Below are 72,089 nucleotides of genomic sequence, written 5' to 3' on the forward strand. Positions count from 1 at the left end.
CAGAAGTTGTTGGCTCGCTACCTGAAATAATTGGTTCGTATTCCTGTAAATGTATAGACAGTAAAATTTAACTAATTTACTTTCAGGATTGTTGTAAATGCTTTTTGAAAAATTTCAACTAGTATAGTGAGATTGTTGCTTGGAATGGCGGGATTCCTTTTTAAAACGACGGGAATGAACTCATCCATTTTACAAGGATTTTTTGTTATTTTGTTTCTTATTGTCAAAATTTTGCATATTCCCAATCTAGCGGAAATGTACTGTGAAGCAGCAGGTTCGGTGTCATAGCATAAAGCATTTAAAATATGCATTTCTATAGTCATAAAATAACAAGTTTGTTGCATAAAATAGCGGGTTTGTTGTCTGAAGTAGCGGGTTAGATGTTTAAAATGGTTGGTTTGCATTTTATAGTCATGTTCTAGCAGGTTTGTACTGTGTATTAGTGGGTTTGTGGTCTGAAATTTTTTCTTTCAATTTCTATAATGTTATTTAATCTGATTTGGACTAACTTGCTAACATTTTGCATTTTGATGTGATTTCGGTAACATTTGTGTAGCCAATCGAGCGGGTAGAAGACCCCAAAATTTGCAAACAATTAATGTTTTCTTTGTAGGATCGCCAAAGAGGGGTTTCATTGAAACAAATTTGATTTCCTTTATTGCTTTTAATTTGCATATGTGTGTCTTACGGTTAATTACGCACACTTCAATTTCATAAAGGAAAGGAAATGCATGTCTTCTACTTAATCTAGGCACACTTAAATTTCTTAAAGGAAAATAACACCATTTTTTTGTGTTTGGCACACTTATGCACACATAGGGTGGACCAACTGTTACACCAAGTATCCTCTCCCATCGCCTTCGTGGACCTTGGGTCAAGAGAAAGGTGATTGACAACGCCCGCTTTTAATTTTATTAGAGAATCACCTCTTAGGAGCCTCATCACCTTAAGGGAGTGTTTCAAACCAAGGGCATGTTGCAGATATCATCTCTCCCAACGCAATCTCAAGCGGTGTTTTTCAAGATGCTATACAAATACTTGGTCAAACGGTCAGAGTGTTGAGTGAATTCATCATATGTGGAGGCCTTCTCTGCACCAATAAGCTCAATTAGAGCCTTAAGTGGCTTGCTTCACAAAATCATTGTTGGAATGGACTCGTTAGAAAACTACTGCGAACCATTATTATAGTGGCCCCAATCCTTCTACTTGTCGACTCAGGTGTTGTGATATGCACATATCGAAGATACCCCTCATGTACCCCCCAATTTGAGATAGAATTTTTTTTGAGATCTTAGGATCTTTAGAAATTTGAAGCTTGGCATGCCCGAGAAGTGTGTGCCATGGAGTGGAGCTAGTGTTGCCAAGCTTCTATCTATCCAGTTGGATGTGGTATTTTGGGCTAGGGATTGAACAAGTATTATCCTTTGACTATCCTAAGAAGTACATGATTGTTTATTACATTCTATCATTCGTATGTGCTTATTATGTCTATGTCATGATGATCTTTTGTCGAAATCAGTATTAGTCATCAAACACATCACATTTTACATAGTCCTAGTTGTTGTTGTCATGTAGTAGGTTCGTTTCCTGGTATAGCAAGAATGCCTCTATGTTGAGCTAGATTGACATACTTAGTGTAGTCACTGTCATTCAAACTCTCGTGGGTTTTATTTGAAAACTCACAAGTTCATTCTTTACTCTGGCAGGTTAGCTGTCATTTTGCCAATTCTCTTAGTCTTTGATATTATAGCAGGTTTGCACCTAGGTCTAGCGGGTTCTATGTCATTCTCACTTGTCATTTCAGTCTTTGATGCTATAGTGGGTTTGCACCTAGGTCTAGCGAGTTTGATCCATAATGTGGCGGGTTTGCTTCTTCCTTCAGCGAGTTTGATCCTTATTGTCTGGTTATGCTGCTAAAATTTGTCCAACGATTTTGCTTCATAGACTAGCAGGCCTACCTTATTCCCAAGGTCTCGATTTGCATTGCAACATTTATCATCCCTATTTTTGAGTCATCATCTTGGTTGTCATCATCTCAAATTTGACGTCATCATTATCATCTAATAGGGTCTTGACTTGCATGGTCACTTTTATCATCTTAGTTGCTAGTCATAGCCTCGATTGTAGTCATTTCAAATATGACGTCATTATTATCTTCTATCCAATGCGTGGTTTATCTCATTGCGTTCGATCCTCCTAGTCACTAATCGGATCTTGGTCATCCTTTCAATCTTGTGTCATCACTATCATCTATCATCACCTCTTGTCCCCTAATTCATGTCATCATTGCCTTCTCCGTGACTCAAAGATCGAACATCAAGCGTCCAAAATAGAACATAAAAATTCATCCTATTTCCAACTTTCTCAAAGTCAATCCCCGTCCTAGTTTGAGCTAGTCATTCGTCTTATTCTGAGCTTTATTTTGTCATCATCTTTCATCCTTCATCTCTCCAACTCATCAGCTAATCGTCATGTCATATTTTTATTATGATGAGTTTGGTCGTCATTAATTTTCTTCCACTACATCCCATTCTGATGATGATGAGAGTATGATTGATCAAGATGAATATGAAATTGAAAATCTCGATGCCCTCATCCTTAGCAAGCTTGCACTAAGTGTCAGATACCAAAATCCAATAGTTCATCCTAACTACTCTCCATTCCTCCATACACATCTGCTCATAATCCTCATCACACCTTTGACAAGGGAAATCCATCATGTCTTATGCCCATAACTCTCTCATATATCATCTTCATGTATCCCTCATATGCAACATCCATACCTCCATCTTCTTCCATGGTCCTATCCCAACCTCCATCTTTTCCTCACAACATTGCTGATGAGTCTAAACAATGGCTCTACTTTTATAAATTTTTGATATAATACTACTACTTAGGCCTTATAAATAGATGACATTTGGATTATAATGTTTTCCTAAGATAATACCTTTAAAGTATTTTTGAAACTAGTTTAACCTATACCTAAGGGTGTCATATAGTGGTTTTAAATGATATGCCTATGCAAATATCTAAAGTTAATTATAAATATGGTTTATGATATATCATGTTAGCATTAGTATATACACATGTTGTTGTGTGTGTTAACATCTTGATGTAGGGTCAGCAAAGGCTAGGAAAAGACAGATGGTGGTTCAAAAGATCATCAAGTGTGTAACCTCAATGCAGACCTAGTCAAGGAAATGCAGTTATGATTAGGATTACTGGACCGGTTTTTCAGCAAATTGATTAATGAAAACATTTATAACTACTCTTAGTGAATCTTAGATCTAGGAGGTGGCCATGCTATATTTTCTCAGCCGTAGGACAGATGTTGTTCCACTATCTTGTGTTGACTTCTTCTTCTTTTGTTAAATAAATTATGTTCACCTATTCCATAGGAATGTGAGCAGTTAGTTAAAAGTTTGTTATAATCTTTCCTATAAATAAAAGGGATCTCTCTCCTCTCAGGGATAACAGAGAAAAAGATAGTATTTTGTAATACACAGTTTTCTAGTGTTATGTATGTATTTTCCATAAAAGATGAAATAAAAGAGATCAAGTAATTTTGGATGATTAGATAAGTGTAATATGAAATTCTGGAAATGCCCACTCAAGGGGGCCCACTTGGTGAGTAATCCTTGGTATGTTTTAAACTAGTTTTCATAATTTTGTTATACTTGTTTTATGTAGTTGTTTGTTCCTGCAACCATAGGAAATAGTTCTTGTGTCTGTTCCTACAGCCACGACAGTAGAGTAGTTTCTGCTGCTCGCCAAAACTTTATGTTTTAACAATAATCGTTTAAGGCAATTTCCAGTTGTAGGATTAAGTATTAGTTTATTAGAGATTTCGTGTGTTTTCTTTAAGAAGAATTCATTTCCTGCAGTTATATAATATGGTTGCAATATGAACTTGGTGCACATACAATGTTGGCCCATTTCAAGTTTACGTCCCTGGTTGATAACTAAATGAGCCTTTGCCACAAGAAAAGTTAGTTAATTAAGGATATTCAATCTCTGAATTGTGTTTTATTACTTAGTTACCATTCCAATTGTCAGGACCAACAACTGCCACTTACATGCATAATCCAAACCCACCATCTCATTATCCCCAAATCCATTACACAATCCATAATCGTAATCCCCCATCCTACCTCAATCCTCCGTCTAATCCTAATCCCCCATCCTACCTCAATCCTCTATCTAATCCTAATCCCCCATCCTATCCCACACCTCCATCCAATTCTAAGTCTCCATCCTATCTCATTCCTCCATCCAATCCTAAGGCTCCATCCTATATCACTCCTCCATCCAATCCTAATCCCCCATCATACCTCACACCTCCATCCAATCCTAATCCTCCATCCTACCTCAAGCCTCCATCCAATCTTAATCCTCCATCCTACCTCAAGCCTCCATCCAATCCTAATTTTCCATCCTATCTCACTCCTCCATCTAATACTAATCCTTCATCATATCTCAATCCACCATCTTCCACTCCATCGTGCACCAAAACGCCTTCATCCGCTCCATCCTACCTTATTCCGCCTTCATCCACCTCGTCCTACCTCGATCTGCCACCATCCACTTCATCCTACATCATTCCTCCACCATCCACTTCATCCACCCCATCTTATCTTAATCCACCAAGTTCACTTCCAACTCCCACACCTATCATTCCTCTCCCACCTCCTAACACTATCGAAAACCTCGCTTCCATTGAGACCGTCCAACCACAATCACCATTACCTACTCCTACCATCATTCAAACTCAATCCAATGAATCCTCGATCTTTCCATCCACTTCATCAACTTGATCTAATGAACCTCCCATCCTTCCATCCACTCCATCTATATCAGCTAAAGAACCTCTCATCCTTCCATCTACTCCATCTATCCCAAGTGAAGAACCTCTTATCCTTCTATCTAGTTCATCCATCCATTCCATCTGCAGAGTCTACCCACTCACCCCTCATCACACTATCCACACCAATCCCATCATTCCAAGATCTTGTTCCAGAGCATGTTGAAAAGTTTATTGATCCAAATCAAGAGCCTACCATTCCATCTCAAGATCCCTTATCATCCCTCCATCCAAATCAAGATCCTATCATCCCATCTACTCCATCTCAAGAGCCCTTATCATCCCCTCATCCAAGTCAAGATCCTCCTGTTTCATATACTCCACCTCTTTATCATCCATTTTCTCCTATCTAAATCATCACACCACCTTCACTCTATCCCCTTGGTTCACTTACATTCATCCATGGTAGTTCACTTGCAACAGAATAACATCTCATACACACCACCCATTCTCCTCCATCTGATAAAGGACTCGCAATTTGTTACCCGAAGAACAAGTATCCTACTTTAGATAAAATGCTCAAAAAAATGAACCATCGAGGTAAAGGCTTAGGCCTACATGAGCAAGGTACTTTGGAGCCTATCCATATTAAAGCACATCTAGGATTTTGTGGTTTCGGTTACATATCCCAAGGCACTTCATCCAAAAATATTGGTACAACTCATGCAAAATCCAAGTATGCTTCCGAACACACCATTGCATTTCCCCATTGTTCCTCCAAATAATTTATCACCATCCCCCCTCATCCATTGTTTAAAGCCAAACAACTATCCATATTCCTCCTTCATCCTCTCAATCCATTTTGGGTCCCTATATCCCAAAATCTACCTTCATATATTCCACACATGCTAAATCCATTTTGGGCCCTTATATCCCAAAATCCCATCCTCCATCTTTTCCTACTCATATCTCCATGCACAAATCCCAAATCTCCATCACCCATCATAAACCTCCTACTCCTTTCATTCCCATTCAAGATCAACAAAGGTACATATCCCCACATTCCATCTGACACCCTACATCCATCACATAATCCATAATTCCTCTATCTTCTACACCTTTGCATATTCCCTCCAATGCTACTAGCAATAATTTGGATGCTAAGTCAAAAATGCATAAAACTACACATTTACAACAATATAAAGATCACCATGTCCACTTGAAAAGATATTCTACAATAAAGCAAAATTTGATACAAAAATGCAATGCATCCCAAAGGCCACAAAGGCCCACCAAAGCAAAAGAAAAAGAAAAAATAAAGTGGATCCCAAAGCAAAAAGAAGCAACACATCAAAAATAAAAACCTGCAATGGCATCCAAAGTTGCTAGTACATCAACAAAACATTCTCCCCCTCCATCTCCTAAGTCTATTTTGGGTACCTATGCCCCAAAACTCCTTATCACAATTCCTCCATCCTATGCACATGCTACATCCATCTCCCCTCCACTCATCTCACTTACTCCACAACGTGTGCCAATGTTGGTCCTGACAACATCCCCCATCCCCTCATTCCATCCAAATACTTGGAACTGCCATATCCCTTACACCACATACATCCCCCATAAAAACCATCTAATCCAAGCCTTTGCATAATTTACTTGTTCCTAATAAAGTTGTACCAACATCAGGTGATCACTCCAAATGGGCTCCTATTACCATAATATGGAACTTGATGCTTGAACCCTCCATCAATATCCCTTATCACCTATCCTCCAAATACATTCATCCTCATCCCTCTCCATTCACAAAATTTCCTCCCAAAAATTAGAAAATACCCCCAAAAAAAAGAAAGAAAAAAAAAGTTTTTTTTTTTAAATTAGAAAATACAAAAAGAAAGTAAAGAGAAAAATTCATCCAATGGTGAAAATTTGGCAAATAGGTGCCTTGGACAAGTACCATGATGAAAACCTGACAAATAGCTGTCATGCGTAATTTCCCTCATCATTTTTCTCTTCGCACTTGGGGGCAAGTTCTGCTGGTCGTCTCCCCATTTCCTCCTCTATCTCCATCTACCTACCATGCCCATCATCTCCAATCCATTTCACTTCCTTCATCCTCTCCTGGATCTTGATAAAAACAAAAGGCCACCATGTATACATGCTTTGGACACCTCTTTGAATCAATTTCCCTTTCACACTTTTCTTCCAATCACCTTCCTATCCACCCATCCTTCCTTCCTTCCATATCATCCTCCCACATACCTTCATAGTCCTCATCCAACCATCACCTTGTCTTCCATTCATTTCCTTCAACTTCCTATCCCTCTATTAGTAATCTTATCATATCCATCTATCCACCTATCTTTATCTCCCAGGTCCTCCATTACTTCATCCATAACCTAATCCATCCGTCTATCCTTATCTCCCAGTCCCTCCATCACTTCATCCATAACCTAATCCATCCACCAATCCTAATCTACCTTCATCCCTTAGTCCCTCATCCTTTCATCTCCTAGGCACATCCACAATGCTTCCATCTCCAAATCCTTTTCATCCTGTCCTCCATCCTTTCATCCTCCTCTCATATCATTTCATCGCCTCTTGCATCCCTTGTCATTAGTATCTAGCTCTAGGCTACCCCATGCAATCCAATGCCATCAATTCTATCAATCCATCTTCTCTTTGCAACCACCATCGCGTATGAATCTTATCCATATTCCTCAGCTATCCAAGGTCAAATGCTAATCGAATCATCCAATTGTATCCTTAGTCTTGTTCCCAGCCTAGCTATAAGCCTTAATTGCAATCCAATCATCATCGTCGAGATGCATCCTTCCCAATCCTTATGTTGTTTTGAGATATATCGTTCCCACATCAAAAACACCCCATCCATCATCAATCTCTCATGTCTTTTCATCTTGACTTGGTCAACCTTGTGCTTGTCCTTAGGTCTTCCTCTATCATCCATAGCTCTTTTACATCTTGTATATAGGTTCTATTATACACAACATGAGTCCTATACTTCGAGATCATATCCTATCAACTCACTCTTCAACAATCATCCTTGATCATCTTTGTCATCATGATCCTATCATATCATTTTGTCTGTCATCACTAATCTCTTATCTTGGTGTTGTTTTGAGATGTATGCTTCTCACCAACACCCACCATCAGTCTGTGCAAGATGTATCCTTCCTCAAGTCAGACATCATCATTGGGATGTATCCCTCCCAATAAATCATCATCTTTTGACAAAAGATATCTAAGACACTTGTGTTGGCTTTCATTCTTTTTTATCTGTGTTTATCTTTAAGCTCCTCGGGTCTTGTTTCCTCTTGGTCACCACGATCCTTTATATCATGGTGTGTTGGGAATAGCAAGGCTCAGGATGTGATTTTGTTGCTTTTGGTTTTTGCTTGGTGTGTCTTTTGGATGTGTCCCTTTTTGTACCCTCACGAGGTCTCTACTATCTCATATTACATTGGGGCATATATTCTGCTTGTTGTTAGTCTAGCATCATTTCCTATAGGGTATCTATAACTCTGTGTGGTGCTAGATTAGCCTACGTGTATGTTTATATGTGTTAGTCCATGCATTGCATGTGAAATTATACCTTGGTTCCTTATACCCTAGTGACTCGCATACAATGCTAAATCAAAATAAGTTCTAAGTACATGGCATCCAGTTTTGCGAGTGCTCTCACTCCATGATCATTTCATTCATTGCATTTGCATCTTCTCTCCTCTTTGCCCTCTAATTCTTTTCTTCCATCTTTGTCCACTGAGGCAATGTTTCTTTCGAGATGTCACTCGAGCCCTTTTTTCCTGTGCACCCTCTCGAGGGGGCATCCCTAACCATTCCTTCGTCCGCCTGGGGCATTGTCTTGCTCCACTTTTTTTCTTCCCTCACAAGTGTTGGTAATTTGGAGGAATTGATTATGTGTTGCTTTGATGTTTGTCATTGATGTCAACACTAGTTGTTTTGTTGTCTATTAGCTTTCGGTAGAGTGGTTGGTCTTTGATGTTGATCTGGAAATTTGTCTTCGGTTTGGTCCAGTTGTTGGAATTGGTTTGGATTGGTTATTCATGCGTTCCTGATATGTATCATGTTGGCATTTTTGATGATTATGCTGTGATTGTCATTGATGGACACACACTTGCATTGAGATCACTTTTATATGTACGAGTCAAAGCTCAACTGGAATTTGTTGCAACCGGTATGTTGTATTATAGTCTTTAGACTATTGGTGTTTTGCAAAATGTGTTTACCGGTCTTAAGCGGTATGTTGACTCCAAGCGGTTCGTGGATCCCAAGCGGTACGAGGGATCAAAGCGGCAAAACACATATTCCCCAGTCTTCATTTTTGTTAAACCGACAACTGGTATTTGGTGGAAACCGGTAATACTCTAATGAGTTACCAACCGACATTCTATGATGAGTTATCAACCAGCTTTTTGTGATGAGTTACCATCCACCGATTGTTTGACGGTGCCGACACTCTGGCGGTGCTTTTTGTGTCATGTTACCAAGTATGTCTAGATTCATTGAACCTAGAAAATTGGATTGTAAACCTATTGGACCGACATGAAATCAAATTCCTCTATAAGGACATCATGTCTAGGGTTTTGTGAGAGTTGCAAGGGTTTAAGGTGGTTGACGAGTTTTTGTAAGAACGATGTTAACTATGAAGATCAAGTTTTTGAGGAGTAATAGAGTGTGAGTTACTGAAGACTGAAGTAATGCTGAAATGCATTAGCTATGAGCCATAATGGATCTAACCAAGCAATCTGTACTATTTTCTAGATCACTCACTTGTTAATTACTCACATCTTTGACAAGTCTGAAGCCCTTAACCAGGTAGGCTCAGAGTAGCCTTTGTAAAATCCTCTAACAAGGTGGTTCACATATGTGGATCTAAAATCCTATAGCAAGGTAGTCTTTTATCGGACTTATCTCCTAACAGAGATTGAGATTCTTAACAGGATCTGTTATGGTAAAGAACATTGTATGACCTTAATAGGTCTAACCTTAACCGGTCTGGTTCCTATTCTGCAGATAGTTACTTGTGAGTTTCATCTCATCGTGGTTTTTCCCATTTGGGTTTCCACATTAAATATTTTGTGTTATGGTGTTATTGTTCCTCTGGGTGAATGTCTTATTTGCATTTTGGTTTGCATGTGTGTTAACCGGTTTGACTGTTAAATTGTTCTACTAGTTTATCACTAGACTGTTTAAGTGTTTAAATACAATGTTTTTCGGTATACTAATTCACCCCCCCCTCTTAGTATTCATCAATTGGTATCAGAGCCTATCTTTCTATAAGTCTAATCACTTGGAAAGAGATATGGGGGAATACACTGTGAGGCAACTTACTCATCGGCTCACTCAGTTTGAGCAAGCCTATGATGAACTCATGGTAAAATATAAGGCCTCTCAGGCAAAAAGGAGAGAACATGTTGAAAAACTGATAGAGCTATTTGAAAATAGTCTTATGATGAAGCGGATATGAAAGCCCTAATTCAAGAAGTAGAAAAGTTGAATGAATCAAACTCCAACTTGAGAAAGGAGCTGGAAGGACTGACTATTCGAATGTGTCAAGAGCTTGAGAACCGGAGGAAAATTGAAGATCTGGTGAAGGAAAAAGATCATGAGATCTCCAAGTTCAAGCAAGAGATTAGTGCACTTACTGCTCACCTTCGTGAAAGAAAAATGGAAAAAGAAGTACAAGGTGAACTAAACATGGCTATCTCTGAGATTGCAACCTTGAAGGAATCCAATGCTGCTATTTCTAAAGAACACTCTGAGTCAAAGGAAATACTTGCTAAGTTCAACAAGAGTACTGTTAAGTTAGAGCAAAAGCTTGAATCGGCCAAACCGGTAAAGAATACCAATGGATTTGGTTTCTCTGGACATGAGAAAGGTGAGACCTCAGGTGCAAATGCTGAAGCATCAAAGAAGCAACCATCATTCAAAGGTAGAGGTAAGCAAAACTTCAAACTTGTTTGCTTTAACTGTCTTAAAGAAGGATATACTGCCAATGTATGTAGGAGCAAAGCCTATAATAATTTTCCTTACTTTATAAACAATGTACCTAGATCCAATAAGTTCAATGGTAATTGTTATGCATGCAACAAGTATGGGCACAACGCATCTAAATGCAGGTCTGTCATTAACAACACTAGAAGATATCCTCAAAGGACTCAAGGAGTTGGTCTGGAATCTTCTGTGAACCGAAACTCCAACCGGTTTAATGCCTTTAATTATCAGTCAGGAAGCAAAGGCTATCAAGCGGCAATCGAATGGAGAACAAACTGTTGGATTTGTCATGGTTACAGTCACATTGCTGCAACATATAGAAGGAAGAATGGAAACATGAACAATGGACCTTGGAGAGCACCTGGAATGGTTTGCTATCACTGCAACAAACCAGGTCATTCAACAAGATTCTACAGAAGAAGGAAGAATATATTGGATGATATACCGGTCACTCTAGAAGGAAAAATTGATGTTGAAACTGTTCAAGCAGATATGAACAAAACCTAGAAGAAGAAACCAACAATGTTGCAAGAAGAACCAGTTTCTACACCTAGTGTGGAAATCTCGGAACCGGCAAACTAAGCTTCAGAAAAGTTTGGGGGAGCAAACGACAAAATATTTTGAACCCTCGGTTTACACCGATATGTGATGTGTGTGTGAAAAGTGGACCTATATCTGCAAGACACAACACTTCAATCAAGTCATTGCATGCATGGTTAAACAGATATAATCAATGAATATGAAAACCATAACAAATCGACCCATTTCCTTCTAAAAGATGCGAGTATAAGATTGCTCTCAGATTATAAGCAATACCAGTGACTAGACAACATCAAGACGAAGGATTTTATCTATATGAACATGATGAATGCTAGATGGATGCAATATTAAACTAAATGATTTAATCAATGTGAAACAACTAATATGCAATATCACAATGAAATCCTAGAGCAAAAACGGTATAATAACAATATATTCTTCAGCCTCTCCTGAATGAGAGATGAGCTTGAATTTATAGAAAATTCAGAAAGAAACCAACGGTTGAGATCAAATGATGATTAGCGGTCAAGATTTTCCAAGAGGAAGCACAATCCAGGAAAATTGATGTGATTGGATGCTTTTATCAGTTTTAAAGGAAGTTGAACTAAATTTAAGATTAAAATTAAAAAAAACTGATTTATTCTCTATTTCATTCAATTTTGATATTTAATTGTTTTAATTGCTTTCTTTGAGATTATTTATCAATTTTAAATTTGTTTCTTTCAAGATTGTTTCCAATTGATTTCTTTTCTCAATTAATTCCTTTTTTGGTCAATTAATTCCTTTTTTGATTTATTTCCATTTTTTAAGATTTGTGCTCAATTGATTTATTTAATTGAATTAATTCCTCTTTCTTGATTTGTTTCCTTTTTTGAAGATTTATGGCAAATTGATTTATTTAATTAAATATGATAGGATATTTAATAAAATAAATAAGATAATTGTTCAAAATGATTTACTTGGAATGATCTATTAATTAAATAAATATTTAATTAATATTGAGTGATTGATTTTGCCATGTGACATTTGATGATTAAAGAATTAATTGTGTGCTCAAGATTGATTTAATTGCCTTTGGTTAGGACCTTTGGTGATGTTGTCGAGTTAGGGGCTCATGGTTTAGATGACCATTTTTAGGGTATTACATTTTCCACTCTTTGAATTAATGTGTGAACAACGCGTTGGTTCAAAGAAAATTTGATGTCTAGGAGATACCAATTCTGAACTTGATTGATCATGAACTATATGAAAAGCGAGGTGTTTAGCTTGATTTGTAGCGACGAAGCTGAATAAAGTCTGATTAACGTGATACCGTTCTAGAACTTGATTGAACTTGGGAATGATAGAAAACAAAAGATATTGAACTTGAACTTGATTGATCAAGAAGCGGATCTTACTGATCTAGAACTTGATTGAACTTAGATACAGTGAGTGATGATAAAAATCGATCTTGAACTTGATTGATCAAGATACAAGGAAGATAAATTGTTCAGCTTGACCAAGAAACGAATAAAACGTAGCACCTGCTTAGATTGAGTGTGATTAAAGATACTTTTTAAACCCTTGATTGAGTTTAAACGAAAAATCATCTTGATGAAAAGTGATGGAACTGATTAACGTAAAGAGATTGATTAAGATAAAAGACAAATATCAGCTTGATATGAAGCGATGAAATTGATATGCCCCTAGAGATTGATTTGATTTAGATGATTGAGAGATCTCAACTTGATATAAAGCGATGAAGTTGAGATTCCCCTAGCAATGAGGTCTTATTTGATTGATTTTCTTTAGTTGAAAAAGATTTTTGCTCGACTTTCGATGAAGATTTGAAAATTTTCTTGACATTGAAGAATGTGAGGTCATAAGGTCATGAGTATGCCCCCTCGGGAGTGAAATCGAAAGATAGAGAGGGTGCATGATGATAGGCAATTTTGAGCAATGATAAGTTGTTTGAGCACAAATTGATTTAGAGGAGTTTTTGAAAATTTTGAGCGAAATTGAGCGCAAAGCTGATTTGTAGAAATTAAATTGAGATTCGGTGTTGATTTGCGAGAAATTGAGCGCAAAGTTAAAGAAAGAGCATTTGATGAAAAGCGCTAAATGGTCCAAATTTTGAAATTGACTAGCAAAATGATCTCGATTTTCGATTTCGATCTCGAAAATGGACTCAGGACAACCAATTTACAAGCTCATGATTTGATTTCATCGTACTTGTGTTGATTGGTTATGAGATGTTGTTCTATATGCTTTATTCTATATGTATGCATTTCCTTTCAGTATAGATGAATGAATGTGAATGAGTATTGGTGTCTATTTTTCGTTCTTTTCATATGCAAATAAATGAATGTGAATGAGTAATGAGAATGAGTAATGCAATTTTTTATTTTTTTTCTATGCAATAAGATGAATGCAAATGAATGATAGTGAATGTATGAATCTATATAATATGCTTATGTATGCAACTAAACATCTCAAAACACAAGTACTCGATTAGAGAAATGATGAAAAGAGACCACTTAGCTAAGAAATGATAAAGCTTCCAACTCTTATTCAAAAAATAAAGAAAGCATTGTTACCATACCGAAATCACTCTAAATTCACAAGATGCAGGATGAAATACAACATGATATGCAAAATGCAACCTAAGCCTAGTCACTGGATTTTGAAAAGCTTAATTGTCATCATTGAGCGTTTTACAATTATAGTAGGCAGAATAGAGTTCATTTCTTTTCATGTGCAATATTAATTATCTTGTCCGCAATGACCCTTTTTTCATTCATATCCTTGGATAGATTTCGTAGGGACTCAGATTGCAAAATAAAGAAATCCCCTCAAAACGAACAAAGGAATGATGGGAACCTCCCTGTAGCATTCAAATAAGCGAAGTCGAGGTATGTGAGGTGATTCCACCTTGATGTGAAGGCTCTTGTCACAGACACCTAGCTAATTTAGATGTTTCTAGATCATTGGGATCATTCCTACAAGCAAAAAACAAGAAAATATTATGCCCCCAATCCTTGCTCCTCTTAGTCAAGATAGACTTCCTCGAGTTACTCAAAGGGATAATAATCAAAAACCAATATAAAAGACAACACACAAAGAAAATTTTCATGCATAGCTCAAACTGTTTAGTGATTGTTTTCAGTTTTGTTGTTTTGCTTGTTAACTCAGTGATAAAACTCTTCAGTAGTTAGGAGATAGGTAACTGACTTGGAGTGGATGACCAGGTTTCACTAACGTAAGATTGACTTGGTTGACACTGCTTAGGACATGTAATGTGCTCTTGTCAATTACCTAAGACTAGGACTGATCAGTTTCAAGCCATGAGGGTTCCAACGAACTAGGATGTCACCAAAGTGACTGAAATATGTACAAGCGAAAGCAAAGATGCATGAAAGCGGGAATGCCAATGTTGCGTTGATAGATGGAGTGCTTGAGTACAAGAGGCGCCTGTTTGCCAAGTTTTCACCTGCTTGGCAGAAATTCATATATTTTTTTTACCAAGGTGCCTATTTACCAGGTTTTCACTAGGGCATTTTCTCTCTTTTTTCCTTTTTTTTCTTTTTTTTTCTTTTTTTCTTTTGAATTTCTTCAGGACTTTTTTTGATTTTTAGGATTTTTTCAGGACTTTTTCTGATTTTTAGGATTTTTTAATGTTTGCCCCTAGTGTCTAGCAAGGCAAAAGGGATTTTGAGTACATGAATGGATAAGATAATGATGGTGGATGCTTTCAAGGACTATCTCACAATGTTAATCCAAGCACAGGATCTAGATATAGCAATGTAAACCAAAGATTTTAGCGATGTAAAGCAAGGATTTTAGCGATGTAAAGCAAGGATATAATGTAACGAAGCCATATGGTCCAAAGAAGTGGCCATGTCAAGAGGTTTGTGGAAAGCATTTTTTTGGTATTTTGTCCATATCTGTTGATCAAGATCAAGGAATAGATCTGGATAGGGGACAAATAGGATAATCAAGATCAAAGGTGGTAATGAAGGATGTAAGCAAGCAATGGATAGGAGCTAAAGGGTTTGGATCAAGTGTAGTAGATAAGACATACAAAACCTATAAAGATCCTTAACCTTGTCAAGATCAAAGGTGGAAAAGGGATATGAATGTAAATAGAGTGAATGAGGGATAATGGAGGATGAAGGATAATGGAGGAAGAAGGATAATAGATGGATGTGCATGGATGGAACTTGCCCCCAGTGTAAAGTGCAAAAGGATAATGGATTACACATGACGCCTGTTTGCCAAGTTTTCATCATGGTACTTGCCCAAGGCACCACAAGAAGTGGTTTTCACACAAGGACGAATTTATTTCTCTTTACTTTTTTTTTTCACTTTTTCATCATTTTAAATTTTTTTTTTGGAAAATAATGGAGGCATGACAGGGGGTGGAAGAAGGACCCCATCTTCTCACTTCTTTGGATGGTACCCTTAGAATGTGAGTTGCAATAGACAATGGCTATGAAGGTATGCTCAAAGATGTTGGCAGGATAATGAAATGAAACTAGGCTCAGGATTTCTGCAAAGGATTGGATAAGAAGGATGGAGGAGTGAAAAAGAGGTGTTGGATAATGGATGGGATGTTGGAAGAATTGTGTATGGGTAGATGGAAATGATGGAAAGATCAACATTGGCACATGCCTTGAGGGATGGTGGACATATGGAGGAGAAGTGAATCTCATATTTTGAGATTTGGATGGAGGAAATGTTACAAATTTTGTGGCATAAGAACCCAAAATGGATGAAGGAGGTGATGGAGGAATAGACTCGAAAGGTTTGGATGGAGGAACAACAATTTTGGATGCCAATTTTGATTTTTCTTTAGACCGTTGTTCTTCAAGAAGCCGCTTAGGGATCCACATGGTTTTTGATTTTTCATGCTTTTGTAGTTCCTTAGAGTGCATTGCTTGTACAAGTGCCTTAGGAACCCATATAAATTTTGATTTTTCTTCTTTATTTGTGGGCCTTTGTGGCATTTTGTATTTTTCTTTTTCTTTTTGGATCATATTTTCCTTTGTTTTGACATGTCGATTAGATGGGACATGTTGATCTTTGAATACATGTGGATTACTTGACTTATGACTTTTATGCTTGGCATCCAAATTGCTTGGAGGGAGATGCGTGGATAGATAGGAATGATATGGAGGTCTTTTAGATGGATGGAAGGTACTCGAAGACGTGTGCCTTTATTGATCCTTCATAAGGGATGGAGGTGTTATCACTGATTAAAAATGGGATTTTCCTTTCCCATGATTGGCTATGGTTTGTTGAATTTTGAATAGGGTGTAGTTTCAAATGCTTCAGCTTTGTTCTAGACCTCAAGGGTTTAAGGGTTTTTTATTATAGATCCTCTCGTGTTTGTTTTAAAACCCTCTGATTTCTAATCTTTCATTACTTTATTCACTTAAGTAATGGGTCGTAGGGTCGTAGGAAGTGTCCCCCCTTGTTGTTTGCCTAGGCGGTTATGTTAATTAATCGAAAAATTTATGCCTCGTATGTTTTTCTCCTAAAGTTGTCGGGCCCAGTAACTAGTGCGCATCTCACGGATGGATCCACGACTCGTGTTATTTCGCTAGGCGAAGTTGCGCGTAGTTTAAAACCAAAGAAGTTGCGAAAACCACATGGCATGCCACATAGACGGTCTAGCTGGTTGTTGACAGTGAGTAAAATGGCGACACGTGGCACAAGTCACAACAGTCAGTGGGCCAGGATTAAAGGCTAAAAGGCGGGCCCCAGAGGTGAGTCAGGTCGTAGTCAGGAGATGACCTGGTGGGTATAGCTATCAAGAGTAGATTGTGGCCCCGTGGTTTCCTTTCAGTGTATAACAAAGTGACAAGTCAGCTCCGAAGGTGACTGGACGCCAGGTATTCACAGTGAGTCAGCGGGCCCACCCCTCCCGAGAGCCTTTTCAGATGATTAAAAGCCGATCAACTTAAGAGATGATCCGACGACCCACGCTATTTCGCAAGGGTAAGATGCTCGTTCTTTATAGCCCGCGAAATAGCGAGAGTGCACGAGAGCCGTCCACCTGTCCGGTGACACGTGGTCTAAGAAGAAAATTGTGGGCCCGCCGAGGTTGAACCAGCAATATAAAAGAAAGACACACAGCCAGTATCTAGTGGAATGTGAAGGAAATTTCAAGGCCAATGGTTGGGCGCCACATGGTACCATATAGCCAATAGAGAAGTGGGACCCGACGCGGAGCCAAAGTTGTTGGTTAATCTAATGCTCGATCAAGTTTCTTTTGATCGGATGGTCGACGCTATTTCGCAGGACTAAGCTGCCCGATAGTTATGCTTCGCGAAGTTGCGAAAGAGCAAAATGAAACACTTGCAGGAACGTTGTGACCCGTTGGAGTGAAAAATATGAATTCTCGTATGAATTCAATTTTGAAGGGACGATCGAAGCATGCAGAGTCAATGTTGTAGTTAAGGCCCTGAGTACAAATATTTGATTTCCTATCAACCGGGTGAAGATATCTTTTAAAGGATTTTGTAGAAGAGCAGATGCAGAGTTATTTTATTCAGGTACAGAGCAAGTCGGTTCAATTGCAGAGCAAATTCCTTCAAGCAAAGAACAGGTTCCCTCGTTGTAGCGTCGTAAATTGTACGCACTTGCTAGGGTGGTACAATTTCACACCTAGTTTAGCACCCGCCTTGGCGCATTTTGCATTTTGCATTGCTCTTTCCCTTTAGCACTTAATTAATCAAATTAATTAGGTCTAAGGTTCTATTTCATCATCTTCCATATCATAAAGTTGGGCCCTTTTCATTAAAGTGTGCCCCTTTCATTTTATTATTTCAATACATCATTTAATCAAAAACCCTAATTAGGTCCTATTTTGAACTTGGGGGCTTGATTTCGGCGGTCAAAACATCTCAAAATCACCTGTAACTTCGGGATTCGCTCTAAAATCATCATATCCGACGGCCCTGAAAATTTGGTGAAAAGTTGTTGGGACCATGGCGCCCGGAGTGCACATGGTCCCGGACATTTTTCCCGAAATTTTAGGAGCGCAATCCAATCATAAAATAAAGCTTAACCCCAAGAAATTGGAGGGAGATTCAATCTCTAGGTCGGCCAAAAGTTGAAATTAAGACCTAGGGTTTCATATATAAGAGCTCTCTTTCTTCATTTGAAAGGATCCGAGAATTTTGGTTTTCAAGGGACTTTCTATGCAGCGAAAGAGCAGATCTTTGAAGACTTAAACAACATTCAAGATCCATCCATCAAGCATTCATCAATTTCATTCATCCATTTAGGGCTTTGAAGACATTGAAGAGCAATAGGGGATTACCGACTGAAGATTGGCTTGTACCCCTCCCTTGGGGTTGGGTATGATTTCATGTTGTTTTCATGTCTTTACATAAGCCTCATTATATCATTTGTATTCGTGCTTTAGATCACTTTGCATCTTGATTTGGAGCATTTACATTATCATTTACAAGCAATTAGGGTTTACTTTCCAGGTTGCTCTAGTTTGCTTACTTGCATTTTAGGATCTTGCACACACACAAGGTCTGCACACACATTACTTTTACAATACAACTTGGCTATTCGTGGAGGTGGAAATCACCAAAGCGGGGGTTTGACTAAGGCAAAACCCTATATAGCCGCCCAAAACACCTTTTCAGATATAAGTACAGATTTCGGGATTCGGACGACGTCGCAAGTTGCAGATCTGGAAGAGGCAGACGGAGACTGAACAACACACCAAATTTCAGAGCAAAAGACTAGGACAGGGGCGTGGGGCACCCTGGTCCTGCCAGGACAGGGGCGCTGGGTGCCCTGGTCCCTGGGACAGGGGCGCTGGGCGCCCTGGTCCCTGGGACAGGGGCGCTGGGCGCCCTAGTCCCTCTGTCAGACAGCAAGTTTCAGCATTTTTGACAGCTTTTCAGGTTGCAAAACAGTAGTTTCAGGAGCAGTTTCAGGGGTAGAGTCAGGACAATGGCGCCCACGCCCCCGTCCCAAACATTTTCACTCAGATTTTAACTCTAGGTATGCATCTGCATTCTTGTCTTGTCCTTGTGTTTACAGCTTTCCATTGTTTAATCTCAATTCTGCAATCTTGTTACTAGTTCATACTTGCACTCTAGGGCTAGGAATTGAACTTGCATCATTTTATCTTTAAATTACAACAAAGGAATAGAAATCCTAATAGGTAGCCTGTGGCTCTCTCTTCTACAAAAAGAAGTAGCCAATTGTGTGATACCTCTAGGCTCTTTCGTATTCCACAAGTGTGTGATTGAAAGTGAGATTAGGGCATGTTTGCTTAGTGTCACTTTTTCCCCTACACATTTTGGTGAACCCGACGTGAACTCCAATCTTCTCTAATTTGAGTATTTATGCTATATCAAATTCAAATTCGTATTTACAAGTTTTAATTTCTTGCAAGATTCAAAAATCTAGAGGAAATTTTTGCTAAAACCCTAATTTTTCAATTCAAAGTTGAACTTGTGGATAGCTTAATTGGGATCAATAATTTCAAATCTGATTTAGGAACTCATTTGAATCATAAATTTCATTTTCTAAATCTACATTCTAAGTGCTTTCATTGGTTAAAATTGAACATTTCCTTCTATTTTGCATGTGTTATCATTTGAAAGAGGAAAATTGTTGTCATGATGCATTCATTTGATAATGGGTTAGCTTCCCTTGTTTCAATTTTTCCTTCTCCTAAAGAACCTCCCCCCATCTATAACAACATTTTAGTGCCTAAAAGAGTTGCTTCCAATCCCTTTGAGACTCTCCCATCCTTTAAGGATGAAGACTTTAAGAGTGATCTTGACAATTCTCCTAAAATGTGCCCTTCCTATTCAGCTATCCTAGAGGAAGAGAATGATATCATAAACACATTTCTTAATGTTACTTCACCTTCCCTACATGATGCCTCTCTAAGTGAAAAGGTATTGATGGACATTGACTTATTTTCTCCTAAAGTTGGTCCTTCCAATGGGGGCATGTTAGTGCAACAAGAGGTTATGAACACTTCTTTCAAAGATCTCCTTCCTAAGCATGAATCTTTGGAGAAATATGTTCATGTTCCTCCTAAAAAACACTCCCTTCATGAGGATCCTTTTGTGCAAGAAGATGAAATTATCCCTACATTTCCTAGTGATGGCATTTCCTTTTCCAACAAAATTCCCACTAGAGATGATGAATTAATGATAAATGCTTACCCTTCTCCTAAAGTTTGTCTTACCCATAAGCATCCCTTAGAGAAAGAAGATGAAATAATAAGCAATTTCCTTAATTCTCTCTCCCCTAAAGATCATATTGAACATATTTTGAGGAAAGAGGATGAGTTTAACACATCTATTGATGCTCTCCCTCCTAAGGATGAGGAATTAATAAACAATGTTATCTCCTCTCCCGAAATTGACAATACTTCAAGCATTCCTTTCAACCACTTCACTATTTGGGATGAACCATTAGAAGAAGGTATAGATTATTCTCTACCCCTAGCCAAAGGGGATGAAATCAAGATTGAAAACTCCCTTGATAGTTTCTCACCTTCCTTGAATCTCAATCATTCTCCCTCTAAAAATAAAGCATCTCCCTCTCCTCAACTTGGTTCTACTCATAAGGAAACCCTAGTTCAAAACAAGATGGTTAACATCTCTTTCAAAGATCTCCATCTCAAAAGTGAGACTTTAGAGATTAATGTTGATCCTTCTCCTAGAGAATTTATTCCCCATGTAAATCCTTTGATGATAGAGGATGATATGACCTTTCCTAGTATTACTCTACCTACTAGAACATCAATGCCTACCCCTTGTCTCTCTCCTAAGATTTATTTAATCCGTGATGAGATTTTAGTGCAAGAGAAGACTATCAATAATTTTTCCAATACTTTTGTTCATTCCTCTAAACCATCCTCAATCAATTTGATACATGTGAATGAGACACCTAACAAACCTCTCTTCACTATCCAAGGTGCTTGTCCTTCTCAAAATTCTCAACCTTTAAATAAGCCTATCTTAGTGGTTCAAGGTGGTTATGCTAATGATTCTTTTTGCACTCCTAAGAAACCTATTATTACTGTGCAAGGAGGTTATTCTACTAAGAGCCCTTATGAGTATGCTAAGCAACTGACTAGAGAGAGTTATCATGCGGTTTCTCATACCTATAACACAAGAAATAATAGGCAACCTAATCCTCCTCCAACTATCCCAACTTCACTTCCTCCTTCCCAACCTATTCTTCCTCAAGCTCCTCGTATTTCACAAATGCTTAGTAAGGACTATGATCTCATAGAACAACTTAAAGCTACCCCTGCTAAGATATCCCTTTGGGATTTGATCCAAACTTCTTCCACTCATCATGGAATGTTACAAGATGCCTTGAAAGATTTGAATGTTCCTCCACCTAATACATCTAGTAATATAGTGTCTTTGGTTAACTCTGTGATGAATCTTAAAGCTCAAATTGTGTTTACTCAAGATGAGTTGCCTACTAATGAAATTCAACATCAATATGATCCCTTGATGATTGTGGTTATCATAAATGACACTGCTATAAGACGAACACTGGTAGATAATGGTTCCGGCCTTAATGTGTGTAGCATTAATCTATTGCATAAGATGAATGTGGATACATCCCTTATTGAGCCTGACTCTTGTCCCATTCGAGGCTTTGATAATGTGGCTAAGTCTTCATTAGGTATTATCACCTTACCCATCACAGTGGGACCTGTTACTTTGCCTACTCCTATCCATGTTATGTCGGGAAATCTAACATACAACTTGTTATTAGGGAGACCTTGGATTGACAGTATGCAAGCTGTCCCCTCTACATTGCATAGACAAGTTAAATTTATTTATAATAATAAGACATATACCTTGATAGGTGATACTAATTTTCAAGCTTGTTTGCAAACATCTACTTCCAAAGGGAGTTCTTCTAAGCCTTCCTCTTCTAGTGATGACTTGTTAAACAAGATACCTATGGATGAATCATCACCCTCTGATAATCAAAATTCTTTGGATGAGTCTGAGGTTCCTGAAGAAGATTCTTCTCAACTTGAATCTACACATGAAAAGGCTTTTGATCCTGAGAAGGTTCTCGTAGAAGACGATTAGGGATCTCTTGATTTTAATCCCATCTTTGTAGGTGAGTATAGGGTTCCTCCTAGAGAGCTTAAAGTTAAAAAGAAGGAAGAAACTAGAGATCAATCAGTCTTACCTAAACCTATGAGAAATAATTTTGTGGCCACTTCTCAAACTTCTTCTCCTCACACCTCTAATTCTGAAGAATTTGATTCTTTGTCTTATGAAAAACCACCTTTTCTTTCTGAAATGGCTAATCGTTATGGTCGTGGTTTTCATATTTTGGCTAAGAGTGGCTATAGTGGAAATGGTTGTGGCGCAAATGAACAAGGAATTAAAGTTCCTTTAGAACATAACATGCATAAATATTCATTTGGACTTGGATATAATCTTTCTAAGCCCACCAAAGCATCTAAAAGACCATCTCTTAATGTGAATGCTATATTTAGTAGTGATGATGATCTCACTTCAACTAAATCATCTTCTACTTCTATCAACTCTCATTCCCCTCATAAGGAAATCTTGGTGATGAACAAATCTCTTTATGACTCCCCTCAAGTTTCTAAATCCAATTATGAATCTTTATTTCCTATTCATCATAAAGTCCTTTCCTCTACAGATAAGGCTCTAATAAATTACACTCATCCCTCTTCTAAGATTTCTTGTGACTTTTTTTCTTCAATTTTTATCATTTTATACATGTTTTTGATCTCACTTATAGTTGAGCATTTAGCATGTCATATTCAAATACCTCATTCAATCTATCATGTCTTTAAATAACATTAATGACTATTATGTGACATTGGTAGCTCATTTACTGGGGGCTCATTGTCATTCATGATGGTACAATTTCAAGTGCAATCATATTTTTGAAGCAACATAATAGCCTAATTTTCTCTTGTTCCTATGGGGACAAGAGTGATTTCATACATCTCTTCTTTTTATGGTTAAAATTTCCCTTTGGGGTAATAGTGTGGAAATATTGATCATCTTTTCCTAGATATGGGAGAAGATGTGTATTCTCTTTCTTATCCTACCCACTTCTTGTAAGGAGCATTTTAAATACACTAATGTCTTGCTTGCATGAACTCATGTGAGTATGTGGTACATTTTGTTTATGTCTAAATCTCTCTCTGGAAGATTGTGTAAGTCCTTCTCATTGACCTTATCCTTGGGAGGCAATGATCTTTTCTTATTTTTATCTAAGGATCCACTTTTTTCTATTTCGCGGATGGTGTGAACTTTATTACTTGATGTTATTCCTTGTATGCATTTGTTGTTGTTTGTTCAAGGATTCTCTCTTACAAGAGGTGTAAGTCCTTGACTACAACCTCTTTTGCACTTGGTAAAATACATCCATAATGAATTCACTCTCCCAATTGGGTTAAAAAGAGCATCATCCTTCATTAAGAATCATTTTCACCTCGCAAAAGAAGGAAGTATTGCATTCTTATCCTCTTCTTTGTCTTATTCTAGAAGAGGTTTGTCTAAGACAATTCCTCTCGGGGCTAGGTGTCTTTTGTACAAAGATCTCTTCTCCTCTAAGGATCTCCTTTATACATACTACAAGATATCCCTTTTCAACTATCTTATCCTTGCTTAAAGAGTAAAAAACTCTCTTGCTTGGATCTATGACATTGTTGCATTTTTGGGGTATCTTCTTTTGTGATGAAGGTAGGTATCCTTGGTCTACTTTGCTTATGACATAAACATTACACTTTTTGAGCAATGGGTCATTCTCGGAACCAGAGCACAGACTCTTAGAGCGAGATGTCTCCATTTTTCTTTTATGCAAGGTGATTATTCTCAGAACCAGAGCACAGACTCTTAGAGAGAGATGTCACACTTTTATAATATACATATACAGGTTGTAGCATACTCGGGCATAGACTCCTATGAGGTGCTTCTAACCTCACTTACACACACATGCACGAGGTTGAGTGGAACTAGCGGCATAAGGCTAGACTTTCTCACTCTCCTCCCTTACATGGATCGCCTAGACAGACTCTAGGGGCTAGTTTTCCATGTCCTTTGTCCCATGGATCACCTAGACAAGATCTAGGGGCGAGAAGTCCATGTTTTCTCTCTCACTATTCTTCTCATGGATCACCAATGTGTGTATTCATGCTTTTTTTCCTTTCTTTTCTTCTCTTTGCATTTTGTTTCCATTTACATCCTTCATCTTGTGTTAGAGAACTCTCAAATCCTCACACTCTTTGTTGTGTTGGAATTGAGATTTGGTCCTCTTTCTTACCAAATGATTCTCCATTAGTTTTTGATCTCATATCAAATCCTCTTGTGAGCATTTGTCATCAATATTCTTTAACAATTCGAAGTGGTAAACATGATACCCTGTTTCAACTCACTAAAATTAGCAAGCCGAAACAGGGGGGGCATATAGCTACCCTTGAATTTTCATCACCTTCCTTAGTAAGCATTAGGTGATTTTGTGATCTAACGTGTGTTTTGTAGGGTGCGGTTCCTAACTGTGTACTGCAGATACCGTTGGGGGCTTCGTTCGACAGACTTATGGATATATCCTTTTTCAAATAATGTTTACTTTTCTGTACTTTAGCTTGCATATGCACATAGTGTTCATATGACCGCTAAAGTGGGGGCTAAATGTAGCATCGTAAATTGTACGCACTTGCTAGGGTGGTACAATTTCACACCTAGTTTAGCACCCGCCTTGGCGCATTTTGCATTTTGCATTGCTCTTTCCCTTTAGCACTTAATTAATCAAATTAATTAGGTCTAAGGTTCTATTTCATCATCTTCCATATCATAAAGTTGGGCCCTTTTCATTAAAGTGTGCCCCTTTCATTTTATTATTTCAATACATCATTTAATCAAAAACCCTAATTAGGTCCTATTTTGAACTTGGGGGCTTGATTTCGGCGGTCAAAACATCTCGAAATCACCTGTAACTTCGGGATTCGCTCTAAAATCATCATATCCGACGGCCCTGAAAATTTGGTGAAAAGTTGTCGGGACCATGGCGCCCGGAGTGCACATGGTCCCGGACATTTTTCTCGAAATTTTAGGAGCGCAATCCAATCATAAAATAAAGCTTAACCCCAAGAAATTGGAGGGAGATTCAATCTCTAGGTCGGCCAAAAGTTGAAATTAAGACCTAGGGTTTCATATATAAGAGCTCTCTTTCTTCATTTGAAAGGATCCAAGAATTTTGGTTTTCAAGGGACTTTCTATGCAGCGAAAGAGCAGATCTTTGAAGACTTCAACAACATTCAAGATCCATCCGTCAAGCATTCATCAATTTCATTCATCCATTTAGGGCTTTGAAGACATTGAAGAGCAATAGGGGATTACCGACTGAAGATTGGCTTGTACCCCTCCCTTGGGGTTGGGTATGATTTCATGTTGTTTTCATGTCTTTGCATAAGCCTCATTATATCATTTGTATTCATGCTTTAGATCACTTTGCATCTTGATTTGGAGCATTTACATTATCATTTACAAGCAATTAGGGTTTACTTTCTAGGTTGCTCTAGTTTGCTTACTTGCATTTTACGATCTTGCACACACACAAGGTCTGCACACACATTACTTTTACAATACAACTTGGCTATTCGTGGAGGTGGAAATCACCAAAGTGGGGGTTTGACTAAGGCAAAACCCTATATAGCCGTCCAAAACACCTTTTCAGATATAAGTGCAGATTTCGGGATTCGGACGACGTCGCAAGTTGCAGATCCGGAAGAGGCAGACGGAGACTGAACAACACACCAAATTTCAGAGCAAAAGACTAGGACAGGGGCGTGGGGCGCCCTGGTCTTGCCAGGACAGGGGCGTTGGGCGCCCTGGTCCCTAGGACAGGGGTGTTAGGCGCCCTGGTCCCTCTGTCAGACAGCAAGTTTCAGCATTTTTGACAGCTTTTCAGGTTGCAAAACAGCAGTTTCAGGAGCAGTTTCAGGGGCAGAGTTAGGACAGTGGCACCCGCGCCCCCGTCTCGAACATTTTCACTTAGATTTTAACTCCAGGTACACATCTGCATTCTTATCTTGTCCTTGTGTTTATAGCTTTCCATTGTTTAATCTCAATTCTGCAATCTTGTTACTAGTTCATACTTGCACTCTAGGGCTAGGAATTGAACTTGCATCATTTTATCTTTAAATTACAACAAAGGAATAGAAATCCTAATAGGTAGCCCGTGGCTCTCTCTTCTACAAAAATAAGTAGCCAATTGTGTGATACCTCTAGGCTCTTTCGTATTCCACAAGTGTGTGATTGAAAGTGAGATTAGGGCATGTTTGCTTAGTGTCACTTTTTCCCCTACACACTCGTATTCTTGTATAGCAATTCCTGTGTAGTGTTTTAGATAAGATAATTGATTCATCACAGAATTGTTTAGGAGTGGTATTCATTTTTGACGTTTTCAAAATGGCTCCTAAAAGAGAATTTTCTGGCAAAGTTAACTATTCAGAAAGGAGTGTCTATGATGATTTTTTAGAACAGTTGACGTTGTCAACTAATCAGGCTTCAAAGGCAAAAGAGTTAGTGCCCAAGGCTCCCCGTTTAAAGATAAGAGAAGGATTATATGACAAGGGTAACTGGTTGAGAGACCCACAGGTTGGATTGTTTGGGTTGGGGTTGTTTAAAGTTGGATTTGGAATGAGAAATTCTCCTGCCCTGCAAAACAGTATCTGGGAATTAGATGTCAGGAAATTAGTTGTCCCAGGGGTATTTATGGACACAAATTTGCTGACCCAAATTGCGCTCAACTATGATCCAGTCACAAGAAGCATTCGGGATGTAAATGGGAAAACCCTTGTTGAGATTAATGCTGAAGAGTTCAGGACAACTTTTGGGCTTAATGAGTTCACCAATTTTCTAGAACCTATAAATTTCACATCATTAGCCCAAATTTACGGCGCACAGAGGAGTCATCTCAGGAATGGGCCTCTCAAGGAATTTTTTGTGAAAATAGGAGGGTTAATAGTTGTAGGACCCAACACACAAGAGCCCTTTTCATTAAGTATGTTCACCCTGAGGGCTAAAGGAATGTATTGGGCACTTTGCCAAGTTTTGGGAGAAGATGCTAAAGCAAATATGCCGAATCATTACTTGTTAATGATTGCTCAGATTTTGAATCCTTCTCTTGCAATTACATTTGATTATGCCTCTTATATTGCTGATGCTATTCATGGAGGGTTAATAGGAATCAAGAATGGAAAGGTGCATAGGCCTTTCGGATGGTACTCACTCCCGATGCATCTTTTTCTCTTCAAAGGTGGTGATTACTTTGCCAGTGGACTGGACCTTGTTAAGGAGAAGGAAGGAGAAAAAATGTTGGCACAATTATGGAGTACTGTGTTGTCATGGGATAGAGAGGATGCCAGTTTTTTGAAGTTTGATAAATATTTTGCATCTATGATAAGGACTCTCCTCTTCTCTAAGAACCCAAGAATCCCCAAAGTTCTTCTGGAATTCATAAGACCAAAAGAATTCGCAGAGAACATAAAAATTGTTCATAACTGGGGTGACATTTACTTGTATCCAGTCTCCACAGTTTTCAGAGTGTTTGGTTTCAGAGGCACCCCATTTTTGCTACCTTACCAGGTCCCTCTCAAAGTGGGAATCGCATAGATCCTTAGACAAATTGGTGGCTTACAAGAGGCAGAGTTGACAAGCAGGGGTAAAGGGACTATTTTCCCTGCAGCTACCATAGCTCACCAATTTGTAATAACAAAAGGAGGCTAGAATTGCTTTGAGGATTTCCTCAAGCCTTATCATTTGTCCACTGCAGTGTCCAGGTGTGTTGATCCAGAAGACTTCTTCAACGGTATGTTTAGGAAGAAGGTAGCATGCAGAGGTAGGCCTCATCAATTCCAGTTTCCTGAAGACCTCATCAGAAATGAGTTTGATCTAGATGAGCAGGAGCTAAGGAAAGAGGAGTGGGTGGCTTATAAAAAAGCCTTGGATTTTGTGCATCAATTTGATGCTAGCTATGACCCATTGTCTAGCTTTTTCCCACTGGAAGAGAAAATAAAGTTTTTGATTATTTGCTTTGAAGATGTGATGCAGACATTGAAGGAGAAGAGGGAAGCTGTAATCAAGAGCAACCCTGAGAAGGAAAGAATGATCCTTAGTAGGTCAGCTTCCAGCAAGGCAATCCCTCCTAGTGATTACACACTGCATAAGAAGTCCAACTATAGTGTGTCGATGCCTACGACAGGGGAGCCCTCTACCTCCAAAGGAAAGAGGAAGATACAAGATGTCATTGACATCCAAGAAAGTCCTAAGAAGCAAAGGGTGGGGAAAGAAGTGCAATCAGATACACCTTTGTATTCCCCATCCCAATCCCCTATCCATATAGGAAATGAGCAAGCAGCAACTAAGCAACTCCTACAGTTAGGTAGTCTAGGGGAAATTGCATACACTTATGATGAAGTGGAGGAAGGAATGCCAAAAGAACCTATTGCTGCTGAAATGGATATCACTACCACTGAACTTAAAGGCCAGGAGTGGGATCCTGAGATAAAATAGGCAAGTAGTGCCTTTTTAGCTGATAACAATTTTGTCACATCAGAAGCATTTATGCAATTTATATGGAAACAACACATAGATAAATATAATGCTAGATGTGAAAGGAGAAAAGCTGAGCAACCCAATAAAGATCTAGCCCTGGTGGAAGAGGAAATAAAGCAAGAGATGATGGAAGAATTCAAAACCATCACCCCTGAGCAAGGAAGAGATATGGTAGCACAAGCTGGAGAGCTTATCTTACCTGAATGGGATATAGCAGACGCCCTGGTACTAGATGCAGTGAGAAAAGAGACTAAACCCATGGAGGGGATTACTTTCAATAAGGACAATGTTGCACTCGTTATGTGGTTTCTCAAGAGAAATGAGAGTGAGAAAAGCAAAGACACCCCAGGGTCAAGTTACCTTGGTGGAATGATGGTGAAGAGAGTGCAGAGTACAGGGGTAGTGGAGGCTACTAGCACTGTGTTAGAGACTTCAAAATTTAGTGTTGCAGTAGCAGAGAAGGAAGCCAAAGAGAAAGAGGCCCTCCAAGTTAAGTTGGAAACATTTTTGAAGGCCTACAACAATGCCAAGGAGGAGGTAAGAGGCAAGGATAGCATCATTGCCAAGCTGCAGAGCCAGTTGACTGGACAATACCATCAAGGTGAGTCTTCAACACTGATGATTTCCTCTTCTCCTACAAGACCTCCACCTACTAGCCCTATCATTGAGTTTCCACCATCTCCAGCACCCTCCAACTCTCAAATGGTTGAAATTACTCCTCAAGAATTGGAAAACTTGAAACAGGCTCAGGCCTTATATGCAAAGAAGTATGAGGAGAGAGTAAGAGCTACAATTTCCAGTTTTACAGATACAATAAATGCCTCATTGCTCTATAACAATGTAGGTAAAATTATGGATATATGGAATGAGCTCAGGAGAGACAAGGCCATTTTGACACCTATTTTTGATAAATAGAGGCCTAGGGAGCAAGATTTAGAGTTTATGTGTGTATCCTGCGATGAGGCAAGGGCCAATCCCATCATCAAATCCACTTTTGATGTCGCTAAAGTCTTAGTACAATTAGCAGCAGAGGTGGATAATGTGGATAGGAAGGTTAATTTGTGCAAGAAGGAGTACACTGATCAAGTTTTTGAGTTGCTCCCAGGAGTTTTTGCTAGCCCGAATCAATTAAAGGACAAACAAATGTGGCTCAAGGAGATAGAAGCTAAATTGTCAGCAAGAGTTAAAGGAATTATTGATCTTGATGATGCTTCTTTCTTTGTTGTAACAATACAAGAGATAGAGAAAATTAAGTCACATTATGGTTTTCTCAATTCAGAAGTCAACAAAATGAGAAATTCTTGGAAAAGGTTGACTAAGACTAAAGATAAAGTGATTAATTTCTCATGGCCGATAGAAGAAGTGTATGGTGAGTGGATAGCTAAATATGCCACCCATGATCCGGAACAGTCGGAGAGCACCCCTGAAAAAGTAGAAGAGGTTACAACTGAACAACTTGTTGAAGAAACTGCAGAGGCCGAAAAGAGCTTGTAACTGTTTTTCCGAAAAGCTTGTAACCTCTTTATTTTGAAAGAAATGATTGTAACAAACTCTCCTCGAGAAGTCCGAAGCTTTGTGCATCCATGTTGTTATAAATGGATACCAGGACTAGAGAAAAAAAGATCCCAAAAAGATTGTAAGAAAACGCTGCAGAAATTTATCTGAGCTTTTCTAAGTCTAATGGAGGATACTCAAAATTTCTTGTAATATTTCTTGAACTAAATATCAATATACAGACCATCAGTTTTGAGTTAAGCTTTGTGTTGTCTTCAAGTGTGTTTACAAATTTGTTTATTGTTTCATTCTAAATAATCCAGGGTTATTCTGTTTGAATGGGATTGCAAAGCAATTTTAGTAGAAGTGTTCGTTAGCTTTTCTCTTTAGGAGGGAAATTAAAGATGCGGGGATCGCTCATACCAGTAAACTCTTTGGAAGAGACTTTGAATTTTGATGACCATAGTTTAGTTTGGAATGCTTGAATTCTTGTAGGTGTCAGGCATACACAAGGATTAATATAAACCAAGCCAATGGGACACATAAAGATGTTTTGTTTGAGGAGTATTATTTGAGTTTAGATGACTATGTGACCTTGGATAAGGCACTGATATTAATTGAAGTTGTTTATTGCATGTTTTGTTGATCGAAATACGGAATTTACGTATAATTTCCATTCTTTGTTTTCAGTTGATTTCAAGGTGAATAGATCCACTGGTTTTCTGAACTGGTTTGCTGTGGGTTTATGTTTGAAAGTGTGAATTCAATTCACAAAGGTATACCCACCTGGGCTTCGAGTAAGTCCGAAGTGTAGAAGGTTCAATCAAACCTTGTTATATGTTGTCTTGAGAATTTCCTTATCTTTAATGTCTCTTCTGCACCGAGTTTAACCATATTATTCTAAGGATGTTAAAGGGAATCAGATTTTGAAGACAACAGGAGGGATATAGGGACCTAGAATGGATGGAAGTGATGATGGGGAAGGCGTGTTTTTGGATTTAACTGGATAAATCCAGGATTTATGAGAGATACCAACATCTTGAGAAATGTCCTTGAGGTCATGACTTTTAACACCTTCTTTAATATTGAGGGGTTCTTGCTTGTGGAGATCTATCCCTTTGCCTTTATAAATATTTTGACTTGTAGGATACACTTTGCTTTGGAAAGAAGGCACGAGTCCATTATGAGATGGAGGTGGAATGTAAGGAATGATAGGATCACGAAGGGGATTTGTAGGCATGATGGATCCTTGAGGTGAATATGGAGGATTATGACAAGGAGATGAAGGGATACTTTGATCTTGACATGGAAGAGGACCATTGGATAGAGTAGGAAGGATGCTTGACTTGTCATTTTGAATAGGATCATTTGAAAAGGTGGAAGAGGCATCATGATCTTGCTTAGGAAGTAAAGTAGGAATGGGATTTGGAAGGATGGTTTTCTCTTGAGATGGAAGGGGGTCATATTGGAAGAAATGGAAAGGTATAAGGGGATCATCATGGGATTTTAGGGAGGTGGGATCTTTTTCAATCATTAGATGGGATTGAGGAGTTTTGGTGTCTTGATCTTGATTTATGATAGGACTTGTTTCTTCATTTTTTAGATTATCCTCTTGACATGGAGTCACTTCTAAGGAAGGGATAGGATTTTTCATAGGTGTAGGAGATTCTTGGAAAGTCTCCATATTTTGACATGATGGGGAAGCATTTTGGAAATGGCCTTCTGGAGCGGGTACATTTGGAATTAAAGTGTATGATGGCATAAGATCTGGGATTTTTAAATCTTTAGAGGAACTTGTATCACTATTTCCATTAACTTGGATTTCCATAGGAGATAGCCCTTGAAGGTAAACATGAGAAGTTTCATTGTTTGAAGGAGATGGTATGGATTGTTGCTGAGAAGTTGTAGGAGATGAAGGCATCATGGAAGGAATGGAGGCTACATATGGAGCCTTGCTAGACATAGGTTCATGATTTTGATTATGCTTAGAAGTAATTCCTTATTTTTCTTTAGGCGAGTCATTAGGATCTTCAATTTCAATGACACCATTATCAATGAGATCTTGAATCTTATGTTTTAATTATATGCAATGCAAAGTCTTATGTTCATATTGTCTATGATATGCACAATACTTACTCATAAATTCCCATCCCCATGTGGTCTTTTTAGGCAATATGATAAGATTGTTCTTAATAAGCTCTTCCAAAGCAGACTCAATAGATTGCCCCAAAGGTGTAAACTGTCTATCTAGGGAATAGATGTATTTTTGTCTTGGTGAAGGTGTCTTGTGAGCTTGTTTGAGATTTGGCTTTTGATTGTCAATCATTTGTTGGTATTTGGTTGACAAATCACATAATCGTTTTAGCACTTCTTGAAGTTTCTCACACTTGATATCATACATTTGTTTTTCAAATGGAGTCATTGATCTATTTTGTTGGATTTCCATGTCATATATTTTTTTCTTTATATCTTGAAGCATTTGAGTATAGGTAGCCATGGGAATTGGAGCTAAGGTATCCATGAGATTCTTACTTTTGTCAAAAAAATTAGAAGAGCTTTTGGTTTGAACAAGCATTTTTAACCGACAGGATCGAGAGCGAGATGTGTTGCAGAAGTCAAGATCAAATTGTAGCTAGTAGTTGCATTTAACGTGGTGATTGAGGGAAGTAACTTAAGATCTGGTTTGGTTTCAGGAATGATCTATCCTGTGTAAGATGTTATCTAAGTTAACTTAGGTTTGATGAGATGTTTGTTTGAACTAGCTTAAGAGATGATCGACAAAATCGTGCAATGCAACGATAGAGGTACACTATCAAGGTTGTTTATGCTCAGGAGGATGATAACCGGTTTTAAGCTCACTGTAGACTATTTTAGACAATTTTGACTATTTTGACTGACAAGATCAGGAATTCATATGACAGAGGATTGGACAAAGATGAGATTCTGACAGACAAAGTTTCAATGATTAACGACTACCATTTTTTGATAAGGATTGATGTTTCGATGACTGACAAAGACCAGTTTGGACACGGATAGAGCTTATCACTGAATTGTTTGATATTGTTTCATTTGTTTTCTCCAATTTTAATATTTCAGTTTTAGTTTTAGGGATGAAAAAATAGAAAACACGCAAGATATATAATAATTCAATCACAACACGCTAACCCTATGGAAGTTGGCTTAGAGAAGAAAACCTTTGCTTGCTGACTTAGGTACACACCCAATAGCTAATCAAAATACAGTCATTGAGTCTCATGCAATGGATTCTCAATGCCATATTAGCCAACTCCAAATGCTAATTGGGGCACGATATGGCAAGTGTCTTGGGAGAGTTACTATCTCTCTTGCACAAAGATTATCAACCTTTCGGAGGTGAATCGGGTAGCTTCTATCTTATAGTTCTTAGTCAGGAATTCCGTTTGAAATTACCCCTTGAAGTCACGCAAGCATGATTGAGGCCTATAGCCCAACAAGGTACTGAAACAAGATGTAGTCACATAAACGTGATCAAGACCCTACAAAATGCTCGATATGAGAGATCTCAAAGAGAAAACTCAAATAATCCCATCCTCTGAGACTTTAATCACCATAGGCCTATTTATTATAGTGAGTTGGAATGCTCAGGTCCAGCTGTACTCACTTGGGTCATTCTCACAGGGTGATTACTTTTTCCCATGGTGATAGGCCCGTTAAAGGTACACAAATCTCAAAACTTAGAAAAAGGCTTCAAGGGTCTAGATTTCTGATTGTTTATAAAAGACAAGAGCATACTCTCCTACCTCTTAGATTTTTCTAAAAACAAGAAAGACAGATTTGTTCTTTAACGAGATAGCAATTTAAGTGCCTAAGAAAATATTAAATGAATACACAATGTTTAGTCGATTCTCCTTAGGCAACCTGCAAAACCAATATGTCAGTAGTCATTTTCTTCTTGATTCTTTGGCAGGCGTATGTTTGATTGATAGATTCTTTGACAAGCGTCCTTAAAACATTAAAATCCCAAAATTAGTTTCCAAAATAACATAAAAAATAATTATCAAAAGAAAATTATAGCATGCAAACTATAACTTAAACTAATCTAACAAGAATTTCCATTTTTTATGACTATCCTAGTTATGACAGTTTTGATAGTACTTCACTCTGTCATTTATAACTTTTGAACCAGAGATAATGTGGACAATCGCTTCAGTAGAAATGTGGAAAAATTGGTTTTACAAAATATATTACAATTTGGGTTAGATCCAATGGTTAAATAAAACGTTATACTCTTCAAACTGAGACCATGTTTGACTGTCATAGAAAAATGAGTAAAATGATAGTCCTGCACTTTGTCAATCATAACTTTCAAATCCAAAATATTTAGGAAAATCCGTTTGGTGAACCTATATAAAACTTGGTTTTACACAACATATCAAAAATAAGTGGGGATCCAACGGTTCAATAAAAAGTTATGCTCTCCAAATCGAGACCATTTTTGACTGTCACAGAAGAATGAGTAAAATGACAGTCCTGCACTCTATCGATCATAACTTTCAAACCAAACTCTTTAGGAAAATCCATTCAGTGAACCTATATAAAACATGATTTTAAAAAACATATCAAAAATTGGTTGAGATCTAATGGTTCAATAAAACGTTATGCTCTCCAAATCAAGACCATTTTTGACTGTCATAGAAGAATGAGTAAAATGATAGTCCTATACTCTGTCAATCATAACTTTCAAACCAAAATTTTTTAGGAACATCCCTTCAGTGAACCTGTAGACAACTTAATTTTAAACAACATATCAAAAATTGGTTGCAATCCAACAGTTCGATAAATAGTTATGCTCTCCAAACCGAGACCGTTTTTGACTGTCATAGAAGAACAATAAAAAAGAAAGATTTTTATTTGCAAATTGAACACATGTTTATTAGTTATAAAAACCAAACATTAAATTTGTTCAAGAAACATTAGAAATCTTGTAGTTGTGGGTTCGAGCCCCACGGTGGGCGCCAAAAATGTGTGTGTGAAAAGTGGACCTGTATCTGCAAGACACAACACTTCAATCAAGTCATTACATGCATGGTTAGACAGATATAATCAATGAATATGAAAACCATAACAAATCGACCCATTGCCTTCTAAAAGATGCAAGTATAAGATTGCTCTCAGATTATAAGCAATACCAGTGACTAGACAACATCAAGACGAAGGATTTTATCTATATGAACATGATGAATGCTAGATGGATGCAATATTAATGTAACAATATTTTTGCAATATTAAACTAAATGATTTAATCAATATGAAACAATTAATATGCAATATCTCAATGAAATCCTAGAGCAAAAACGGTATAATAACAATATATTCTTTAGCCTCTCTTGAATGAGAGATGAGCCTGAATTTATAGAAAATTCAGAAAGAAACCAACGGTTGAGATCAAATGATGATGAGCGGTCAAGATTTTCCAAGAGGAAGCACAATCCAGGTAAATTGATGTGATTGGATGCTTTTATCAGTTTTAAAGGAAGTTGAACTAAATTTAAGATTAAAATTAGAAAAAACTTATTTATTCTCTATTTCATTCAATTTTGATATTTAATTGTTTTAATTGCTTTCTTTGAGATTATTTATCAATTTTAAATTTTTTTTTTTCAAGATTGTTTCCAATTGATTTATTTTCTCAATTAATTCCTTTTTTGATTTATTTCCATTTTTGAAGATTTGTGCTCAATTGATTTATTTGATTGAATTAATTCCTCTTTCTTGATTTGTTTCCTTTTTTTAAGATTTATGGCAAATTGATTTATTTAATTAAATATGATAGGATATTTAATAAAATAAATAAGATAATTGTTCAAAATGATTTACTTGGAATGATCTATTAATTAAATAAATATTTAATTAATATTGAGTGATTGATTTTGCCATGTGACATTTGATGATTAAAGAATTAATTATGTGCTCAAGATTGATTTAATTGCCTTTGGTTAGGACCTTTGGTGATGTTGTCGAGATTAGGGGCTCATGGTTTAGATGACCATTTTTAGGGTATTACATGTGATACCTGTCCTTTGGCGAAAAATCAGAAACAGTAAAAGAAAAATTAGGGTTTACGCCCTAATGATGGAGCATTAATTACGGTAGGTGAGGAATGTGCTTAAAAGGGCTTTTCAAATCATTTCTCACTATCACTTTATGAGCGAAGAAGTTTTTCAAGCACAGAGCGAAGAAAAAGTGATTTGTGCTGCGATTCAGAGAAATTTAGAAACCTTGAAGGAGATTCAAAAACTAATTGTAAATGGTTAAGAGAAGAACGCAAAGCGGTGATTCTGCAACTGACAAAGTGTGAGGTGAGGTAGAATCTGAAAGCCCTAAACTTATGACTTCCGAAAGGTATTTCTTGAGTTTTCTATTTTTATCATGGCTTCCGCATCACATACTAGCTCTAGTGCATCAGTCAATTCAGTAAACTTCATTCAACGCAAGTCCAAATACAATGCCCTGTCACAAGTTCCTGCTGGAGTAATAGTAGAAGAAGGAATACCTGATTATATAGATTGTAAAATTGAAGACCTAGGGTCTCTCGCAATCCATTCGTAGCTAGGTTTATTCTGTGAGAAGGATAAAAAGATCAAATTGGAATATAGCATCCTGGAGAAGAAGATGCTTCATAATGCGATTTACTTCCTAGAGGATTTCACAGATGACCATATTAGAGTCATCCTGAGCAGGGTTCATGGTGACAAAATGTATCTTGAGAGAACGCATGATATCACACCGCAAGCTGTTCATGCTGTCACCAGTTTCTACAATGTCGGTGAAGTACCAGCCCTGAGGAAGATCATCAAGACTGAAATGACCAAGCTCACTGGTTCAGTGAGTGACTCATGAGGAATGACTGTTAATTCCATCAAGGATGACCTCGTGAAATATTCGTGCATGGTGATTGGATACCGGACGTTCCATGCCAGCATAATTAACTCTGTATCTGCTGCAGCGGTAAATGTGGCTTACCGGATGATTAAGGAAGATGCATTGTTTGATCTATGCACCGGTATGCAAAGGCAACTCCTATTGAATCTTAAATCAATCAAACATGATAATGCATTGAAATTCAACTTTGGTCAACTACTAGTAGGATTATTTTTCTACTTCCAAGGTTACTTCCCAGGAGTGGGAGATATTTAGTGGTTTGCTGACCAACCAGTTACCAAGCAAATCAAAGAAAGCCTGCAAGCAGTCGGAATCAGCTACCTTGAAGTTCTGAACAAGTAATTTGATGAGTTTAGAAGTAAGATGAGTCTAAGGATGAGGATATTCAGTGACATAGTCAAGAAATATGAACAGGACATCTGCTTCACCATCAAAGTGGATGAATGCTTAATGGAGGCTGTTGAGCCTAGACAAGAAGAAGTAGAACCTATGGGCTATGAGGTAATGAATGATATGCTGGATGGGTATGCTTCCACCCTAATCGCCTCACCTCTTGATCCTAAGGCAAAAAGAACTGGCACTTATTTAGAAAGGATTACACTGGTTGCAGAACCCTCAGAAAAGAAAGGAAAGGCAGTGCCTTCAGCATCAGCACCGGTTACTATAGCCAGTCCCAAAGTGACCAAGCAGTCACTAGTTAAGAAGAAACCGAAAGCGCCTGCAAAAGTCTTCGAGAGGAAGCGGAAGACAAAAAGCAATTCACCTGACTCAGAAGAAACCGTGTCAGAAGAACCACCTAAGAAGAAGACTAGGCAATCAAGGAAAAAGACAAAGAATGAACCGACATCATCTGCATCGGTAAATATTGATATTTCTTCCTACAAACCTTTGACACATTGTCAAAGAACAATTAAAAATATTAGGAGAAAATTGTAAAATGATTTGGTAGATCATTTTGATGATTTTAATGATGAAGAAAAGGAAGAAGTAGAGCAAGAAATTATAAAGTATTTATGTGTTGATGACCGGTCGCCTTCAGAAATTAGATCTGAGACACCAGATTCTTTGTATAAGCCCTTAGACAATAAATGGCGCATTGCCATAGAGAAGGAACATGAAATCAAGGAGAAAGTTTTTGCTCGATACTTTCTCGACCTGTCCAATTTAGAGTTGTTTGATGTCATCAATCAAAATAAAGGACTCTTCTTCACTAGAAGAAGAAGACTCTGGTTATTGCAAGGAATAATTGATGATGTCGAAAAGGACACTCATCTGCACATGACAACTGCGGTTCACACGCACAAAGTGCTTCAAGGCATCAAAAAGGCTGAGCAGGAACCGACAATATCAAAACCGGATGAAGTGTTTGATGATGAAGGCAATCTGGTTGTTGAACCTACAACCACTATTGATGTCGATGCTCTGGATGTAGAGGATGTTGCTCAGGACTCACCATATGAAGCAATAGGATAGGAGAAGCAGGTTGAACAGGTTGAAAAGCAAGCAGAGGACAAACAGGAAGAGGTAGCAAAGAAACAGGCGGAGAAGAAGAAAAAGGAAGAAGATGAGGAGAAACAGAAACAAGAGGAAGAGAGAAAAGAGGATGAGAAGAAAAGAAAAGAAGAGGATGAAGAGAAAAAGAAATAAGAAGATGCAAAGAAGAAGAAAGAAGAAGAGGATAAGGAAGAATAGAAGCAAAAGGAAGCAGAAAAGAAGAAGGAAGAGGAAGAAAAAAAAGAGGAGAAGAGGAAGGAAGCAAAAAAGAAGAAGGAAGAGGAAGAAAAGGAAGAAGAGAAGAGGAAGGAAGCAGAGAAGAAAAAGGCAGAAGAGGATAAGGAAGAGGAAAAGAGAAAAGAAGCGGAGAAGAAAAAGGTAGAGGAGGACAAGGAAGTAGAAGCGGAAAAGAGCACGCAGATGGAGACTCCAAAGGCAACCAGTAGTCAAGCCAAACTGATTGACCTCACCAACCCTATTGACCTCCAGTCTGCAAATGAAATGGAGCTGCTACAGAGCATCAAAGTTTATCAAGAATGCATTGAAGTGATAAGGAGGAAAAAGGAGCAAGATGTGATCCAAGCTACGGTGGACACTCTTACCTATTTGATACCCGGTACAAACCTCCCAAATACTGATTCATCACTAGCTCAATTAAAGCTCCTATGCATAGTAGTGGATGATCAGGTTCAGAGCCTAGAAGAGGTAGTAGAGGCAAATGCAAAGAAAGAGCACCAGAAAGCTCTAAATATTGCTCTGGTGAAGAAGCTAAATGAGCTCCGATCCAATCTTTAAAAAGCTCAAAAAGATATAAGGGATGCTCTGGATGAGGGGAATCTACTACTCAGTAAGATTTGCCAACCCCATCTCTTCTATGATGACGTGCTTGCACAGAAGCAAAAGCTTAAATCTGACTTGTAGTTATACATGAGCACCTTCAAGTCACCATATAACTCCTTTACTGCTTATGGGCAAACTGTTCAACGGTTTCATATCTAGTCTGCAAGAATAGAGCTTGAGATCAGCACCCAGTCACAAGATTTGCAGGAGCTTCAACTGGTTTTACTCCCATACCTACAAATACTTCAGAAGTGCTATCTCAATCTGGATGCCTTAACGGTGACTCAAGAGATGAGCACAATAGATGCCATGAAAGAGCAGGTCTCCCAGATGCAGACAACGAAAGAAGTAGCCACCTCCCTACTTGAGTCCTAGTCTTTATCTATGAAATAATTTTTGTAGGACTTTAAATCTGTTTTTGACAAGTTTTATTCCTTATTGTCATAAACTCTTATTATTTTAATACCAAATGAAAACAGGGGTTGATCAGCTACACTTTGTCATTATTGGCAAAGGGGGAGAAGTATTCTGGTATTTAAAATTTTGATGTATGCTTAATGGCTATCTTTGTATGCAAATAGTTATACATTGTATTGTTAACTAAAGGGATAGTGTATATGCTTAGGGGGAGCAATTTTGCTTATAGCATGATTTTGTTGTAAAACACTTAGATATCAAAATTTTCCTAAGTGTTGCCAACAATGCCAAAGGGGGAGATAATTGGCATTTTTTATGATTATGCTGTGATTTTCATTGATGGACACACACTTGCATTGAGATCACTTTTATATGTATGAGTCAAAGCTAAACCAGAATTTGTTGCAACCGGTATGTTGTATAATAGTCTTTAGACTATTGGTGTTTTGCAGAATGTGTTTACCGGTCTTAAGCAGTATGTTGACTCCAAGCGGTTCGTGGATCCCAAGCGGTACGAGGGATCAAAACGATAAAACACATATTCCCCAATCTTCATTTTTTGTTAAACCAGCAACTGGTATTTTTTAGAAACCGATAAAACTCTGATGAGTTACCAACCGGCATTCTGTGATTTATTATCAACCGGCTTTTTGTGATGAGTTACCATCCACCGATTGTTTGATGGTGCCGACACTCTGGCAGTGCTTTTTGTGTCGTGTTACCAAGTATGTCTAGATTCATTGAACCTAGGAAATTGGATTGTAAATCTATTGGACCGACATGAAATCAGATTCCTCTACAAGGACATCACGTCTAGGGTTTTGTGAGAGTTGCAAGGGTTTAAGGTGGTTGACGAGTTTTTGTAAGAACGATCTTAACTGTGAAGATCGAGTTTTTGAGGAGTAATAAAGTGTGAGTTATTGAAGACTAAAGTAATGCTGAAATGCATTAGCTATGAGCCAGAATGGATCTAACCAAGCAATTTGTGCTATTTTCTAGATCACTCACTTGTTAATTACTCACATCTTTGACAAGTCTGAAGCCCTTAACCGGGTAGGCTCAGAGTAGCCTTTGTAAAATCCTCTAACAAGGTGGTTCACATCTGTGGATCTAAAATCCTCTAGCAAGGTAGTCTTTGATCAGACTTATCTCCTAATAGAGATTGAGATTCTTAATAGGATCTGTTCTGGTAAAGAACATTGTATGACCTTAACCGGTCTGGTTCCTATTCTGTAGATAGTTACTCGTGAGTTTCATCTCACTGTGGTTTTTCCCATTTGGGTTTCCACGTCAAATATTTTGTGTTATGGTGTTATTGCTCCTATGGGTGAATGTCTTATTTGCATTTTGGTTTGCATGTGTGTTAACCGGTTTGACTGTTAAACTGTTCTACCGGTTTATCACTAGACTGTTTAAGTGTTTAAATACAGTGTTTTCTGGTATACTAATTCACCCCCCTCTTAGTATTGATCATATCACATTAAGTTGGTTCAAGATTTAATGATCTGCATGCTATCATATGTTCTAGTAAGCCTTTTGGTTATCGGTAAGGGTTTTACCGACAGAGCTTTGTTGAAGATCTTTTGATGAATTTGATAAGTGGTGTTGGTGCAGCTTCTAGAAGGTTATCAGGATGCTGATGGTTATCATGTTTGTGTTCCAGTTGATCGTGGTGTTTCATTTGGCTTATGGTGACCTATTTTTGGTCTGGTGTTATTTTGTTCGGTTATGGATCGGTTTATGTAACGTGCTGGTTGATGCTCCTAATGCATCACCGATTTGATTTATTGTTTGGATTATGTTGTTTTGGTCTTAGTCCGACTTGGTTTATCATTGGTTTGTGGGATATTGTAATAGATCTATTATATTATATTTTAGGTGGCTGACCTAATTGTTTAGGTCCCGACTTGGTATAAATATGATGTACGATCTCTTTGTAGATTGTAGGAAAATGTTATGAGATTATCTGTGTGAGAATAGTGTTGTAATCATATGCAAAGGTTTTGGTCGATCATAGGTGATCAAATTGGGTTTGTGGAAGAGGTTTAAGGCCTCTGGTATTGAGCTTAACCGAAACTATACTCAGGCATAGGAGATGCTATTCTTGTAGTTCAATATTCACTCTGGATTGTAGTCTGATGTTTTCTATAGTCAGTGAGGCTCCTTTTGTGATGAGCAGTGTGCTATAGGCTATTGGCCTTCCTACATGTGCAGGCCCCTTTTTGTAATATTTATTCTGATCAGTGGATAGATATCGTGGGTGTCCAATCCCACTATGGTTTTTCCTCTTTAAGGTTTTCCAAGTATAAATCTGTGGTGTTATGGTGTTCATCTTTATGGTTGCATTATTACTCATTGTTATATGCTTTTATGTTTGCCAGTTGCTAATTTGTTGTGTTAACAAGGTTAAATTTCTCCATTCTGGTAGAACACTGATTTACCCCCCTCTCAGTGTTCTTGGATCCCAACAATTGGTATTAGAGCCTGGTTCCTTGGAGTAAGCCTAACAGCTTGAGGAAGATCCTGTATCCGGAATCTATGGAGATAAGTTTGAGGAAGGAACTTCAAGTAGCACTTGAAGACTATGATGCTGAGAGGTTGAGGAACATGAAGCTACAAGATGAGTTGAGATTTGCGAAGGAATTCATTTTTACCTTGCAAGATAGGTTGTCATCTGCCCAAACTAAAAGGAAAGAACTTTGTGATTAATTACAAAATCAGGATGATGGAGATAAGAATGATTTAAAGGAATTGTGTCAAAAGCTGAGTCGGGAGAATGGTGTCATGAAGAATGAAATGCAAGCCATGACTATGAGGATGTCTAAGGAGATTGAAGAATGAAAGAAGAATGAAGAAAATCTTGCTATATATCTGAAAGACATATTTGAGGAATGCATTAGGTTGGCGCGTGAGAATGATGTGTTAAGAATTGAATTAGTGCAATCACAAAACAATGAGCAAGAGTTGGAAATAATGATGATAATCCTAAGAAGTGATCTGGAATACAAAGAGAAGTTCAAGGTTAGTTCTGCTAAGCTTGATGAATTATTGAAGGATCAAAGGACACTAGAGACACTAGAGGTATTAGATTTGAGAATGGAGAAAGCTCTGGTACTGCAAATCAGCATAACACATCTGGTTAGAAGCTCAACCGGAATCAAAGTTCACCGGTAAGGCAACCCAATGCATATAAATTTAATGGTAGATGATTTGTTTGTAACAAGTTTGGTCATAGAGAAAGTCAATGCATGAATAGAGCAAATCAAAATAATAATGCAGTTCCCAGTCAGTGTTCAAATTGTAAAAAGTATGGTCATAGGACAAAAGATTATAGAATGAATATGAGATGTCATGTATGTGGAAAGTTTGGACATATCGCTAATCAATGTAGGTCAAGGAATCGTCAAGGACTCAATAAGTCAATTCAGAAGAATAATGTCACTTGCTATGCATGCAACACAATAGGACATATTGCTAAATTATGCAGAAGCAAGAACAATTCGGTAGGAAATGATGAGGAAGGAAAACAAAAGGTTGATGATATCTAGAAGGAGCATGAGAAGAAATGGGTTAGGAAATTTGAAGATCAACCAATAGAGACAAACAACTCGGATACTCAACTGATAGAGCAGAATGTTCTTGCACCGATAGGAAACTCATCCGGTGACTAAGGCATTAGCCTTAGGGGGAGGCAAATTGATGACACATCTTGCATTGCCTCTGGTATTGTCTCCCCATGGTAGTGGTCTGAAAGCTTGTTTCAAATCTTGGAGAAGTTAGTTTGAAGTTTAACCGACGAAGATTTGTTGGATCTTGGATCTTTGATCTTTGTATCTGGTTTGGTTTACCGGTAAGTCACTTTATGAGTTATGGTTTGGTCATGCATCTACAGTTAAGTATTTTAGAATCTTTGGTAGTGAATTTGAAGTTTGATCCTAGATGTGATGAAAGAATATTTCTTGGTTATTCAAATGAAATCAAAACATATATAACAAAAGATTGCAAAGAATTGTGAAGAGTGCAAATGTCAAGGTGGATGAGCAGAACAGAGGTCAAATACGAACTTATGAGAGAGAACTGGAAGTGGAAATGGTTACAACTGAACCAGTAGCACCTGTATCGGAACAAAATGTTGAACTAGTTACTCTGGCAGTATCAGAAACTTCAACTATAACTGAAGATCAGAGCAGAGGAACAAAAGTCAGAAGACTCCTAGGTATGCAAGGTTGAATCATTCAGAAGATCAGATAATTATATAAGAAGAAGGTTGGTAGTTGATGAGGTATGCTTAATTTCTCTAATTTTATCGACATCAGTTATTGAAGTTTGTAAGGATGAATGTTGAATGTAAGCTATGGAAGAGGAATTGGATCAGTTAGGAAAGGACAACACATGGACTTGGATTTTATTGGAACTAGGCTTGATTAGTTTACAATGGATATTCTCAGAAGGAAGGAATTGATTATGTTGAATCCTTGCTCCGGTAGCTAGGATTTTTAGATATTTTCAAGGATTTTTCAGATGCGGATTGGGATGGAGATATAGGTAACTCGATAGGTTCATCAGGTGGAGCTTTCTTTCTTGGAAATAAACTTGTTTCATGGCTCAGCAAGAAGCAGTCACGTACCTCTTTATCTACTACTAAAGTTGAGTATGTTGTTGCTCCTACTAACTGTACACAAGTTCTATGAATGAAGCAAATGTTGAAGGATATAAGGGTTGATTGTAATGAACTAGTAGTTATTCACTGTGATAACTCTATTGCTATTGGTATATCAAAGAATCCGGTATTTCATTCCAAGACTAAGCACATTTTTATCAAGTATAACTTTCTGAAGGAAAAGATGGAAGCAAATGAAGTTAGTCTTGTTTATGTGAACACTAAAGAGCTGATTGTAGATATCTTCACTAAACCTTTTCCTAAGGAATCATTTGAGTACTTCAGAGATAGATTGGGAGTTTTTGCCCCTCTGGTAGAGACTTGAGTGATGCTGATTAGAATCAGTTCGACATGCATTCTCAGAACTATCATTCATTCTAGATTGATGAGTTGGTGCTACTACTCAGGGGGAGTAGTCAGCTATGTGGTTTAGAGGTTTTATGATTTTTCTTTGATGTTAATGTCAAATTTATGGCATTGATGTCAAAGAGGGAGAGATATATACATGAAAAACATAGCTTAACAGAGATATCAGTCTAAGGGGGAGGTTGTTATCACAAGGAAGAGGAACAAAATTTTAGATTGGTTTTATCCCATTGGGGGAGTTTTGTTCAGGTCTATGGATGGTTAATTGGTACAAAGATAATTGTTTCGGAACTTCATTGTTATATCATCTTGGGGAGATTGTTGATGTCTTCCTTTGGGGGAGACTTGTTTGGCATTTCTTGGCACTTAGATGTTTTTCACATATAGTGTTGTCATCAATGCCAAAGGGGGAGATTGTTGGCAATTTGGAGGAATTGATTATGTGTTGCATTGATGTTTTTCATTGATGTCAACACTGGTTGTTTTGTTGTCTACCGACTTTCGGTAGAGTGGTTGGTCTTTGATGTTGATCTGGAGAATTGTATTTGGTTTGGTCCGACTGTTGGAATTGGTTTGGATTGGTTATTCATGTGTTTCTGATGCGTATCATATTTAGTTGGTTCAAGATTTGATGATCTGGATGCTATCATGTGTTCTAGTAAGCCTTTTGGTTATCGGTAAGGGTTTTACCGACAAAGCTTTGTTGAAGATCTTTTGATGAATCTGATAAGTGGTGTTGGTGTGGCTTCTAGAAGGTTATCAGGATGCTAATGGTTATCATGTTCGTGTTCCAGTTGATCATGGTGTTTCGTTTGTCTTATGGCAACCTATTTTGGGTCCGGTGTTATTTTTGTTAGGTTATAGACCGGTTTATGTAACGTGTTGGTTGATGCTCCCGATGCGTCACTGATTGGGTTTATCATTTGGATTATGTTGTTTTGGTTTTAGGCCGACTTGGTTTATCATTGGTTTGTGGGATTATGTAACAAATCTATTGTATTATCTTTTAGGCGGCTGACCTAATTGTTTAGGTCTCAAGTTGGTATAAATATGATGTAAGATCTCTTTGTAGATCGTAGGAAAAGGTTATGGGATTATCTGTGTGTGAATAATGTTGTAATAATATGCAGAGGTTTTGGTCGATCATAGGTGATCGAATTGGGTTTGTGGAAGAGGTTTAAGGCCTTTGATATTGAGCTTAACCGAAACTGTACTCAGGCATAGGAGATGTTATTCTTGTAGTTCAATCTTCACTCCAAATTGTAGTTCGATGTTTTTTGTAGTCAATGAGGCTCCTTTTGTGATAAGTAGTGTGCTCTAGGCTATTGGCCTTCCTACATGTGCAGGCCCCTTATTGTAATATTTATTCATCTGATCAGTGGATAGATATTGTGGGTGTCCAATCCCACCGTGGTTTTTCCTCTTTGAGGTTTTCCACGTATAAATTTGTGGTGTTATGGTGTTCATCTTTGTGGTTGCATTGTTACTCATTGTTATATGCTTTTATGTTTGTCCGTTGCTGAGTTGTTGTGTTAATAAGGTTAAATTTCTCCATTCCGGTAGAACACTGATTCACCCCCCCTTTCTCAGTGTTCTTGGATCCCAACAACAAATGCCTTAAGGTCTTCAGACCGACGCTATTCTAGTGCCACCGCGAATAGGGGCAAAATGTAGACACTTAAATTTGACTAATTAATTGAATTGAATTTAATTTCATTACTCGCTTATGTTAATTAAATAATTCACATTATTTAATTAAATATGACATCCCGTCCCCATTGGCTTACTTTATTTAATTAATGAAGCCATGGCCCATTAGCCAATTAATTAATCCTCTGCTTTTCTTCCAATTCCTTGAATTAATTAATTAACCCCTTTCCAATTTCTTTAATTAATTCATTCAATTAATTAACGCCCCCTTTTTCCATCCCCTTATTTGTATTAATTAAATTCAAATAATCTCATTTAACCCACATGTCTCCTAATTCTTAACCCAACCTAGCCTAACCCCCACCTAACCTACATCCTATCCTTACCCTTGGGTTCCTAACGAACCCTATCCTTCCAAACCAACCCTCCCTCCTAACCTCCATGTGTACACATTTCTCTTTATTTTCTAAATATTGGAAAATATTCTATTTGGGTGGTTATTCCCCCAAAAGACACGTGTCCTTGAGGACACAGGTCATCTCTTTCCAAGATATGTGTCCCTCCTTTGGGATACTTGTCTCTTCCCCTTGAGGACAAGCGTGGAACCTTCTTCCACATGGCTCTCTTTGGAGTGCCACTTGTCTTCCTTGAGGACAATGGTTGCCTTTTCCATTCTCTTCCTCTCCTCTCATCTTCTATTTAACCCCCCTCTTTTCCTTTACTTATCATCCACCTTCATCCAAATGCATCGTTACTCTATAGAAATCATTAGTCACTCCTATTTCATCACCACCAATTATCATTTGTAGCCATAATCATGGAGCAATATCGAGCATCCAAAGATGTCATTGAGCAAACATAAAATCGAGGAATAATCAAATTGAAGTGGGAATTTTGGTTTGCGTTGCATTGTTATTTTAAGTTTTGTTTCGATTTTATCATTCTAATCTTGAGGTGTATGATGTTTTGTGTATTTTGGTTAATTAGCTATCTTTTAATCCCTTTGCATTTCACACACTTTTTTCATTACACAACTAGCCAAACAATAACTATATTTATGACTAGTTCACTATCTTTGTCATTGTCTTGCTCTTTGTAGTTGCTAGGGATTGTGAGATATCACTGTAAACCTCTTCTTCAACCATTGTCATTACATCAATACCACAATTAAAGAATAGATAACATTTAAGGATCAACCAAAGGGCATCAAAGAAAGCTTACAAATATTATTTGACAGTGAGACTAGGGCAACAATCAACGATGTGGAGACTCTTTACTGAGTAATCATAAGAAACCTTAAATGAAATCTCACAAAGACTATAACAAGGACAAAAATCTTCCTATTATGCACTGCTTATAAATTCTTTATAAATGCTTTGTCATTGCTTTTGAGATTTAAATGTTTCTTAATAATACATACCCATCAATACTCTTCATTCTCCATTTGAACATGATAACAACAAATTTATTCTTGGCTGTAAGAGAACTAAGACCTTCACTTCAGTCTCTTTGGCAACAATTGAAGGGTTAGGGTTGTGAACTGAAGATTTTTTTTTTCTCTTCAAACTTTCAGTTATCTCTTCTTGAACCCGTGATTCTACTTTTCAACACAAGTTATCTTGAAACTTTTTTTTTAAAAGATTTTTACAAAAGACCAAACCAAAGTGCTTATGGAAATAAAGATCCAACTTTTAAATAACTAAATGCACATTGAAAACCTAAAATCTGAAAGCACCCTTGAATATAAGACAAATGGGTAAGGACCAGAACTTTGACCATTTTGGAAACAAAGCAACCTGAACATATAATGAGACTTGAGGCTTCTTGAGTGCACTTAAGATACAAACTTATGTTGGATAATAATTATTTAATTAAATATGACATCCCCTTTGGCTAAAACAATTTAATCAATAAATCCATGTCCAATTAATTGATTAATCTTTCAATTAATTAATCCCTCTTTCCCCTTCTTCTACTAAATAAAATAATTCATGTTATCCTTTTCTTCTCTTATTTTAATTTAAATAATTCCAATAATGTAACTGAGTCACATGTCTCCTAACATAAATACTCATCTAACCCTTATCCTAGTCCAATCCATAGGTTCTAACTAACCCTATCCACTTAACCAACCTTATCCCTTGTAACCTCCCCCTCACATGTGTGTGCACATTCCTAATATCTTCAATATTTGAAAAATAATATTTGTTATTTGGTGGTTATCTCCTAAATAGACACGTGTCCTCAGGGACACATGCCACTCCTGTCTTTGACACTTGTATTTTCCAAAGACACTTGTCATTCTTGGTTGAGCCAACAAGTGTGGAATCCTATTCCACATGACACCTTGAGGATTTCCACTTGTCTTCTTTGAGGTCCAGTGTCTCATTTATTAACCCCTTCCTCTCCTTTCCAAATCCTCTTTAATCCCTCTACTTTCTATGCATTTCATCCACTTTTTCACAATCATACCGTCATAATGCTGAATTAAACACTCATCTTGCACAATCCCATCACCATACACACCTTGCATCAACCATCACGGAGTAAATTTGAGCATCCTCAGCACCATGAGCACACATCAAATCAAAGAACTATCAAATCGAAGTTGATTTTGGTTTGCATTGTTTTATTTTGTTTTAATATTTCTAATTTTGCTTCCATAACGTTCTCATCTTGAGTGTTTGATGGAATTTTGTGTTTGCTTGGATTGTTAGCTTGTTTTTTCAATCAATATATTTCAGGCGTAATTTTCACTCACACATTTTTGGCATGCCTGATGGCACCCACTTCATGGCTCATTTTAATTCTTTTTCGTTGTTTAAGTAAATTATTATTATAGATTTTTGGTGCTTGAAGGTAAAAATGTGATTTCAAAGGTCGACTTCAACTTTGGTGGAGGTTAGTTCATCACCAGGTTATCTTTTTCAGTCTCAATGGAACATGGTCAATTCAAATGAGCTCACTACCAACTCCAACAAGAACGTATTCCTACCATTTTGTTTGCAGGTATTATTTTTTTAGTAATTTTCATAGTCTTGCAGGTTTAAGGGTAACTCTCATGGGTTTGAACTGGTGATTTTTAGCTTTGGGTCTTTTTTCTCTCAGGCCTGTCTGGTTATTATTCTATCATTTTATTAGTTTAGCAGGTTCATGGGTAACTATAGCAGGTTCGCTTTAGGTGCATTTTATTCTATGTTATGCCTTCAAGGCTATATTCTATAGTTTAGCGGGTTTGCTTCATACTATAGTAGGTTTTCTCTGTTAGTGTTGTTATGTGTTTCTACTTTCGGATCTGTGAATCAAATTAATATAGTCCAATGGGTTTGACATCAACTACAGCGGGTATGCTTTATGTTTAGGTACTCTAGCGGTTTTGCACTATGCTTCTGTAGGTTCATGGTCTCTGTGTTTTGATTGTCATTTTCTCAAATCTATATTTTATCACATTATTTCTAACTTGCTAAATTTTGTTGTTTGATTGGTTTTTCATTAACATTTATGTAGCTATCTTGCTTATCGAAGACCCCATTCTTTAAACATTAATGATTTATTGTAGGACTGCCAAAGAGGGGTGCCTTTTGAAAACATATTTTCTTTGAATCCTTTTTAAATTTGCATTGTGATTTATTGTTAATCTAGTGACACGCTTTAATTTGATAAGGGAAAATAACAAGTGTTTTCTGTGTTTGGCATGCTTGTGCATGTAGAGTGGACCTACTACTAACACACACTATCCTCTCCCTTGGCTCTCATGGTCGTAGGTGCAAGAGGAAAGTGTTAGTGATGCTCAAATATTTTTAATTTTTATTAGAGGGTCTACCTCCTGAGAAGCCATTAAGGCCAATGAGAGAGAATGACCCAAGTGGTACTTCTTTAGCTTGCTATGTAAATTAAAAAGTTAGGTGAAAAATGTGACTGCTTATCGATGTCCATCTACATCAATGGTTCCTTTGGGATAGGGTCTTAAGTGAGTCAATGCCACCTGGTTAGACACCTATAATTACCCCACTTTGAACCATGTTTTAGTAGCCAAAATATTTGATGCTTATTGGTGCAAGAGGTCGAACCTCTGAAGCCACCCCAATTTGTATTGTTCATAGTAAGACATATGTCCCTCGATTCATAAGATCTTCGGATCTTCAAGGTATGAGATTTCAATGTGCCTGAAAAGTGTGTGTCATGGTGGGGGTGCTAGCACCACTTAAATCTCTATTAGTCCACTGTGCTTCAGTATTTGGAGAAATCCAAGTGGGGATTCAACAAGTAGTATCCATCTTTCCAAACTCAGGTTGTCTTGTTTGATTTGCATGCACATTTTGACCAATGTTTATAAACATCTTGGACTGATTTAGGCCCTCTTTTATGTCAGTTGTGTTATAAAATTCATTCTCATGCTTGATGTGCTTGTGTCACAAAGAATCTTTTGCCAAAATCAGTCCAAAATATCAAACATTGCATTTCACAAAGTTGTGGTTAGTTCCGTCCTTCAGCTGGTTCGCTTTCTAGTCTAGCAAGAACACCTTTTATTTTGAGCTAGATTGACATACTTAGCGCAATCACAATCAGTCCATCTCTTGCAAGGATATCTGAGAACCAATAAATTTTCTCTTGATATCGGTGGGTTCACATTGTGTTGTGCCTAGGTTCTATCTTATCTCAGTCCAACGAGTTTGCACCCCACTTCGATAAGTTTGTCGTAGTCATTGCGATTCATCTCAATCATTGGATCCTTTAGAGGGTTCTCACCCAAGTTTGGTGAGTTTTCCCTTTATATTGGTGAGTTTGACTCATACTCAAGCGGGTTTGAACCTTGTTCCATCAAGTTTTCTCTTTAGTTTGGTGGGTTTTCCTTTGTAATATGTTGAGTTCTTCTTTGTCCTCAGTTCCGAGGTATCATTTGGAATGCCAGTTTTTCACTCGGGTTGGCTAGTGGTTGTTTTGATCATCCTTCCTATCTTGCGCCATGATTATCGATATCTTTGTCCTTATTTGTCTTATGTCGCTTGGATTTAATCACCATTGCATGTGCTTCCCCAAAGTTAAGGATAATATTTCCAATCAAAATAGATCTCTCTTTTCCAACTGATTACATCATCAATTCATCATTCGTTTCCATCGCATTAATCACTCAATCTTCCCATCTTTCACTCTTTTCCATCATTTAATTCATAGACCCAAATATTTTTTATCCTTTCGGTCTCATCTATCTCAAATTGCAATATGGTCTTCACCTTCTATGTGATAGCTATCACCAAATCTTTGACTATATCGTGTCTAGAGTTTAATCTTTTAAATGTCATTGTGATTTTATCACATCAAGCTAGAGGTTTGATTCACATTGATTTACCTTGTTGCTTGAGTGCATCCTCTTGAGTGACTTCAGTGTCACATTACTTCATTTAGACATTAGCCAATTGTAATTTGAGTGTCAATCTGCCAATTAATTAGTCTTCAATCTAATCATCACTTTTGTCTTCATTCCTTCTTTTCATCAGTTGGATCAAATCAAACGATCATTCCAATCCTTGACTTCAGATTTGTGTTTTCATCACCTCATCATTTCATCTCCTAGTTTGTGCCTGTCACTACTTGGTCTTGATCTTGACAAGTCAGGGAACAACAACCCTCTCAATTTGGAGTAGGATTTTTTGATCCACAATTAAATCCTAATTTGGGCATCAACCCCATCATGTCAGGAAATGTTCCTATCAACTATGATTCACTTAGGCTGATTGTCTCTAACAATATTATGGTTAATCGACCTAATAAAATAGATGCCCATATCAATCCCATTGACCAATTTCTATTGAATCTGAATAATACCCAAATGGTCAATGAAATCATTGAGATTCGCAAGCAAAAGCCTCATGTTTGCTAACATGGTCACCCAAGGTATGACTGTTGCATCTCTTGATACACCTATGATGGCTAGTCTACAAGAACCCCCTCAATAGAAACTAACCTCCCCAACAACCCCCATAATTAGCATTGTCATCTCGACAATAAATGCCAATGGCACCACTACAACAAAGTGCCCAACTTGCATCAATAGGATTGGATGACATTATCAACCATTTTATGCCAATTCATCGGGGCTTGCACCAACTTCACTCTCAGGAGGAGGTATCCATAATGCACCATCTATACAACTTATCACATCGCTTCCCTTGGTGGCTCAAATTCCCATGACCTCTAGTGCAGTACATGTTACAACATTTTCTAATCCAGTTACTCAACCTATAAATGTGTCTCCCACACAAGCACCTGCTTGGACTACGAGTATTTCAAGCTGTAGACACCTAAAATTGTCCAATCTAATTAAATAAATATTTTATTTATTTAATTATCTAAACCTAATTCTTCTATTAATTAAATAAATCCTTATTTATTTAACTAATTCATTTATCCTCTTCTAGCCTTATTTCTCATTTAAATAAATACATTTATTTATTTAAATTATCATTTTCCTAAATTAAATAAATATCTTATTTATTTAATTGATCCTACTTCCTCTATTAATTAAATAAATCTTTATTTATTTAATTAATTCATTAGCCTTTTCTACCTATGGCACATGTCATTCATCTCTTAATTCATACACTACCTACCCCTTTCATTATTTTATTATTTCTTTTACCTACCCTCTAATCATAGCCGACCTTCTTTTACACCTCTCAATCTTATCCCTCCATTTCATATAGTGTCTTCTATATAAGGAGATGCTTCCTTCATTATCAAACCCTAATCACTGAGTCTAAGGAATCAACTTATGCAATTGACTACACTACGATCCTACTTGCAACCACATTCCGTTCTTTGTTGAGCTCTTGTGCACATAAAATCTGAGAGCAAATATATCAAGCAAGATCAATGGAGACGGGAAGAATGGAGATCAAAACCCTATTGGACATGTGATGGTATAATCTTTGTGATTTCGTTTGATTTGCATTGTCTTAGGTAATCTTCATATGTTATGGTGGATCTTTGTTGATTGTTAGGCTAGGGTTTTGTGGTTGAATTCATTTAGCCTTTCAATATTGTTATTATTGTTATCCATTTTCACCATATACATTTTGGCACGCCCGGTGGGACTCTTGTCCCTTTTTGCATTTAACATCTTGTCGTAGATTTTGTATTTTGAAGTTGCAGATCTGGCATTTCCGACAATATTTTCGACATTTCCGCGTCTGCGAACTCTCGGATCGCGTTTTTGATTTTCTGGCACGTCTGCGACATCTTGGATCGCGTCTGTGTTTTCGACAAATTTTTATTTTGCAGGTTTCCAAAAGGTGCGTCTGTGTTATTGAAACGCATTTGTGTCATTTTAATCCGCGTCTGCATCTGGGAAGTGCGTCTGTGTTTTTTATCAGCGTCTGTGATTCACAGAACCGCGTCTGTGTCACAGAGGCGCGTCTGTGTAGAGGGTAACCGCGTCTATGTTCCCCAGTTTTGAGATTTTGCATTTTTCATTGATTCAATTTTCGGATTTTGCATTTAGGGTTTCAGATCTGGTCTTTTTTTGGACTAACATTTTCAGATCTAGCTAACAAAATTGGTGCAGCTTGTCTTGGAAGCAAAATCATTTGGTTGAAGGCCCCTATTTTCACAAAGTCTTTTGGATTTTAAAATTTATCTAACTTGTGTGCATGCAGGAAGGGGTGATTATTTCAAACAAATCCAAACTACTAACAACTCTTTGTTGCAGATATTTGGAAAGGGTTTTGGATTTTTATTGTGTGTCTTGTTTTCATAAACTAGCAAACACTTCCATTGGTGCACTAAAATTGAATCATTGTCTTTTGTGTCTTGAGCAATAGGCTCTTTTTGTTTAATCTTTAGAGGGCCTGTCTTCCCGTGTGGTCATTAGGACTACTAGTGAGAAGAGAACGACCCAAGTGGTAGCGAGGAAAACCCACCTCATCCGAACCACTATAATCAAATGTATTCATGGTGAAAACTATGAATAACGTGTGCTGATTAGTTCATACCGACACTATGTCTCCCCATAAACCCGTTTGATCAAATTTATTTGATCATTTGTAGGGCGTAACCCCTACTGGCTGGGAGCCTTCTGTATTTACAGAGCTGAAAGTGCCGCATGTATGGCCACACGAGCAGATGCCCTTACTAGCACCTTTTTGTTTTAGAAGCCCAAATCCTTCTAGTTGTTGGGGCAGGAGGTCGGACCTCTGGTAGCGGCCCACACACATACGGTTCTTAGTAGAGATACAAAGTTCGCCATGGGGAGTTTTCATGGGGATTGATGTTTGGCTGACCCGAGAAGTGAGTGCTGAGGGTGGAGCCAGTGAGGTCAAGCATCTAAGTATCCACTCTGAATAGCGTAGCCTCGGGGGTAAAACCCCATGTGGGATCAACAACTATTGTCTTAGCCAGCCATAAGAATTGTGCTTGACTTATTTTAAACATTCAAAACATTTCAAAACCAAACAACAAAACATGGTGTCTTTTGTGTCTTCAAGTGTATGCAAAAACATTTTTACATCAAACAACACACTTTTCTTGGAGTCATTTTAAGTCTAGACACTTGCAAACATTGGGTCTTCATCAACACTGTGTCCTCTTGTCACGAAAATCAGTCAAACAGTCAGATTTGATCACAACAAAACAACTTCACAGATTGGAAAAATTGCACAAAATTTGCAGAAACGCGTTTGTGTCGGGCATAATAGCGTCTGCGTTGTCCAGTCGCATCTGTGAAGGACAGAATCGCGTCTGTGTTCCAACAGTCAATAGTGCATTTGGCAAGCAAAAAAATCTCAGAAGCGTGTCTGTGTTAAGCAGAGAAGCGTCTGTGTCAGGAAACCGCGTTTGTGAAGTATATAGGCGCGTCTATGTCCAGAATTGAAAAACTGTTACAGTCCAGCAAACAACACAGTCAGTTTCGGAATTCTTGAGCTTCCTAGTCATCTCTCTAGGGTTTCATTTAGCATTCAACCTGTCCTTGGGTCTCACAAAGTCTATCATTGCTTCACATCTTACATTACATTCACATTTGTCTAAACTTGAGTCAAAAGGCCACTTGCTTGTCCTCATCATACTTTGTCAACACACTACATACAACAACACTTTGCTGAGTGGTCCCTCATCAAGGTTTCTTACCTTTGGGTCTCATTTGGTCTTACTTAGAGTCAAGGTCAACTTACCTCATCAAGAGAAACTATCCTCTCTTTGGAAGTCACACCTACTCTACTACATACATACTTGGTCTTACACTTTGGGCATTGCAAGTACACTTCAGATTCATTTACATTCCATTCAACTCTTGGTCTTCCATACTCTTTCCATTTTTCATCTAGTCTCTCACATCTTGGTCAATACCTAGTTCATGGTTGAAACCCATCTTCAAAAATCTAGGAGAGAAACTAAAGAGGCTCAAGAGTCCGCAAACATGAGTTCTTATGAGTATGACAATGATATCTTTTTCAATTCTGATCATACTACATTACTTGACATGGATGTCTATAGAAACATGCCAAATGTTGAGAACATGGACACTATAAACAACAATGCTACACACAACGACAATGTGGACAACTTTTCAGTACATTCAGCAGATGTAGAAGAATCCATCATGAATCCCCATTTCAATCGATTGGTTGAGGAAATAATGAGGAGGGATAGACAATACTTCTTACAAATGATGGCACAAAGTGGAGCCAAGATACCTCATGATTTTGACATGTCTCAAATAATGGAACATAGACCTTTGCAACAACCTCACTCCAATATGGATCAAAGGAGACCTAATAGTGGAGGAAATAGAGGACCACATATGGTACCTGAATCACCATCAGCTTTGCTTCAAAAACCAGAGCTCCCACATACACATGGTCAAACATATGATACCCACCTTCGCAGACCATTATGGAAGTCTTATGCAGACATATATGCTCAATCACATACCAATGCTAAGGATCAACCACCAAAGCAATTGGATATTCAAAGGCATGCTCAAAATTTGGACACAAGGAAACCTCATGTCAAATTTGGGGGCAACACAATAGAACATGACATGCCTGTAGAATATGGTATACATGGACAAAATAGATATTTCACTCCTCAACATGAATCTATACCAAGTGGTCCATATACGCAACATCATTACCGACCTCCTCCATATGAACATGTGTATGATCAATATCATCCATATATGCAACATGCTCCTCCTCCAATTGGTGCCTCAAGCATGGGGTATGGTCCAAGTTGTCGATCTCCACCTAAGAACAATTTGGAGCAACAAATTAGGGACTTACAAAAGAAAATGGAGGACATAAATACACCGAAGCCAACATACACAATGAGAGACATATGTCCTTATCCATTTGACAAGAGCATTCCAATGCCTCCTTTTCCTACACACTTTATGACGCCTAAATTTGATAAGTATAGAGGAAAAGGGGATCCTAAGGCACACATAAGACAGTTTTTCACAGCTTGCATTGAGGTAGCAGCAGAAGAGACATATTTGATGAGATTATTCCCACAAAGCTTAGACGATCAAGCTATGGAATGGTTCTCCCAACTTCCACCTGGAATTAAGTCATGGGGTGACTTAGCAGAGGCATTTATTCAACATTTCTCCTACAACATAGAGACAGACATATCAGTCACTACTTTGTGCAATACCAAGCAAAAAGAGGGAGAATCTTTTGCATCATTCTTACAAAGATTGAGAAATCTAGCCAGCAGATGCTCTTGTGAAATTCCACAAAAACAAATGGTAGAAATGTTCACACAAAATGTTAACAAAGAGATTGGTTATGACTTAAGAAAAGCTTGTTTGTCCACCTTCAAGGACGTCATTGAAAAAGGCTTAGCGACAGAAAAGGTCCTAATTGAACAAGGAGTCATTAAGATATTCAAGGAAAACAAAGATGACTTTAAAGGAAAAGACAAGCCAAGATTTTGGAATAAAAACAAGAACACAGTCAATGATGGTGTTGTTGATGCCAACACAGTGCGACCCAAAGTCATCTTTTTGGGATCAAGTTCTACAAACAATCAAGTGAATACTCCAACAACTTCCAGATCACGAAGGAAGTACACCCCATTGGGAGAACCACTTGAGTCAGTCTTCAAGAAGCTAGTGGCAAACAAGGTGATCACAATTCCAGATTTCCCGCCATATGAACCAAAGGTCAAACCAAATTGGTGGAATGATGATGAGTATTGTGAATTTCATAAGAGCAAGGGTCATAAGACAAGAAATTGTCATCGAATTGAAGAACATCATACAAGATCTCATTGATAAAGGTGATATTGAGATTGAGGGACATTCATCCAATCAAGAACATGAGATGTTTAAGGAACCATTCCCAAAACATGACAAGGGAAAAGCTAAAGCCACAAATGACCAAACCAACTATACAAGAGCATCTTATAACTATGATTCAACTATCAATCACATCTCGATGGACAATTACGTCTCTACCATTATCATCGAGGACAAAAACCCTGAGAATTCTACCCAGAGACCCAAGATTGTCTTAAAAGGTGTTGGATCTTCTTCTGAACCCACCTCTGAATGTCATGTTACAACCCGTCAAGGTAAAATCACTTTACAAGGTGCTCCAACTAAAAACACCTCTTCTTTATCAACCAAACTTGAGTATGACCTTGTAGAACAGTTAGGGAAGACACCCGTGCTCATCTCCATCCTTGAGCTCTTACGCATATCCCCCACACATAAATCCATTCTTGACAAAATCTTGAGAGATACTGCTGTTCCTACCGATCTGAACGTGGACCAGTTTCAAGCCATGGTGGGATACCTTTCCATTCCACACTCCCTTACATTCACAGAAGCCGATGATGCCTCCGTAAGTCAGCCACATAATGCACCACTACACATCGAAGCCTTCATACACAAACATAGAATCAAACGAGTCCTGATAGATGGAGGAGCAGGTCTAAACATTTGTACATTGAGCACTATTAAGCAATTGGGATATTTTGATAAAGTTGTAAATTCTACAAACAAAATTACTATCAAAGCATATGATGATGAAGAACGTTCATCCAAAGGCACAATCACCTTACCTCTCAGAGTTGGGCCAGTTACAAAAGATGTGATTTATCAAGTCCTAGACCTTGATCTCACATACAACATATTGCTAGGACGTCCTTGGATTCATGAGATGAGAGCAGTCCCATCTACATATCATCAATGTATCAAGTTTCCACACAATGGAGTTGAAGTGACTACCAAAGCGGATCCAAATTCATTCATATATTGCAACAATATGCGACATAGATCAGAAATAACAATACCAGTCAATCGAGAGGCTATTCCATCTTCAGCATATGTGGATCCAGAATCATTGAAAGCTTCGACATAAAAACAAGCAGAGATAAAAGAAAAATTCAAGATTAAAGACATGGGATGTGGTGAGTATATCTTTCATGTTGATCAACTCCCATTGTCTCCTAAGACATTCAGTCAACAAGAACGATCTATAAATAATTTGCAAGGAATTGGGTGTGAACCATCTAGCGTTGTGGCTACTAAATCTGAATGCAAATCTCCTCTACTGGTGCAAGCAACTCTTGATATCAATAGTCCTAAGAGTGGTTCCAGCGAAGAATCTACTGAGCATATCGCCAACCCTCTTGATAACTCACATAGCCTTACCATATCATCCACTCATTCCATTTCCACTCCACTTCCAGACTTGGATCAACAAGAATTACAAAAGCCCTTACTCATTGGGGATCAAAAATCAAGCTTTGAAAAGAAAAATCTAAAAGTCAATAATAAAGAAAAGTCCTTTATTCCAAATCAGAATCAAAAGCTATTGGACTCTGAAAAAATCAAAGTCAAGGATAAAACTCCTATAAAAGAAAAAGAACAAGAGTTTATCTCCCCTAATATCAAAATAACTGGGGGCAAAAGTTCTAAAATTTCAAGTCAAAAAGCATACTTGTTGATCCTAAGTCTCCATCATGCTATCCTACTTTCACTTCTTTTCACAATCATAAGCCTTCATAACTCTTCCACTTGTTCCACACATCCATCCCCTTCTAGCGATACATCATGGACCTTTAATGGAGCTTCCTCGCAAGACTTGGTTATCAAGGATGCCCAAACTTCTTCAGGTGACACGCATACGGGCCTGTGTAGTCCACACACTAGTAATTCTATCTCAGTTCCTTCATCAAGGAAGACATTCAATCAAGCTACACATCATTCAATCAAGGAACAATGCAACTACAATCATAAGGTGAAGCCCCACACATTTCAGGTGGGTGACTTGGTTCTTAGAGAAAATCCTAAAAATCAGCAAGACAGAGAGAAGAAGGGAAAGTTCGAACCAAATTGGCTTGGTCCTTACATTATTACAGCAGCATATGGATCTGGGGCATATCAGCTCTCAACTACAGAAGGTGAACCTTTGGAGGATCCTATCAACAACATTCACCTTCGCAGGTTTTACACATAGCTCTTCAGAGTATCCTAATTTAAAAAATACAAAAAAAATCAAAAAATTCAAAAATACAAAAAAAATTATAAAACAAAAAAAATCATTACTTGGTGAAAACCTGGAAAACAGGCGCCTTGTGACACAAAAAACATTGAAAAATCGAAATAAGTAAAGAGAAATAATTTCGTCCAACGGTGAAAACCACTTCGGTGGCACCCTGGGCAAGTACCATGGTGAAAATTGGGTCACCAGCACCATGCGTAGAGACATTGCTCCTCCCTCCTTTAGGATTCTCTTTCATCATTTCACTTTGCACACACTCACAACCTATTCGTTCATAATAAACTTACTCATTCCCATCATGGCTTGTTATTGATCTACCCAAGATTGGTTAGCCATTCATAATAAACCTCCCTTTTCACCTCCCTTTCCATCCATAATAAATCAGATCCTATCTGTGGCTAAGGAAAATCCTAAGTCTAGTGATGGGTGTGGAACTAAGAGCATCACATGTTTCGAGGAGTATAGTTTCTTCCAGCTTCCTTCAGTCTGTCCGCACACAATCCGCAATAAAGCAACATTTGCATCACAGATCCGCAATAAAGTTTCATCTTCTCCACAATAAAGTATCAGTTTCATGGATTCAATTAGTTTCAGATGGGACACAGTAGCAACAATGGGCTTCAACAAATCAAATCTTTCAACAGACTCAGACAACATTATGGTTCAGTGCTATCTATCCTTTCTGTGAAAGTAAACATTGTGACCACAATCAAATAAGACTTGTACAGGTGACAAGAGGCACTAAACTTGAGGACTACAGTGGGTGTTGGTGTCGAGTCTTGGTTTTCTTTTGATTTCATCTTTCTGGTGACATGTCTTTTAGCTTTTCCAGGATGTCTTTGACTAGAGATTCTATCTCCAGGATGTCTTTGACTAGAAAGGCGAGGATGGGGTATCGTCACCTATTTTCTTTTGCTGTCTGTGGATTGTCTCTTAGTACTGCTATGACTTGTCCAAGGATATGAGGACACTGTGAGTCTAGTGTGAACTGGGGCATTCCTTGTTGGTGACTGTCTTATCTCCATGCAAACAGGTACAATGACTTTCTGGGTCGAACATATGCCTCGATTGTCATAACCTATTTGGCCATAATAAAGCTCAATGATGATAATGCACAAGAAGCTCTTTCACTTTCATATCTTCTGTCTTTCATCCCCCCTTTCTTGATTGACTTCCATCGTCCTTCTCGAGTCCGCATAGCCTGCTATCACATGACTAAGTATAATGACACACCAAAAACATTTGCATTTCATGTAGTTGCACCTACATTACCACATATAAGCATTTCATACATACATATAGATATCACAACTGCATCACATCCTGCACACAACACCTGTTAGCACAATTTACATTTGCATTATCATATTCATCTGCATTACTTACATTCACATTTGCATCATGCATACACATATAAAACATAAATGAACAGAAAAAAAAATAAAAATATTGCATTGCATCATATACATATTTGCATCCATATCATAAGCATCACATAAGAACATCTCATCACATAGGTACACATGCATATAGCTGCCGCAAAGATGAATCATCTCATATATATATATAAAGTGTCATGATACAATGATGTCAAAATCATATGGCTACAATCACCCGCAGGTGTCTACATCATTATACAAAATGGTACAAAACTGATACAGAGGAACTCACTGATCACTCTTGCCAACACTATTGGTAGTGCTAATCCTATCCATGTCATGGTATCCCATGCCATGTGTCCCACCCTCATCTCCAGTCTTGGATCCTAGAACACTCGTCTAAGGGCATCCCTGTCTCCGTCTCGATCATACAGAATCAGCTCCCCATCAATCGGTATCCGCATAATCCTATATACATCCTCCAGGGTGACTGTCATCTCACCCATCAGCAGATGAAACGTGCACGTCTCAGAGTGCCATCTCTCAACCAGTGCAGTCAGCAAACCCATGTTTTCCCAAAACTCAGGCACATATAGCACATGTCTCAAACCCATCTCCTCGATGGCAGCTCTGTCCTCGAGCGACAACTTAGGTCGCAACCTCTGCGTCGACGGGAATCTCTCCCGTGGCTCTAGCATCGGCAAATACTCCTGCAGTCAAACAACTCAATCATGTCAATTATAGTGGCATTCACTGTTTATCACAAAATGCTACTCGCTATCTAAATGCATATGGCTATCTACCCTAGTGACACTCACTGTTCATCACAAAGTGTTGCTATTTATCCTAGTGGTACTCACTGTTCATCACAAAGTACTACGTGTGTGACACTCCCTGTTCATCACAAAGTGTTGCTCACATTTGCACTCCCTGTTCATCACAAAGTGCTACTCATATTTCAGTACTCCCTGTTCATCACAAAGTACTCTATCTTGGTACTCATTATTCATCACAAAGTGCCTTGATCTATCCTAATCTTCCTAGAGGACCTGCTTGAGTGTATCCTCTCAGCAGCTTATCCAATCGATAGCGTATGTTCATCACAGAACTGCCGATTTGACTTAGAAGATGCAAATTCATACTTTTCAAATGCAAACGTGCTTACCTGACATAAACGCGGTCAAAGACTGCATAGACGTGCCTGAAAAACACAGACGCGCCTACTTGACACAGACGTGCCTATGCTCTGCACAGACGCGCTTGGGAGACACAGACGTGCCTTCTTGGCACAAACGCGCCTGTCCATCACAGACGCGGCCGCAATTGATGCAGACACGGGTCCAGACATAGACGTGCCTGACACAAACACAGACGTGCCTAGCGAACATAGACGTGCCTGGCACCAACGCAGACGCGCCTAAACATTTTTTTGACACTTTTGGACCCTAATCTAAGCACATTTATTACCCTATTCGACTTGCATTAATGACAAAATTAAATGCGTCAAAGTACGAGGAGGTTTGGTGGTACTTACCGGCTCTCCTGCCTCTGCTGGCCTCTGAAATCGGCAAACGCAGTCGAATCTGTGAGTGAAAGCCATCACTACTGACTGCTCCTGCTCTATTCTCGCTCTACAATATGCTCTTGTGGATGTGTAGATGACAATGAGGATGTATTTTCCCCCGTGGTCTATCTTATAGCCTACTCTAGCCCTCGCCTTCGTTTTCCGAGTCAGTCTTCGTTATCCCGTGACTTTGTCACTTTATCGGGTCAATCCATTCTATCTTGTCTTTCTTATCGAGAGATTGTCTGCAATCTTTTCAGACATTTTCATCCAATCTCTCGAGGGGGCATATCATTCCCATTCTAGGGCAACTCTGTATCAGTTCATCTTATCTTCTTTGAAACAACGCGACAAGCTGCATTGTCTCAAAGAGGGGCAAAATGTAGACACCTAAAATTGTCCAATCTAATTAAATAAATATTTTATTTATTTAATTATCTAAACCTAATTCTTCTATTAATTAAATAAATCCTTATTTATTTAACTAATTCATTTATCCTCTTCTAGCCTTATTTCTCATTTAAATAAATACATTTATTTATTTAAATTATCATTTTCCTAAATTAAATAAATATCTTATTTATTTAATTGATCCTACTTCCTCTATTAATTAAATAAATCTTTATTTATTTAATTAATTCATTAGCCTTTTCTACCTATGACACATGTCATTCATCTCTTAATTCATACACTACCTACCCCTTTCATTATTTTATTATTTCTTTTACCTACCCTCTAATCATAGCCGACCTCCTTTTACACCTCTCAATCTTATCCCTCCATTTCATATAGTGTCTTCTATATAAGGAGATGCTTCCTTCATTATCAAACCCTAATCACTGAGTCTAAGGAATCAACTTATGCAATTGACTACACTACGATCTTACTTGCAACCACATTCCGTTCTTTGTTGAGCTCTTGTGCACATAAAATCTGAGAGCAAATATATCAAGCAAGATCAATGGAGATGGGAAGAATGGAGATCAAAACCCTATTGGACATGTGATGGTATAATCTTTGTGATTTCGTTTGATTTGCATTGTCTTAGGTAATCTTCATATGTTATGGTGGATCTTTGTTGATTGTTAGGCTAGGGTTTTGTGGTTGAATTCATTTAGCCTTTCAATATTGTTATTATTGTTATCCATTTTCACCATATACACAAGCTATCTGCCACCACCTATCACACAAGCTATGACTGGGGAGATGAGTTACATAATGTCATCATCATCCACAACCCTACCTGTGTAGTCCATGTTGCAAGTTATCAGTGCTCTGTAGTATCAACCACAAGTAACTTCACAACTTGTCATCTTAGAACCATGATTTAGTTACTTGCAAGCACCACCTTCATCCTATGTCATGACGAATATTCATCAATTGCTAGGTGGCACCAATCTAAATCCCCCATCATACAATGCTCAACCCAATGTGCATCCTAACTATATTGGGTGTAGTTATCTTCAAGGTGGCACTCCTCAAGTCCAACAATTTCCAAATGTGCAATATGAGCAACAACATATTGCTCCACAACAAAAAGTTGCACCATACTCATAGCCTCCTGAGTATCAATAGCTACCACTTATCCAACAATAAGTTCCTGTATATCACAACATGATAAGCTATCAAAAATTTCCACAACAATCAAATTATCTCCACTCACATCAAGTGGCATATCAAGTACCACATTATCAATTTGCCACACCATCTCTTGATTTGTTTCTCGTCAATACTGAATGGGAAGAAATTAAGGCAACTCTTAAAACCTTACAAGACAACTCTGAGTGAGTTTCTAAATTTGATGATCTTTGTCCTTATGCATTTGACAAGTTGATCATGACAACATGCCCTTCCCCAAACACTTTGAAATACCAAAATTCAATAAATACAAGGGGAAAGGTGATCCTCGTCATCACATTAAGGATTTCTTTTTGGCTTGTCAAGAGGTGTTATGGCGCGACAACTATCTTCTATGGTTGTTCCCTAAAATTTTCAATGAACCCTCTCTACAATGGTTTTCCAAGTTGCCATCCAACACTATTACTATGTTCACAAACTTGTCAAAGTGTTTTGTGGGTCATTATCACTACAATATAGAAAATGGCATCTCTATGCTTGATCTCTTTCAAACCAAGAAGAAGGGAGGTGAAAGCCTCTTAGACTACATCCAGAGATGGAGAGCCCTCGCTAGCCACCTCTCGTGTACAGTTCTAGACACTCAATTGGTCTCGATGGTCATCAGTAATCTTCACTCGAAGCTTGCATATCACATACACTTGAATTGCGCAAGCACCTTCAAAGACATCATGTCTAAAGGGTCATTCGTAGAAAAGGCTTTGATCGATCAAGGAATTTTCAATCTCTACAAAGAGTATTTCGCTAAGCCTAGTAATGATAAATAAAGGTATTAGAACAAAAACAAGAATGCTGCAGGTGATGAGGTCCCAGATTCTAAGACAATGCAAATGATTATGATTTCAAAGCCAATACCCCCGCAGACATATGTTAATCCCCCACAACAATCGTATGCCAATCCTTCCCTGAAAATCCATGTCAATATACCACCTTAGACTTATCAACATCCACAAGCACAAACACAAAATATGTATACTAATAGGACGAATGCAATCACCATGTCTCAAACTCCTTCCCATCAGATAGGTCACAATGGCCCACGACGTCAATTTACACCCATGGCGAAACCATTAAATATAATTTTTAGATGCATGGAGAAACATAACATGGTTGTGTATCCACAAAGGCAACCATTTGACGAGTCTAAATGTAAGCCTGACTGGTATAAGGATAATGAACGGTGCACTTATCATCATATCAAGGGTCATGATACGAACAAGTGTATGAAACTCGAACACTTGGTCCAGGATCTTATTGACTAGGATAAAATTGTTGTTGACCCTATCATGGGAAAGTCACCAAATGCTAGCTTCAATATGTATAAGAATGCTCTTCCTAAACCTCAAGGAGAAGCTAGTGCATCTTATGTTCGGTTAGGGTCGTACTACCAACAATATTAACTATAACAATGTGCCATTCAAATATGGTAGTACGATAGGTTACATTACTCAGGCAGAGGATCATGTCAACATGACTCGTGTCAAGGGAGCTAACACTCAATGTGTGGGAACCACCAAGAGATATTTCTTGACAATTCTCGAGGCCCTAATGCCTACTACACCCTCAGTGTCCATGTCTATGCAATATAACATTCTTGAGCATTTAGGATAAACTCCTGCATAGATATCCATCATAGATTTGCTAAAATCCTCACCTATTAGTTAGGAGATTCCTACCCGAATGTTGTAAGAGGCCCATGTTTCTAGTGATATAAACCCTATGCAATTTCAAGCTACGGTAGCTCACCTGTTGTCCACATATCACCTTAGTTTCACACAATTTGATGCCATGGTCCTAGATCTCAATCACATTCCCTTGCTAAACATTGAGGCCATTATTAAATGCTATGAGATGAAGTGAGATTTTATTAATAATGGTTTTGTCTTGAATCTTTGTACATTGAAATTTGTTACTTAAGTGGGGTACACTGTTGTAGACATGCTAAACCAATGCATCACTATCAAGGAATATGATAATTATAAGAGAAGTTCAATGGGGATGATCAATCTCCCTATTCAAGTGGGCCTAGTGACACAGAGTATATTATGCCATGTCGTTGATCTTGACTTGGCATTTAACATCCTCCTTGGTCACCCATGGATCCATGCCATGCAAGCTCCCCCTTCTACCTATCATCAATGCCTCAAATTCCCATACCAAGGTTGTAAAATCATGATTCATGACAATGCTCGACCATTCCAGTACTATTGTGCTCTCGAGGCTTCCTCTCCATATTTGCACCATTGCCCAAGTATCAACGTCGAAGCTTCTCAAGCTGCCTCATCATCCTCATATGTTGACCCTGATACCATACTCATCGATGCAAAAGAGAATACTTCTATCTCATCTACCTTCTCCCAACACAAGATCAATGACATTGGTTGCGATGAATACGCCACAGAAGGAACTTTCACAGTGGGCACTCCTATTTGATCCACATGTTCATGGGAAACCCACTAAAGAGAAGAAGAAGAAAGAACCCATGGTCTGAAAATGTGGCTCCACCACATTCCAATCCCATGGTGAACTCAACCACGAGGTTATAGAAGGAGAATTTTATTAATGGATCTTCAGAGATGTCTCCCTGGATAATGATACTCGCCTCAATCATTTCAAAGAGAAATATCTCGTAACTCACAAACAAGGCTACTCAAAAATGGGATTATCAAGGTGGAGGACTAGGACATGAAGAAAGTGGAATTCAGAGGTCTATTGATCCAACTCCCAATGTTTTCCATCGAGGGCTTGGTTTTGGATGTCCCTCCCATTAAACCTCAACTTTGTTTGGCACTTCTAGAAATAACGAAAATGTTTCAAGGAATATCGAAGACATGCCTGAGGAGGCTATCAAACAAGTGTATGATGATATAGATAGCTCCTCAACCATTGTCACATCCACCCTATTTGACACATTCGTTCTCCTAATTGACCTCCCTCTTTTCCATCCCAGACTCATTGATTAGGACCAAATTGTTTCACACATTGACACATTCCAAAATGATACAACACTCCTTCAATTCCTAGGGGCAACTAAGTGTGCACCATATTATCATCTTGTGCACAATACAATATACAAGCTGGATCCTCAAGGTTACTTTGGGGAAGAGGGGATCAATAACTACACAAGTGAAAAAGAATTAAAATATCAAGAGTCTCATAGTGAAAAACCTTTTTAAGGCACCTATATACCATAAAATAGTAAAAATAAAGGGTGTATCTTTTGTTGAAAACCTCTTTAAGGCACCAAATGATGAGGACTCCCCTCTTCACCTCACCAATAAACATGTTCTTCAAAGATCACCAATTCTCATAGATCAGACCAAAGAAATAAATTTGGATACTACAGACAATCCACATATCACTCATGTAGTTCCTTCTCTATCTGACGACGAATTTCAAGTTTTCTCTAAGATCTTGCATAAGTGGCCCATCAGCTTCATATGGTCTTATGCAGACATGCCTGACCTCGATCCTAAACTAGTAGTCCATCACCTGGCAGTGGATCCAAATGCTAAACCTATTAAACAAAAATTGCGCAAGATGCATCTCAAAATTGCACTGTTGGTCAAATCAAAGTTGGAAAAGCTATTAGAGGTCAAGTTAATTCAACCAATTGAATATTTGGAATGGATCTCTAATATGACACCTATTTATAAACCTTGTTGCGACATCAGAGTATGCACAAATTTTAGAGATCTTAATAAAGCACGTCCTAAAGATTACTTTTGCTTCCCAACATCAACATTCTTTTTGATTTGATAGCAGGACATGAAATACTTTCTCTCATGGATGAATTTTCTATGTATAACTCAATAAAATAGCAAAAGAAGACCAACATAAAACAATGTTTACCATTCCATGGGGAACTTTTTTTTACCAGGTCATGCCTTTTGGTCTCAAGAACGCAAACGCCACCTATCAACACAGTGACAATAAATTTTCATGACCTTATGCACAAGATACTGAAAGATTATGTAAATGACATACTAGGTAAATCAAAGACAATAGCAGAGCATCCAACTGTCGTTGAGTAGATATTTGAATGCCTTGATAAATATAAGTTGCACCTAAACCCTAAAATGTGTGTGTTTGGTGTTACACCGAGTAAGCTACTAGGATTCATTGTTTCTAGATGTGTCATTAAGGTTGATCCCAAGAAAGTCAAAGCAATTTTAGAAAAGCCTCCTCCTAGAACATTAAAGAATCTGTGAAGCCTATAAAGAAAATTACAATCTTTCAGATTTTTTATTGCTCAACTTACAAATAAGTGTTAACCATTTACTCATCTTTTGAATGCCAGCAAGCATTCGATGAGGTAAAAGAATATTTATCTCATCCCTAATTCTTAATATCACCCATCCTAGGTCGACCTCTGCTCTTGTATATCTCAATCACTTCAACTATCATTGGGGTACTCCTCACACAACATGATGATTATGAGAAGGAACGATAAATTTATTACATTAGTTGGACCTTAGTGGGCTATGAGCTTAATTACTCTTCTATGGAAAAATCATGTTTAGGCATTGTCTTTTGCTCACAAAAGCTCTGACACTACATGTTAAGTCATACTGTCAAGCTCATTTGCAAGATTGATCCCCTGAAGTACCTATTATCCAAGACAACCCTCATTGGTCATATGGCTAAGTGGGCCATGTTACAAAGTGAATTCAACATCCAATATGTGGATAAAAAGGCCATCAAAGGATGGGTAATTGCAAACCAAATAGCAGAAACACTCTTGGTCGATGCTTACCTATTAATCACAGAATTCCTAGATGAATATGTTTGCGTGGTCATAGTACAACCCTCTTGGAATATCTAATTTGATGGCTCTCATACTCAAAAAGGAACTAGGACATGTTTCTTATTTGTTACTCAAGGCGATCTCATCCCCAATTCATTCAAGTTGTCTTTCCCAGGCACCAATAATATTTCAAAATACAAAGGGCCCATCATTGGTCTCTAGACAACTATTCAATGAAATATCAAAAACATTCTTGTCTATGGAGACTCACAATTAGTCATCCAGTAGGTGAATTATGACTATCAAATAAAAGATGATAAAATATTGCCATACAAAAGAATGGTTGTTGATCTCAAGCTAAAATTTTAGAGCGTCATATTTGATCAGATCCCCAAGGCCTAGAACAAAGATACAAATTTAATGGCCACCACTGGGTCTCTTCTCACAATCAAATCAGATAGCCCTAAATATAAGTTCTTAGTTGAGCAGCTTCTCTAGCCAGGATTTAAAACATTGCACACAAAAATGGTGTGTAACATCATTGGCCCCCAATCACCCTAGTACCACGACATACACACATACCTTAAAGACAGTACCCTTCCACCTAACCTACCTCATAACGGATAATGAAACCTCAGTCAACGTTGTACGTTATTCACCCTTATAGGAGACAATCTATATTGTTGCAGCTATCATGTCATCTTCGCTAGATGATTAGATTCTAACGAAGCTAATCTTGCAATGAGAGAAGTGAACGCCAGAACTTGTGGTGCTCATAGGAGTGGATATGTTCTTATCAAATAGATCTTAATAGTGGGGTATTATTGGCCCACCATGGAACATGATTGTTGTGAATTTGACAAGAAGTGTGTGCCTTGTCAATAGCACAGAGACCTAATCCATGTCTCAGCATAGGATTTGAAAGCGATTACAACACCATGGCCTTTTTCAACATGCGACTTGGACCTCGTTAGTAAAATCCATCCTCCTTTCTTGAATGGGCACAAGTTTACTGTTGTAGCTATTGAATACTTCACCAAGTGGGTTGAATCCATTCCTCTCACCATTACCACTAGTGTCCAAGTTTATCCTGTATCACATCATTTGCCGCTATGGAATTCCCTCCACCATCACTACCAACAATGGAACCCCCTTCAAAAACTAGCATATGCATGATCTAGGTTCCACATTCCATATCCAACATCGTTATTCCACTCCACATTACCCCCAAGGGAATGACCAAGCTAAGGCAACCAGTAAAACATTGTTTTATATCCTCAAGAAGGTTGTCAACAAAACTGGTTGTGACTGGCATCTCCATCTCAATCCCACCCTTTAGGCTTATTGCACCAGCATTTGCACTTCCATAGGAGCCACTCCATACTCCCTTGTCTTTGGTGTCGAAGCAGTCTTACCAATCAAGGTTGAACTACCGTCATTGTGCATATCCTTGAAATATTTTTCTTTTTATGAAGATTATGGAATGGCAAGACTAGCTCAACTTGATCTTCTTGACGAACAACGTCAAAAATCATATGATCATATGTATATCTATCAGACTTGTCTCAAAAGGAAATATAAGAAGAAGGTCCACCCTTTTGATTTCGAAGTAGGTGATCTGGTCCTTAGATAAAATCCATGGAATTAGTAGGACTGAGAGAAGAAAGGAAAGTTTGAAGCTAATTGGTTAAGTCCATATGTAGTAACGACAAAGTATGGTTTAGGAGCCTATCAGTTATCAATTCCACAAGGAGAGCCTCTCAATGATGACTTTAATATCCAGCATCTAAATAGATTCTATGCATAATCCATGCTAGTATACCTCGTGTTCAAAATCAGAAAAAATTCAAAAAATTCAAAAATATAAAAAATACAAGAAAAAGAGAAAAAAATGACAAAAAAAGTAAAGAGAAATAAATTTGTGAGGCTCTGGTGAAAACCGCTTCTAGTGGCACCTTGGACATGTACATATGGTGAAAACCTAGCAATAGGAACTATGTGAAAAGGTTTGTTCCATTATCCATTAGGTTTTTTGTATCCATCTTCTGCGGCACAGTACCTATTGCTACCCGCCCTCATTTGCATCCATCTTTTTTCAGCATAGTATCTCATGTTACCCACATTCCCCTGTCCATAACTCGCATCAGTCTGCTCCACCTTGCGCTTTTATTGCCCATAGCCACGTGTAAATATTTTTTGCACTTGGTTTCTTGTGCAGAGTGTCATTCTCGTCATGTATATTACCTTTGTCTTCCCCTCGGTTGCTATGTCGTTTGTATATAGGGGTGCCTCGTGTATAGGTATCATTGTACATATGTGTGTGTTGATCATGTCCCTCGAGATCATATCCCATTAGCTGATTCTTCAACAAGTATTCTTTAAAATCTTTTTCATCATGATCTTATCAAGTCCCTTTTGTTGATTAGTCTCA

The sequence above is a fragment of the Cryptomeria japonica genome, chromosome 6 (assembly GCF_030272615.1).
Source record: "Cryptomeria japonica chromosome 6, Sugi_1.0, whole genome shotgun sequence".
Taxonomy (NCBI): domain Eukaryota; kingdom Viridiplantae; phylum Streptophyta; class Pinopsida; order Cupressales; family Cupressaceae; genus Cryptomeria; species Cryptomeria japonica.